Here is a 60,182-nt window from a genome sequence, read left to right as displayed (position 1 = left end):
CGTCTTAGAAACAACATCGTAAATAACTCTTTTTGTAGTAGTGATAAGAACAAGATGTGATTGATCCAAAGTGCAAGCGATAATAACTTGTTTAGGGGTAGTCACGCTTTGCCAATGCAACAGGAAAGGTAGAAAAAAGCATGTTAGACAAACAAAAAAGGATTATAAAAGACAGAAATTATTAGATTAACCCAAACAAAAAAGGATTATAAAAGGCAGAAATCATCCATATAACATGAACTACTAATCTTCCATATAACATGCAATTAAATATTATTAATTATTTCTAATAAATTGAAAAAAAAAAATTGCATATTATGTAAGAATTGGTCATAATCATAGATATATGATAATTTAGGATCTTCTAATAATTTTTTTACGAAAAGATATATATTTATAATCTTTTACACATTGACTAATTTCAATTCATAAGAAAACTCTAATCTCATATGAGACTCTCTCTTATGAATTTAGAGTAACTTTGTGTCCTAAAAATATTACTTCTTGGTCAAATAAGGCCTAAATACTCTAGTATCATGCTCAAAGTATGATTTGGTAGCTAGATTGGAGATGGCTAAAGGAGAAAGGAATGACCGACCATTCATGGAGTCACCCATGATGGAGAAAACCATCTCTTGCAGCGAGTATTAATCTTTTACACCACAAAAACAAACGTAGATTATTTCTAGCGTGGGAAAGGCTCGTGGGTCTCTCAAACGAACGTGATGCATACATAGGATAGAAACTTTTATTGAGATATCACTGAAGCAGTGTGTGCCGACCACGAAGAATATTTGAGAATATGTTTCTTCTTATACTTGGACCTCATATTTGATGTACAATTATTTATAATCATTGAAGCCTTTTGGCCTTAAAAAAAATGCCTCAACCACAATTTTTCTCTTTTGCTTTCATGGTGGAAGTAAGTGGTGAGAGGAGAGCGCATGCGAGAGAGACGGGAAGGATTGGAGAGGGAAAAAATATTTCTTTTTATTTTTTATTTTAAATGATGTGCAAAATTTTAATTGGTTGTATTTAAATCAGATGTTATAGATTTGTGACTATCCCTACTATGCTCTCACACAAATCTCAAACTCAGAAAATTTAAATTTCTTTAATTTAAAATTTTTGTTTGGATTTTTTTTTAATGAAAAATTTAAATTTTTGAAATTTTAAAATAAAATTTTAAATAACTAAAAATGTGAAATTTTAATTTTCTTCTAAAATGTGAGAAATTGAAATTTTCTTCTTGACAAAAGAACTTCCCAAAACATTCTTGTATTTTCAACATTCATCCTCTCTTCCATCTAAAATTTTTCAAAATCTCATTCTCGAACTCGCGACTCATTTTCTTTCACCCTCGTAATTTTAATTTTTTTATTCAAACACAAAATCTTGAAAATAAAAGAATCTCAATTGAAGTATTTTTAAAATTTTAAATTTCTCAAAATTTTAAATTTTATCATTCAAACACATTCAAAAATAATTTGTATCCTATGCACCACATTTGTTTCCCATGTGGAAGACCCACAAGCCTTTCCCACACTAAAAGCAGTCACACACATAACACAACTTGAGTGGACATGGATAAACAGTTTTCAAATTGTTCTCTAAAGGTCTTCTCTAGCTTGAACAACACTTATGTTCCATTGGAACAGATTCTAAATAACTTATTTGAACTTATGCTCTAGTGTTTGGAAGAACTTATAAAATATCTTATGACTGGTCCATAAGATATTTTTAGCATATTTTCTTAAGTTCTCCAAGGACCAAACTAGTTAATAGTTATAAACTTTTGAAAAGGTCTATCTTCAAATTCTATCAAGGCCAAACATATAAAGATTGCATATTTTTTTATATTGTTTGCTTCTTTTCCCAAATTAAACATTTTTTTCGTTACTTCACACAAATTAATATAAATATTAACTTCTGCATAAAACAAATTATAATTATTCGTTGCTAGTAAATTTTTTATTTTATTTTTATATTTCCTTCTTTTTCCCTAAAAATAGTTTTGTAAACGTTAACTTGTAAATGCAAGATTATATATCACATGACATCTCAAGTTTATCTCATAATCAAACTTGGCAGATGCCAAATCACGTAACATCCTAGTTCACCAAGAGATTATATATGATATCATTGAGAATTAGGAACACCAGTATACTAGTATGTATATTCGAATTCATTTAATTTTTTCTTTCAAAATTCAACTTTTTAAGTTCATTGACCGAGAAGATATAATCAGGAGACTTCTTCGTTAAGTATTTTATAAATATTAAAATATTATTCTCTAAGTTAAAAAAATATTTTTACGATGAATATATAAAAAAATGATTAAAATAAATTAAAATAATATAATAGTACATTTGATGTAATTTTTTGAATGTTAAAATAATAGAATTCCTTCTCAAACAATTTTTAAACGTTAAAATAACCAGATACTAAAATATTACGTACACTGCTTGCTACTTTTTTAAAAGTTCCGATCGAACTCAATATCATATTTCGGTGAATCTGTGAATCACATGGTCGGTGAAATCTCTTTTGCTAACTCCACTGATTACTTGATAAGAGAAGATATATAAATTACTATATGTTCGTGTGTCTATGATTTTGATCAAATTTTATGTAATTGGGTAAATTAAAATATTAAACATGTCGTGTACGTGAAAATTGATGGAGACTATTGATATGTGATGGTTTGACCATGCAAATAAATTTCCCTAAGAACCTAAATCTCTTCATCGATCGGAAAGGTTACCAGTTAAGTATGAAGCTTGCAGACCCTACGTGACTTAGGTTAAGGGAGAATTTTGAAGTGGAATATTGCATGAGAACAACATTTTTGTCACAAGTTTGCATAGTCTACTTCCCCCGTTTAATGAGTGTTGTGACTTGTGAATCCTGCATATTGTAGGCACTACAAGACGAACTCAACTCAGCCAACCAAACTGAGAATCAGCCTCACAATCTCATTATCAACAGCATGAATATCCTTAAGGATAAATGTAAGGATGATTTCCAAAAATTAGAAAGGAAAAAAAAGAGAGAGAAAAGAAAACATATCTCTGCAATACAAAATTTTGCATTATTAAACATTTTTTTACAAAAAAACATATATTAATTGGACAAAAATTGAGGTGATTTTAATAAAACTTTTTAACTTAAACAGATGTTATTTTATGGTTAGATACAAAATATTTTTTTTTAACTTGTAAAAGTGTTTAGTGTGTGATAACATAAAAGCAATGTTGTAGCATGTTTTAGTGGTCCTTCCACCTATACTAACAAATTTATTATTATTAATTTATAGATTTTATTAGCAGGAAAGATTAAATCTGTGATTTTTTTTAATCATCCAACTAAGCTTATATCTTCGAATTTGTAATGTTAGGTGACTTTAAATATCTAAAAATCTTCTCTCCCGTTCGTCATGTAATTGGTAATTTATTACCATCAAGTATCCAACTTACAACATATAATCACTGTTCGAGAAACAAATAGCCACAAATAGTTAGCCCTCCTCTTCTTCATCAACAATCCTAGTGTTTAGGTACAAAATATTTTTGTAAAACTTGTAAAAGTGTTTAGTGTGTGATAACATAAAAGTATTTTTCTTAAAAAAATGATAAACGACAATAATACTTACCGGAGAACATGTTGAATTAAAAAGTATTTAATATGTTAAAATTTTAAAATATCAATTGATCATACAATAAACTTTAATTAGTCTTTTACATAAAGATCCATTGGAATATTAACACATTTCTAGATTTCTATCATTTATTATAATTCACTACTACAAAAAAGCACTACATCAAGGACGGTTCTAGAAAATCGTTATTTTCAAAAATGTGATAGTATTTTTTGTAAATAGTCACAATTTTTTAAAGATGGTTATTGCAAAATCATCTTTAAAATATTGTTTCAAATGCGGTTTTTGTTAAAATCGTATTTAAAATTAGATATTCAAAGTTGATTTTACATAGGAACTGTTGTGGGCCTTCTTTTTTCATTTACACTCGTGCCTGTTCCTCTTCACATACCTAGGTCACGCCCCTTTCTCTCCTCTCGTGCTCACATACCTAGGTCACGCCACTCAAACCCGAGGCTCACTGGAATCTCGCTAGAGAACTGGTTGTAGGAAAGGTTTATCAACTAAAGCTGAGAGAGGTTAGCAATGGTCCGCAACACGCTCTTCCTCATTCCCCTTCTTCGTCTAAAACTCTCACTTCTGCAATCTCTTTCCCTTCATTGTCCAGAACGCGAACCCAAGTGTGTCGTTTCGTGAACCACTCAAGCCTCTTTTCGACCACCTCGTGCCTTCGGAGAACCAAATTGTTTTAGCACCACGCGTTTTTCATGTTATAAATTTAAATTTTATCCCTTATATGTCTCTCTCTCTCTCTCTTTCTTAGTTATAAACTTTGTTGTACAAATATCGTTTTTCTATATACATTGGCATCAATAGCTTTATTGTAGCATGTTTCAGTGGTCCTTCCAGCTTATGCCAATTTCTAAAAGAAAATTTCAATCTTTTTCTATAAACTGACCTACATCAACAAATTCATTTTACCTATTTCTAAATTTGGTAATGTTAGGTGATCTTAAATATCTAAAAATCTTCTTCTCGTTGGTCATGTAATTGGTAATTTATTAAGTATCCAATTTACAACATATATATAATCACTGTTTGAGAAACAAATAGCCACAAATAGTTAGCCCTCCTCCGATCTTCATCAACAATCCAAGTTTACCTTGCAATACTTTTGCCAAAATGATCTTAATTACACAACTTGAAGGTGGATATAGATGTTTCATATTTTTCTTAAATTGTTATTAATAATTTTTTTTCCACAAATCTAAAAGTAGTTAATAATTATCCAATAACCTTACCTAGCTTGTTTACAATATTAAGCAATCTCCCTACTAAAAAAGATGTTATTTACGACGCACGTTCAATGGTGATTGTTCCAAAATTGTCATCGTTAAACGTGCGATGATATTTTTGTAAATATTAATAATATTTCAAAGACGGTTCGTCTTTGAATTTGAAATTTTTTTAAAATTAAATGCAGCAATTCCTCTCCTCTCGCGTGCTAGCGCTCTCTCCTATTCCCAATACACTGTTGTCTCCATTCCCCAATAAACCCCACTCACTCCATTCCCAATACCCTTGCATTAGCGTCGTTAACATTTCAATTTCCCAATACCCCACTCACTCCACTCTTTCAATTTCTCGAAGTCGAGCCTCTCGCTCGGTGACTTGTCTTCGCTGTCTCCATCTCCATGTGTGACTCTAACATTGCCTCCATTGAGAGCCCTTGTGACGCGCTGAGCGTGGATGCACCTGGAATGTTTCGCTTCGATGTGATCTACAACTGTGCCGTTTTGAGGGAGGGGGTGGAAGAGGTGAGGATGGCGTGGAACATGGTGTTGAGAGGGTGGAAAGGTTTGCGCCAGACGACGAGGGGTTTCTATTTTGATAATTCTACGAGGGTGTAGGGTTTATGAGTTTGTGTGGCTTCAACTCGCTCCCCACTCTTCCCACTTCTCACCATCGTCGATTCTATTCGTTGACTCGCCGTGAGTTTTCCCTTCATTCATTTTCTCTACTAATCCCTAATTAAATTATTATTATTTGTTACCATTCTTGTTGAGCAGTATAAATGCACCTGTCATGTCATGGTTAAGTTGAGGTAATAAAACCTTTTGTTTGTTGGGAGTATTTCATTGGCAACCTTATTATGCCACTTTCGAATTTTCCAAATATATGTTGGTATGGACATATGTTGTGGTCATAACCATGCAAATGTATGAATATGTTGCTCAATCCGTGGATAACAGATGGAATTCTGTCTTTTCATATATATAGATTCCTAAGGTGGGAAGATCTATTTACACGAGAGATATGTTCATCAATTTAAGATAAGATTGTCATCCTTATTGAGCTTAACTGATAAGTTATACAAATTGCTTCAGTTTATTTAGGATTTAAATAATCCCCGTTAGATGAGTATTGTATCTTGTGGATTTCAAATGTCTATTTGGTATTGTTTTGGGTTTTGATAGTTCATGGGTTCTTGTGGGTTGTCATTAAGTTACCTTATTGGAGCATTTTTGAATTGGTGGATTTTGGCTTTGATTGGTAATATTATTTTGTTTGTTGTTCTTTTCACAAAACAAACTTAAAAAGGGTTCCATGTAACTCACATCATTTTTTGTATTTGTCTCGGGAACTATCTCGTGTCTTTTTCAGTTTCTGACTCTCCCTTTTATCCCTGATTCTCCTAAGTGGATAGTGAGTAAGAGAGTTGTTCATAGCTTCTGGAACTTTGTTATTTGGGAACTATATACATGTTGGACACAGATCATACAAGCAATTGAATTTTTTCCTCACTTTGGTCAAATGATTAGAGTCAGGATATCTCATTAGATAAACCTATCACAAGTGATAAATGTAATCTTCTGCTGGCTAAGGTTGGTCGCTTGAAAGAGAGTGATTATGCTTTACTCTACCTTAGAGGAAAGCATGCTTATGTTTATCAAGAGGCCTCTGAAATCAAAGTATATAACAAAGTTTATGTTCATTAGAATGTTATACTTTGGTTATGAATCTTGTGATCCTACTAGGGCGCGAAAGAAGGGAAATAGAAAAAGGAAGAAACCCTTAATATCTATCATTTCTTACATTGTAACTTCATTTGTAGGATTATACAGAGGCCCTTCAGCACCAGACAAAAGCTAGCATTATTGGATTATTTCAATCACAGTATTTAAAAATACTTACTATGAGCATTCTAATTTCTAAATTAAACCCATTCATGCAACCTATCTTAACCTTTTGCAGGCTCTTATGGAAATTAGTTACTTGGTTAGGTTGGAGTAGGCTTGATGATACTGCAACAATTTGGAGCGGTTAGCGGCTTTCTTTTCTATACAAATTCCATATTTATCTCTGCAGGTATGTGAAGGTCCTTTTCTGAGCTTTTGTCGTATGATACATACATAACAAAAAAAAGGTGAGAATATTAGATTTGTGTTAGATTCATAAAAAAGCAAAAATTCTTCTCTATGACAAGGTTTTTGAATATTCTTGGAACAATAGCAATTGTTGTTGTTAAGGTTCTTAATTCTGTTTACACAATTTCATCATTTCTATTTGCTTAATTCTATATAAGATGGGTTTGGTGCCATTTTTTATGAGTGTACGTTGTACCTTTCAAGCCCGAGTCTTCTTTTCACACTCAGTCCCATTATATGTGTTTATAGATCCCATTGACAACCACTTTTACTGGTATAATGGTTGAAGTTCTTTTTTTAATTTTATTTTTTCCATGTACTTTTATTTGTGAATGGAAAATTTTGATTTTTTCCATGTACTTATAATAATGATGATCAACCTTATATTTGTCTTTAGACTGATTAATTAAGATGATTTTGTGACAGAGATGAAGAAACTTCATTTCTTTGAACAACAAGAGAAAATAAACCAAGTAAAGCACCTCAAAATATTTTATTTTATTTTATAAAAATAATACATTCTGAGATGATTTTTTGAAAAACAACTGTCTTAGAATGTAAATATTCTAAGATGGTTCTTTCAAAAAATTGTCTTAGAATCCTCAAATATATTTTAATTTTTTTTAAAAAAAATACATTCCTTAGAATGTAGACATTCTAAGACAATTTTCTCAAAACTGTCTTAGAATTCTCAAATATATTTTAATTTATTTTTTTAAAAAAATACATTCTTAGTCGATTATCTGGAAAACCATCTTAGAAAATTTATCTTTCTAAGACGGTTTTTAACTAAGAACCGTCTTAGAAAGATATCATTCTAAGACGGTTTTTAGTTAACAACCGTCTTAGAAAGATATCTTGTTCTAAGACAATTTTTTATGAAATCATCGTAGAAAGTGAAGACTTTTTACGACATTGCCTACGATGAAGGTTAATCACCGTTGTAAAAAGTGTGTTTTAACCAATTTAGAATAATCTTTTTCTAATAGTACTCTAACTATTCTTTAATTGATCAAAACCATTTTTTACTACTCAAATTCTTTTAAAAATTCAACACATGTATGTTTTCATTTATTTTTATCTCTTGCATATTCTTCACTTAGATGATCTCAAATTACTTTTGTTATTCTGAGTTATAATTTCCATGAAAATGGCTATTGAAATACCAACAAATAGACATGTTTTCACTTATGTTTTCCTTTTTTTTCTTGTGATTTTTTTTATTTAAACTATGGTATGATTATGATAGTAATGGAACTTTATAATCTTCTTCCTCAGTTATCAAATACCTAATGCCTTATAAGTAATTTTCCATTCTCAATTTTCAAAAGTCATAGTTTTCTCTTTGAAACTTGCAAAATATTTGTTTTTGATTCCATGTCATAGATCCTTCAACAATTAACAACTCTTGATGTCAATTGATGACTTTTTTAACAAACAATTAATTGAGAACACCAAGGCAAAAGGAGAGGGAAAAAATAGTTGAAGAATAACATTTCTCTTATTTTAATTAAAGTGAAGAAAGATGCAAAATGAAGCAATGGAATTCAATATTTATTTATGATTTTTTTGTGTAAATATTTATTCATTATTTAACCTTTACATTTATAATATTTGAAAAAACAAGTAGTTAGATAACATAATAGGAATCTTGATCTATCAACACAAACAAACTAATAAGCTCTTAAATTATAGGCTTAATTGCAAAAATAGTCACCCAATTTTCTCATCTTACTAAATCGGTCTCCTTATTTTTAATTCACTGTCACAGTCTTTCTTTTTTTTTTTTTTCAAATTAACTATCTGAATCCTAGCAAATATTGGACATTGACGGGTAGTCTAAAACATTAACTTGTCACATATCCGCTTGTAATTGGTCATTTAAGAGGTATATGCAATTTACCTTGATCATTAACTATCTAACTAAACAATTACTGATGAAAAATAATTAACCCAACCTAGACCCATAAACTTCATCATTGGACCCAAAATCGTAAACCTTTTCACTGACCTTCAATTCATCAACCTCCCCAAACGTGTCAGTGAAAATCTGGCTATCCCACCATTCCTATATCTCAACCCCAATTGGAGCCATAAAACACCATAAGAAAAAAGTTTATGTTTTCGGGTCCAAGGATGAAGTTATGGGTCTGGGTTGGGGTAATTGTTTAATTGTTAGTTAGATAATTACTTATGAGGGTAAATTGCATATATCTCTTAAATGATCAATTATATGCGGATATGTAATAGTTAATGTCTAGTTTTTGTTCTGGGAACTCGGATAATCAATTTGAAAAAAGAAACATAAAGGAAGACTCTGATAATAAATTAAAAAAAATAAAATTAATTTAATAAGATGAAAAAAATAAGAGAATTATTTTTGCAATTAAGTCTAAATTATAGTAGGAACAACTTATTGACTAAAATATTCATTCAACTAACTAAAACAATAAAGATAAACAGATCACATTCTGCTATTTTAAAGTACAAATTTAACACAAATCCTACAAAACAGTAACAATAAGCGCTATTTAGACCAACTACTATAAATATATTTTTTTCTTTTTCCTCATTACTTGCTCAAATATCTTTTCAGTTTCCTATCCATATTTATCCTAGAAGTGGTTTTTCCTCTTTTTTTGTCCAAGTAAGAGAATTAATGTTGTATGCAATTGGATTGGGTCAGTTGAGCTCGTCTTGTTGTTTGGGCCATTTTCCAGTCGGGCCCACAATCTCCAGAGTGACCCACACCACAATTAAACCTCGGAAATTGACATCTAACTTGTGACTAAAGTGTTATCCATTCTGATATCCAATACAAATAAGAGAAGGTGAATATAGACATCCCAATCATCAAAGGAAAAAGAAACTATTGTTATTGAAAAAAAAATTAAATATGTTTTATGTTTTTATAGTATACTGATTTTTGGTTTTGGTTCTTATAAAATTAATATATTTTTAAATAACTCTTTCAATTTTTTTTGTTTTAATCTTTATTATTCTATTTTAGTCTTTTTAATATGCAGATCATTTGCTTTTAATCCCTATCAAATTTTTTTTCAAAAGAATAATTTAAATTCAATAAAATATTATAGGAACCTAAAATAAAAAATATATTTTATAAGGACTAAAACAAATTAATAAGAATCAAAACTTTAAAAAATATATGAATCATTTTTAAAAGTAAAAATTTATAAAGACCAAAACTAAAAATATTATAAAAAATAATTTTTTTTAAGCCTTTAAAGAAAAGAGAAAAAAAAGTTACTATGGAGACAAAAAGAAATTACAGTGAGATCATAAATCAATAGCCGAACCTAGATACTTCAACCGCTGCTCAAGTATTCTCGATTCACCCCTTTCAGCCGAAAAACAAAAGCATTTGCTTCTTTGTTAAAGTGGCAAAAACCTAGTAAGCTGTTCTTTTATTCACCCATAGTCACTACTTTTGAGACTAGATAGAGAATTCTTTACTTTTAATTCTTGCATGAGGCTTACATATGCACGGTTAATTAAAAGTTTAAAATAGTATTACAATTTATAATACGGTCTTAATCATGTTTATTATTGTTATTATTATTACAATACTTTTTTTTTTTAATTTGTTGTGCCTTAGCATTATGCTATGTAAGGATTACACAAATTTATGCTATTAATGTAGAACTACGATACCTAGTCAAAATGTAATCTCTTTCTATATAAATTTTTTTCCCAATGTATATTCTTAATTGGAGTTTAATATATACACTGTACGTAAAGAGAGTTAATCAAAAGAATTGAAAAAGCAAAAGATGAAAAAAATAAAAAGACAAAACTAAAGTTTGCGTGATATTTCTCTTTGTTTACATGTTGAATAATCCTACAGTTTGCTTTCTCTTTTTTGAGAAAGAAAGGGACCCGAAATACCCGATTGTTTTCTTCAACATATAATTAATTGCAAATCATTCACTCGTTGAGCTAAAACGAGTAAGTTTAATTGTAAATCATTCATTCTGAATTCCTTAAATAAATCTTAATTAAGAAATTAATTCTTAACTTTGATTTAGAAATAACTTGATTAAAAAAAAGAGTTTTAAGTCGTTGCCCATTAAATAAAACTATGTTCATTTTCAACTAATTAACATACCATAACCATCTCAATAATGATGGCAGGGTGCCTTGCAGATATTTAACCATTTCTTGTAGGAAACTGCAAAGGTCATTTCAAGTTTTTGTCATCATTAGGTTAAGCTATTCACGCACCATAGATCTATGATATTCCTCTCCTCTCTAAAGCATGCACATGTAGGTGATAGAAAATTCAATTAAGAAATTAAAAAATCTAACTCGAACTGTTTATATATCTATTTATGCAGGATATTGGATAACTTAGTGAACTACTAAGTTCAATAATAAAGTTAGCTTCGTTCACCCAAATGATCACTCAAGTGTCCCACTCTATCGTTGTTCATTAGCTTCTAATTAAACTGTTTACTCAATCCATGGACTGTGGTGACATGAAATTCTCTTCAAATCCAAGTGAAAATAAAATGATAAGAAAGTAAAAGAGAGAGAGAGAGAGAGAAATGAAATATTTATAATTTGGAGGGTCTTTACTCTTTAGAATGATTCTCCTATGTTTGCTTCCCACTATTTTTTTTTCTCCTAACTAGCTAAATAAATTCATTTCTACTGAATTTTAACTTTTGATTCATGTGACTAAACTTCAATACTCAACAGCTTTTCCATATCTAGCATGTTTAATTTCTTGCCGGGCCGAAAGTGCAAATGTGTCACATTTCTCATAGCCAAATATTTAACGACCGCTAAAATATTTCCAAGTATATGTATGTTGGGTGTGTAAATTAAGTCAAGAGAAATGAGTACACCTTGAACTATTTTTTTTTTAATGGCTATATAAATTTCCCTTCTTTTGTTTTTCCTTGTTTCTGATTTTCAACTACCAACTACTATAAGGAGACATAATACAAGAATCAGTATGAAGAAATAGCGGTTAACTAAACTAAAAAAGAAAATAGAGTAGTATGTAGTAAAGTAAGAGATAGAAAGAGATGTCACGCCATCTATGTTGAAAATGGAGGCCAAACGTGACGTTCACACGAAGGTGAAAGGTTCATGCGATTGTTATTTGCTCAATGCTCCCCACATCGCAATATAATTGCTTTAATTTATACAATGCCAACACAATACGGTAAATCCAATAACCCATGAACTTTCGTTAAGGCCCTCACAAAATACTTTCAGCAACTTGGAAGCTACGTCTCTTAACTTGGTCCTTTTGCTTTGCTTGGTTGCATTGTTGTTAATATCTTAAAAGCACATTTGGAATCTTCTTTTCTCTCTCTTGGTCACACTCTCACTCCACTCACTTAATTACAGAAATAGGGTACAAGATACAACCAACCGAACCATAGTAGCAACAATAGTATGCATATAAACTTGTTCCATTTATTTCAGCAAGCGTACCAAACATTTTCCCGAGTACACCTACCTAACGTTCAACTCTTGCAAGTGAAGTGAGAAAATTGAATAATTGATTCGTTTAGGGATGGAGGGATTAGGAGGACTGGGCCACCTTTTTGTGACAATGTTTGTGTCGGGGTTTGGTGGTGTCATAGTTCTTCCGGCAATCACCGACGTTACCATGGCAGCACTTTGCCCTGGTCAAGATCAGTGTTCCCTTGCCATTTACCTCTCTGGCTTCCAACAAGCTGTGAGTATATATCATCATACCCATCTTTTTTTCTCTCTTTAATTATTTCATCCATTTCAATTTTCATTTTCTGGGCACTCAAACAAATTAAAACTGTCTAGTTCTAAATGGTATTTGATTTCATATATAATTTTATACCATAGGCCACGAAGATACTTTCACGTTGCTCATTCTAAATTTCTTTCAGTACTCTTTCGCATCATACATGCTTCCATGCATTAACAGTAACATAGGGGGGGAAATTAACTGAGACTCCAGGACAATTTCATGTGGAACTGGGAGATGAAATTGGGTTTCGAACTATATAGTATATATTTAGCGGTGGAATTCAGCTGGTGCTAACTTTCCGGAATCGCAACCATTGTTGTATGGTAGTATATTCTTGTTTCTTTTTAATTTCATGTTCACACTTCACATGCAATTATAACAGAAGACCATGGTCAAAGACATTTATAAAAAAAAAGTACCAATTGTTTTACTCCTGTCAAGATTCACTTCCTTCTTTTTTCAATCTCATTTTCTTTTTTTTTCTTTATCATATTATTTACTACCTCTCTTACTTTTTTTCTCTACTTTTTTTTATCTTCCTTTCTCTCTCCTCTTCATTTCATTTTGGGATGGATATTTATCAAGACTCCATTTAAACAATTCTGTGCAATATTTTAAAACTATTCATAATACTACAAAAATAAGATGCGAGATTTTATAAATAAAAACTAGTGTTGAGATAGAAAAAACAAGTTATATTATTTATATAACATTTTTGTAATACTACTTTTTCTATAATTTTGTTGTACAAAAATATATGTATTTATCCGCCTATAGGCAAGGCTTTCTTTTTGGGGGAGATTTTCTCAGTCGTATAGAGAAAATGTGTACATATAATATTCTTTTACAATAAAATATACGACAAAGAAAGAGAGAAAGAAGTGTATAATAAAACAGTTAATGCAATAAAAAGACAAAAAAAACATATTATACAAATAAAATGACTCAATTAAAACTGTAACTACCTATTCTTAGCATCTACCTAGATATAGACTTGGTTGTTAGACATAATATTTTGGGGTTGTGAAAATTTAAGAAGGAAGGGAGGTTACTCCATATTTTATATGACGTACTTCAAATTTCGGTAGGTAATCTATGAAATCCTACTAAGTCAACCCCAACATTAGTATAAGCAAATTGACGTGATATCTCGTTAAATTCAATTTTCTTTTGTCCATAAATCAGCAAGTTACAAGTTTTTAATTAGGTTGATCTTGAAAGTCACTTCATGCTATAAAAACCAAATTAAGTTATACAAGCCAAATTAATCTTTTTATACATAAACATACTTTGTACTTTCACTTTTTAGCTGTGCTGTGTGCATCACATCCATACTTCTTATTAAACTCTTGTTACTCAATTTATATAGTTCACATTTTGTTGCACAAGAAAACAAAATCGGTTCAACCACGTAGTACAACATTTTGTTGCCAAATAATTTTATTAGATAAATGCTAAAGATATTAGTTAAGGAACTAAAAAATAATAATTTTATTAAAATACATAAAATTATTTTGTTTATGATTTTTTTTGCGTTTTCTTCTAATTTTGTCAATAAATATTTTATTTTTTATTTTTTAATCAATCTTTCAAAAATATTAGTTAATGAGACTCTTTTAATTAAACCAATAACACACACTTTTATTGGGACCCTCTTGGAAACCAATATTCTTTACCTTTGTCTTTCTCTTCAACTTCACTCATCCCAAGCCAAGCCTAGTTTCTGCTTTACTTTTACAGTTTGGATCAAATTTTAGGTTACATTACATTTGCAACAGAGCATGCACTATTCCACTTTAGTGGTGGAAGCCCAAGTCAAAAAGGTTATTGTGACCCATGAAATTAATAAAACGAAAAAAGAATCAACATGAAACGGATCGTCAAAATGAGCACTAACTGGCCGTAATTGATGTTGCAGATGGCTGGAGTGGGGTCAGTGGTGATGACACCATTAATAGGAAACTTGTCCGACCGATATGGCAGAAAAGCGTTGCTCACACTTCCTCTCACTGTGTCTGTCATTCCTCAAGGTCTGTTTCTATTATTCTATCCACTATTTCATATTTTGTTTTTTCAAATTCTCTTTAAGAAAATTTTAATTATAGTAGTCTCTTAACAATCTTTAAAAGGCTTACTATTAGTATTCTTGTTGGACTTAACTAAAAGAGTAGAGCACAATTCAAAAGATTAGTGGAAAAATGTTAAGATTACCGCATCAAGTAATTTATTTTATTAAATGTGAGACTTTTAATATTATTATTTGCTTTACTTTATCAACACTGGTTCGGTAGTAGTCCTTTTTTTTTGGATGGTTTCACTAAAGGTATAAACAGGTCAATTTGGGTTGGATTTGATCAAACCTTGACTCAATTTAATCAAATTTAAACAAATTCATTTGAGTTAATTCTTTAAGAAAAAAATAAAACTTAACTCAAATCAACTCGTTTATAAATTATTTGGATTGGATCAATGGATCAAAACGTTCAATTTTTTACTTTTTTTCAAAACGTAATATTTTTTATAAGATAAATTTTTTATTAAAGAAATCAGACACAACTATTTCTTGTTAAACTTTTTATTTAAAAAAATTGTGATGCCGTCACATCCCACTCCACTCCAATGACTTCTACCTATCTATCTATCCATGAGAAATGGAAAATTAAACATACCATATTCAAGACAAAAAGTTTTAGTAAGCATAGTAAGGATGAGTTTCACACACTTTTTTCTATTAAAATCAATGAAACATTACAAAGCTTACTCTTTGTAAATAGATTCGAAATATTTTTAGAAGTCCATTTGAAGTGACTTCAATCAATAAAATCTTTGTCGCTTTGATCCTCAAGGTTAAGGATGTATTGATACTTACTCAATTCAAGTCGATAAATCTATATAATCAATAGTCATATTTGATTTTTTAAAATATATATTATATATTACATATTATTATTAACAATAATTTAATATTAATTAACATGTCAACGGATTTAGTTATTCAAACCCATGACCCAATCTAAAACTCAACAGGTTTGATTAGTTCAATTTGAATCGGATCTGATTCAAATATAAAAATTATCCAATTCAAACTATTTGAATTAGTTTAAGTTAATTTGAATTTGGAGCCGACCCGCACCCACTTACACCCCTAAATTCCATTGAGTATTTTGGTTTGCACCTTGATTCAGTCTATAGGTAGTCTTTTCCATGATCTGACTTTTAATAAAAATACTAAGACTTAAATATAAGAGGAAAGTCCAAAAGACTAATCTATTATGTGAAAGAATTTTAAGGCTTAATTAGTAATTTATTTTACTCAACTCGAGACTCCAAACATATTCTTATTTTTTTTACGGTTTTTTTCCAAAAGAAAAATTCGTAGAAATGCATTATCGATGAATTATTGGGCGTGCTCCCTTCGTGGGAAGCCAAATCATTTACATTACTATACCCAGTATTGCGGACCAATAAAACGAAAAAGTCCTTATCCCATTTCCGATACAAAAGCAATGCCAACCTTTCATTCCATTTCATTTGTTTGTAACACTGAATAAATATCCATATACTCTTTTCTTCCTTTTTAACTAATTCATATTCATTAAAGTTAGTTAATTTAATTAGTAATATTAAATTCATTAATAATTTATATTATTTTCTTAAAATTACTTTTAAAATTATTAAGACTCACATTTCACTTTTTCACTTAATTACTTTCTATCTAATTAATTAGTGTGTGATAGTTATCTCTACTCCTCATAAGAGAAAATGAACTGATTTTATTAATTTATAGTATTTATTATTTATTGACTAGGTATTAAAATTATAAATTAAGGATATTTTGGTTAAAAAAACGTAATTAAACTCATTTTTATTTTTCACTTTTAAACATTACATTTTAAACTGGGTTTGACTTTAAAGCATGCTACTGAATAAAAATCATTACCTATCCTTAAAAAAAGTTACACTTTAAAGCAAAAACATGATAACTACCGAGTTTGAATCCAAGCTGCTCGAGCAAACTGTTTCGTGTAATAGATATATGTGATTTAAAAAAAAAAAAAAAAGCAAAAGCATACTATGTGGTGATAGGCTAAATAATATTTTTATGAAGGTTGATAGGCTAAATATTAATTTTATGAATTAATGTGAAATATTTGCAGTGATATTGGCCTATAGCAGGGATACCCAATTCTTCTACGCGTACTATGTGGTGAAAACTCTGGCTGCCATGGCAGGCGAAGGGTCCTTCCACTGCCTGGCTCTTGCATACGTGGTAATTCTCATTACCAAGTGAATTCAATAATCATAATTAAGATATAATACTAGCCATATATGGCATGCAAATTACTGTAACATATTATGATGTTTTGATTAGGCAGACAAGGTTCCAGATGGGAAACGAACATCAGCATTTGGAATACTTGCTGGTGTTGGATCAGCATCATTCGTTGGTGGAACATTAGCTGCTCGTTTCCTATCCACGGCTTTAACATTTCAGGTTCCATTCTCCTCTCTATTATATTATGGTTCCTAGTTACCTCCATCATTGTAACTACCTATAAAAACTTGTTTGTTCTTACAATTTGGTTTAATTGTTCAGGTTGCTTCAGTCTTGTCAATGGTTGCATTGGTGTACATGAGAATTTTCCTTAAGGATAGTGTGCCTGGTGGTGCCTTGAGACAGCCATTATTGAAAGAGGTCGAGGAACCTTGTGATGAGGATGATTCATCACCAAGGGCAACAGGAACATTTAAGAAACTTCCATCGCTGGGGGATTTGATTTGTTTGCTCAGGTGTAGGTACGTATGGCATTGCATTAATTGGTATTATTATATAGATTGGACTGGGTGCGTGAATTATTGTAAACTTCCTAACACTGTCTTCAATTTCCACAAATCAAAAAAATCTCCGAGGCCACCTTCCTAGTACCAACGTATTTGAAATTTGATAGAGGTGTTGATCTTACTTACAATTTTGCAGTCCCACATTCTCCCAAGCAGCCATGGTTTCGTTCTTCAATAGTCTTGCAGATGGTGGCTTGATGGCTGTATTGCTGGTAAAGTACTGCTTTCTGTATACTCTCTTTTTTCTTAACAGATACTGCTTCATAGTCAAATCGTGAGACATTGTGATTTTACTTGAGCTTATGGATAGAACCAAACTTAAATGTGGTTCTTTTAAGTAATTTTAGTATTGTTCTACAGTCAGAATTAAAGTCTTACTTCAATAATTTGGGTAAGGTTTGCTTTAAAGGTCTCGAAGTGAAACTTCAATTTTGATTAAAGAACATTAAAACACCCAAGTTTTATTGCATAATGAAGGATCTAACTATTGCACAAAGTAATTAATTACATTTCGTACTACATGCAGTATTATTTGAAGGCACGTTTTCAATTCAACAAGAACCAGTTTGCTGATTTGTTGATGATTACTGGGATTGGAGCCACTCTTGCACAAGTAAGCCTTGAGTCCTAGCATAGCTAACTGTCTGTTATTTTACAATAATTTGTTCTTTAATCAATTGAATATTCGGTTTCCCAAAATTCCATTGGAAAAGCTACTTGTTCTAATTGCCATGTGATTGGTTTTGTGTTCTTGTAGCTATTTTTCATGCCCATTTTAGTGCCTGTGATAGGAGAGGAGAAGCTGCTCTCCACAGGGCTCTTAATTAGCTGCATAAATGTAAATTCAAGTCTCTCTTCCCAAGATTTCTATAATAATATTTATCCCTAACAGTGTATTACAAATGAGCACTGAAACTAATAATGAGGCTTCACAATATGATGCTATGCAGGTCTTTGTCTACAGCATAGCATGGACAGCATGGGTAATTTTCTTCTAACACTCTATTTTTCTTATCACTTTTAGAAATTAACAAGCCTCTAAAAATTTTGAAAACTATGCAGGTTCCTTATGCTCTAGCAGGTTGCTCTGTGTTTGCAGTTTTTGTGCGCCCAAGTGTAAGTTTCTTACTTGTATCTGTTACACCCTCTACCGAATTATTTTTGTTTTATTACTTTGAAATACTACTCTGATATCTCACAACGTGGCTGGCACAGTTATGCAGCATTGCATCAAAACAAGTTGGACCTACTGAACAGGTATCCCTAATGAAAAAAGGCCTTGCATTTCCTACATTTAACACATTTGCTTAAGCGTGTTCTCAGAGAATTCATTGAAAACTCAACAATAATTCTGTTGTTGAAAGTACATTGGTAGTCTTGAGTGACAACTTCGTTAAACTTCAAACTTATATATGTAAAAAATTGATCTCTTCCTTGTGCTTTTAGACTAACTGGTCAGTCTTTGATTTTAGGGAATGGTTCAAGGATGTCTTTCAGCAATTAGTTCCTTCGCCAACATCATTGCTCCATTAATTTTCAGTCCACTGACAGGTATAACTATTAATTAAGAGCAAAATCTAACGGAATATATAGTACTCACTACTGAATTAGGGGGGGGGGGGGGAAAGAAACTAACAAGCTTCTACATCCATCGAATGCAGCCTTGTTCCTGTCAGAAGAAGCACCGTTTTATTTTCCTGGCTTCAGTCTAATGTGCCTTGGGCTAGCACTGGTAAGATTATCTTTCCACCTCAACATTCATCATTTAATGTTGGTGCGGACAGCAACAATAGCATTAACTTACATGCATTAACAAGATATGGGTTTATAACCATTGATGTAATTTCTCTTGGCTGACGGAATATTTCATCATTTGTTAACTGGTTGTCATTCACTTAACACATCACATGTTGTATTTCAGATGGTAGCATTTTTTCAGAGTCTAATAATTCGTGCTGTTCCTCCTATTGCGGGTGGCAAAATTAGCAGTAACCGCTGCACGGATACCTTGGTCTGAGGAGACTAGAGTGTTCCAGGCAATAGACATAATCTCTTTAAGTTTCATTTTGCCTTGGCGAAATTGTGGTTCATTGCATATCAGACAATAAATTAAAAAGATAGCAAAAGGAATCGCACTGTAAGTGTAGATTCTAGGGTCGACATATATGCTTTGGCACTTGGAGATATAGAGCACCAAATAGCAAAACACAGAAAATAGAACGTGAAGTTGGTTCTGAAAAATAATAATCAGGTGAACCAACTGCAGAAGCACAGATTTCTTTGCAATTATGAATTGGAAATGTGGCATATGTTTATGAATCATTGGGTCTCACCTGTTACATATTAGCCATTCAAACATTGCAACATTAACCAATGTATGTAAATACACCCATTGGGTAGCTATGCTGCTTACATTTCTAGCTAGTATATTTTTCCCAAGTTTCTTTGGGTAGTCATTGGTCAAGGACTTTGTGATTTTTATATTTTATGTAATGGATGGTTGAGTTTTGAAGTATATGAATTTGAACCCTGTAATGCAACAATGATTGATTTTACTATTTAAGTTTGCATGCATGCACCTAAAATGACTTCATAAAGCAAGGATATATGGCCCAAGCCACGGACATTTCTATCTCAATTTTCCTTACATTATCATGCAAAGAAAAGTCACGTTCACCATTGGCTGTGTCCATTTTCCATTGTATCACAGCATTCACCTATTTAAAAGGTCAGGGGCGCCTAAGGGGCTAAAAAGGATTAATACAAACTACCAAGCATCAACCTTTTAAGTAAAGCTTATTCCATCCTTAGACACCTTTCAAGAAAGTTTATTCTTATGCAAATTGCAAGCATAAGCTCAAGCAAGTGTGTGACAGCTATTTGAAGTGAAAAATAAAAAATCAACTAGCAAATTTTCCTGAAATGAGTTGGCATCCTTTCTTTTCCCTCCTCTCCTGCAGCTAAGCCTAAGATCACACTAGAGACCTAATTATGGTTAGGTACTAAGAAATCCTGTTGCACAGTCGCATTGTCACCACTACCATCAACAACTCTATGGAAAATCTCATAAAGGAAATAAAAAAAACTAGGGTGGAGAACAAATAATAATGGCTGAATTGTCAGACATGAGACATCATAGTGAGCAATGGCGGAAATTCAGAGGAAAAAAAAAAGCTAGCAATTTCACAGAATGTAGAGAAGCAAAGGAAATATTTGTGTAATGTCTTGTACATTATGAAATTCATGATCATAAAAATGAGTTCAAAGCTATATATAAACATGTTACTATACAAGTCTCTGACAAATTTCACTATAAAGCATGAAAACCTAAAGAATATACAAGACATCTAAACTGAACTTCCACATGATTAGGCAGAGAGTATATGCTCCATATGCAGGCAGTTCACTTATGCAATGGGGAATATGTCATCATCATCGTTATCATCCATATACCTGAACTTAAGATCATCCCATCCTTCTCCTTTATAATTAAAACTTGAATTCAAATAGCAATTTGTCTCCTGAAACAGGTTCAAGTGATCCACGAGCTTATGATATGCATTGCATCCACAGCACTGACAACAATGACAAAAAAAATTGTCAAGTCTAGTTTTAAAGTTGTACATTCATGTATATTACATAACTATGCAACAATGTTAAGAAAATATCATATACACATGTTAATTAAGCCAATAAAATTATGTATCAAAATATTAAATATATTTAAAGTTATAACATTACTCATTTTTTTAGTATTAAACAAATTAGTCTAACATAGAATAAATAAAAGGCAATCTTTCAAAAAACAGAGTGCACCAATTAGTCTGACAGGTTCAACCGTGAAAAAGACATTGCCCAGTTTGATCAAACCATTAATTTAAAACCGGCATTAGAACCATTGAACCACACAAACCAGTCCATTTGTCCATGAACCAGTTCAATGTATTAACACTGAAAAATTCTTGAAGCTGGCTGTGCAGGATAACTTGTCTTTTCGAGTTTTTGCGATATGTGGCAAGCCATCTACCACTAGTCTAGCAGCACACATGTTGTCAATACACACTTTATTTTTATATATAAGATAAAGTTTCATTTAATTTACACGCATACCAGTTTAACCACAGTTAATTCATTAAACCATGAATTGGTTTGGTTTTGCAGCGTACTACAAGTTTAGGATTGGTTTCCAAATTCAGCCCAAGAAAATTATTGAGACACGTGATATGGCGGAGGTTAAGATTAACAAAAAAAAAAAGTTACCTGCACAAAAACAGTGCCATCAGTGTAAGCATGGGGATTAATAGCCCTTGTAGTTCGCTGGCCACAGATGGTACAAGTAAAAGCCACCAGCATCCTTCTCCTAGGGGATTTTGTGAAGAGAGACCATGGGAAAGTGGAGATGTTCCCCGTCCCAGATTCGCTATCCCTACCAACTGCAGGAACAGAGGGGCCTTCCATCCCTGAACCCGTGGTCCATCCTCTGCCCGTTGCAGCACTCAGCACCAGCCCCATCGCAGCATCCTGACCCCACAAATTCTAATCAGAATTACTTAACTTTCATGACCCAAAAACAAAACTTTTTCCTCTATTCTGATGCAAGAAAATTGACACTTTTAGGTACCGATGCATTGAAGTTCAGATTTTGGGAAAGGAATAACGCAATTGAATATATTCATGATAACAATTGTTTTCAACCATTTAACGATAAGTAATTGACCCTTTGAAATTTCAGCTATGTTAGGGATGGAAATGCATCGAAGCATAAATTTGGAAAAGGAATAACACAATTGAATTATTATTTTTTCTTTTAGACCAAAAAAAAACTAGAAAACAAGAAAAAATTTATTGTGTCCATTACAAGGAATGCAAATGACCCTTTTGAATTTGGGATAAGTCAGTTGCAGAAATGAATTGAAGTTGAAATTTTGGGAAAGGAAAACGACGTACTTTGGAAAGAGGGGAAAGGGAGAGGCAGCGATCACTGAGAATAGGAAGATTGTTTTGGTTAGAGTCTGAATCGCGAGCATCATCACCTGAAAAAAGAAAATCACAAAATTGAAGAAAACTGATGCAGAAAAGAAAAGGGAAAGTGAAAAGAATACACACGCTTGGAGGAGGGTAAACGAAATTGGAGAGTCTTGGGAGGAGAAAGGGAAGTTCTTCTTGAAGGGAATATAGAAAAGGGAGAAGAAGAAGATGGAAGAGTTGCAGAAGAAGATGTGGCCAACGTTTCCATCATCAATCAAATTGTCTTCTCTTCTCATACCCAACCATCAATACCACAAAATATCGTAACAATAACACCGCAAAATATATAAAATAATAAATAAAATATCAGATGAGGCCAGAGGTGGAGTCACAATTCATTTTTAGTCAATTAGATTTTTTTTTTCTATACCACTCTTATTTTTTCATTAATAATATGAATTTAATTACAATGTACTTTTAATCACATATTGTCAAATTAATAAATTTGTAAATTTTTAGAATAATAAATTTTAAAACTGTATTTTAGCTTTTTATTAATTAATATTATAAAAGTATTTCATTAACAGTGTATAAAAACTAATGTTAAAAATATTTTAATAAAACACCTCCACATACTCGATGTAGATTTTTTTTAAGAAAATTGCACATTCATCAGCATTCATTAATTCTTATTGTGCATACATATATTAAAATATATAAAAGGTATGAGTACATGTTTTTAAAATTCTTTATATTATCAATTAATTATAAATTTATATTTTTAAAATCAATTATTATAAAATTTAAAAACTTATCATAAATGTTAATTATAATTGAATGACAATCTAAAAAATATTTCCATGATGAGTACATTTTACTTAATTTTTTTCAAAATTATTTTAAAATATTATTTTTATTGATGATGCAAATATAAATTTTAAAAATAATAATTTAAAAACGATAAAAAAAATAATTTAGGTAATGGAAATATTTAATTATTTTTTTGATAAATGGTTAATATTTAGTTATATTTTTAATTTTTTTAATAATTGCTAAATATTTATTTACTATATTAAATATTTTAATTAATAATTTTTAAATATTTAATTATATTATTTAATTGTTTTTAATAATTATATTCAATATTTAATTATGTCTTTAAATTTAGCTAATGGAAATATTTAATTCTATTATTTAATTTTCAATAATTAGTCAATATTTAATTATATTTAATATTAATTAAATTTTTGTAATGTAGTGGTTTTTGGTACAGTGAAATATAGTGGTTTAAGTCGTTAAGGAAATTGAAATGTTTTTTTAGATAATTAATTAAAAATAAAATATTAAAATAATTTAATTAAGAGTGTGTTTGGATGGAGGAATTTAAAATTTTGAGAAATTTTAAATTCTAAGAATTTCAAATACTTCAATTGAAATTATTTTATTTTCAAAATTTTGTGTTTGAATAAAAAAAAGTTAAAATTATGAGGGTGAAAAAAAATGAATGAAAAAAAGAAAATATATGATTGGTGTACTAGTTATACATGTTCCTTTACGAGGCCCTAACGATGTTCCATAATCTCATACGGTGTTTGTTTCTTGGAGAAGACAGTAAGAAGAGAAATTATTTGAGAAGGAAATTGAAATTCCAAATTTTTAGTTGTTTAAAATTCTGTTTTAAAATTCTAAAATTTTAAATTCTTCACAAAAAACATCCAAACAATGAATTGAATTCTAGATTACAGAAATTTAAATTATCTGATAAATTACTTTCCTGATTAAAATTCTCTATCCAAACATACTCTAAAGAATCTACAAAACAGGTATAAAATCGACAAAATGAAAAGAAAAACATAATTTAATTTTATATCTTATAAGTGGGAGGATTTTTATACCATTAACTATAAAAGTCAGCCATCTTACATAACAATCTATAATTTTTTTTTAATTTGGTGATTGAGTGATAATATGAAACATTTTTATATTGTTTATGCATTCTAATTAAATGAAAAATAATAATAAATGCAAACTTTATTTTCTTAGAACAAGAATTCAAATTTATAAATGGAAGTTGATAAATTATAAAATTTTAATTTATATTTCCAGTAACAACATAATTTAACTTTAGATGATAAAGTAAGTAATCTTAATCGATAATGAAGAAAATAAATAATCAATATGTACATATGCATTAAAAAATCATAAATTAATTGAATATTAAATACTAATTTATTTTTTTAAGGACTGATATTATTTATTTAACTCTTGAAAACTTTATCCACTTTAAATGGGTCAAACTCAAAAAGGTTATCAACAATCCCATACATACGAAAATTAGTGATTTTTTTTTTATAAATTTCAACTAATAACAAAAAAAAGATATTAGTAAGAGAATGTTTGATGTCTTACTTTTCATTTAACGTGTCTGATGTGATTAGGAGTAAAATAAGTCAAATTATTTTTTATAGGAACTTATTATCTAACCTATATTAGGTCTAGATTAGATCAGACTTTTTTAGAAAATAAATCAAACCAAAGCTTTAATTAAAGTCTTGTTAATAAAAAAAGATAAAACTTTAGGCCATTTAAAAGTCTTGTAGGCCTACCAGATCGACTTATTTAAAAATATTTAAATAATAATAATAATAATTATTATATTAAATTTTCTATAATGTATTAAATTTTATGTTTATTTATCTTTTTAAATGTTGACTTATATAAAGAATCAAACTTAAAATTATAAGTTTATTGAAACATCAATGTCTTATTACAAAATACGTTTAAGTTATCATAATGTGAGACTAAACCTTAAAAATATGTTTATATCATATAACTAAGTAAGATTTCACCAACAAAAAAATATAAACAAATAAGATTAAACTCTTATAAATCTTAAGAGAAAAAAAAAAGTTATACACTGACAATAAAAAAAAGATTTATACGCTCATCTAATCACAACTTATCATATATAATAAATTTGTTGATTCTTAAAATAATTATCTTAAAGTAATTCAAGCGATGATTTGTGATTAATGACAGTGTGCATAGGTATTAAACTCAAATCTTAATATCCATATTATTTATATTTTTTAATTTTGATGAAGCACTAAATATAAGTAAGATAACTAATTTAAGATAATAACAGTTAAAATAATTTATTATTTCAAAATTTAAAACATTAACGGAACACTAACATTTTAATGAAAAATGAAAGAAATGACCATAATGAAACTTTGAAAAACATAAAAAATTAAAATGAAACTTTCCAAAATCATAAAAGATCAAAATAAAATTTTAAAACTTAATGTATCAAAATGAAAAATAAAGTATAATGACAAATTATCAAAGTAGGCCCTTAAACAGGTTTATAAGTCATGTCAGACCTTTAAAAAGACTTTTGACAAATAATCAGGCCAGGATCATGCCATTTATTTTTAATTCAGGTCAAGCTTAGGCCTAGCAAAATTTATTTTCACTCCTAGACGTGATGATAGACACTTACTAGGTTCATGTTTTTTTTTTACAGAACTAGGTTCAGTTATGTAATTAAGAACCAAGTATTGTATGCATAGTATGATGGTGAACAATTATATGTAAAGTTCATGCAACAAAATACCCTCTAGGAAGCAGTAAAAAGTGGCCAGAGGTGTGTATTGGCAATTCTTTAGACAGTTATTCTCTCTGTAGAAGTTGTTACATCTCTGAAACAACTTCTATTGTATTTTTCTAATGCAACTAGTGTGCCTAAGTTTCAAATTCCAGTGTTCTATCATTTTAGTCCAACCTGTCGGATCCAAAGGAAGGGAAACAGCTTGAGACCGGCTGGAGAATTCTACAATGGCAAAAACGTCTGATCTTGTGGATACATTGGAACAAAAAGTAGATGAAATTAGAACCATAGTAGAAAATTTGCGGAAAAGAATGGCTAGATTGGAGGAAGTTCTCGAGTTTTTTTTTTTTTCTTTGTGGAAATGAGGAAATGATTTAATACTAAAATAAATATTAAAAAATCAAAATATCACATACTACACAATAATCGAGAAAGAAAATGCCATTTATCCCTTTGGAAAACATGTGTACAGAGGTGCACACCTAGAAATGTCAATATATCTGAATGTTAAACATGCAACAAATTTTGCGGAAAAGTACAATTTTCTCATAAATCTAATTCAAATTAAGATAAATAACTTTCAAATACCTAATATTAACTTAAACGTCTCAACTCAAGAGGTAAAATGCTTAGTGCTGTAACTCATTATTCCCATTATCTACGGATAACTCAGTACAAAAAATAAACACACGTCACACATTAAAAAATAACTAAAAACCTGTGAGCAGAATAAGCAGAAACTCAAAAAAAATGACAAGAAATAAATTTTAGCACAATTGTATGTAGAATATTGTTTAGACATACTATGCAATATTCCAGCCAACAGTAATTGTTAATCCTATATTATTTACAATTGCTAACATTTTTCTTAGAAGGGCCAAGTTTTGACCAAGGTGTAACTCTCAACTAACTGAACAAGTCGTCTTGGCTGGTTGTATCACCATCGTCATCATCTTCGTTAGAACTGTCACTATTGGCATTGAATGTCAATATCAACTGTAGAAGGTCTCGATCTGTGGATGAGTTTTCTCCATTGCTTTCTGTCCTGACCCTTCGTCTTGGAAGTGAAATCAGTTGCATCAGGTCTTCAGGATAAGCTATCCGGTACATCCAGCCCTTAGCCTTCGGTTTCTGTCGGACACAAAATTTTCATCAATTTGCATCATTACAACCACCACCAAAATTATCATCCTTGCCATTTGATTATTATTATGATCATCAACACCATAGTTCTCATCAACATCATCACAATCTTAATCATTGATATAACCGCTATAATTGTCATCATTGTCATCATCGTCATCATCATCCTCCTCCTCCTCATCATCATCATTGTCAGACATATCAACTTCATAGTCATCATCAAACATAATATTGTCATCATCATCGTCATCATAGCCACCACCAATTGTAAACCAATGAATATGATCAAACACATGAACCCTCTTCAAAGAAGTACCAGCAGAGAAATTAGTTCCTCTGCTGCTTAAGCAGATCATGTAACAAAAATTTCAATCTTTCTCTGATTTATCATTTAACAATAACAGACCAGTATCAGACTTAAAATCATGTACTCCTATGACTTTCCTAGACCAGCATATGAAAATTTTTCTTTTAGTAGAAGTTTTTTAAATCAGAGTAAATATCTTAGGTAGATAAATGTTTAAAAATGTATACCATGCTCTTTCATAAAATCGTTTGTGACAAATCATTTATCATGCTTTGCATTCACAATAATGCACCCAATTGAGGATCCAGCCAGCTCCCCTCAGGCAGCATTTTCAAGCCTCTGACTGGTACCAGTTTTACTCATTTTCCAGACAAGACAAATCACACAGCCTTATAATGATGTGGCAGCATACAAGCTTGCCAATTTGCCATACTATCCAAATGTGAAATGTTCCAACCAAGTCAGTACTGGTTCAGAAGTTTCCTGCAGTACTGCTCACAATGGTTCTCAATAAAAACAATTATTAATTCTGATAGAATAGTTATGTGTGGCGGTCAGTAACTCTTGGACAATCATATGATATGCTGTAAGGCAGTTATGTGTATTTCTTAAATAGGATATTTGACAGATTTCTGATTCATGGTGCGTTAACTTAGGAGGAATGACAGAATTAGTTCCCAGTTATCATGGTCAAAACTCCAAAAGGTCCAGTTCAGTCTACTATTTCAAACACTTCTCCACCAAGAATCCCCAAATGAACTTCCCTGACCAGAGATCTCAGAAAAACAGTTTTTTTTTTTCCTTTATGGAGATTATTTCATGAGCTCCAACCACAAAACTAATTTGGGAAAAAAAATTATTCACAGAAGAGATATTCTAACAGCCATCATATTTTAATAGTTCCTACCTAGGATTTCATATCATGCCCAGCACATTGACATAAAATATAAATATTTGGCCCTTAACACCATAATCTTTAATAAATCGCTCTTCATATATCCCTTTGCTAGCACATATTCCTCCTCTCAGCCAAAATTATTGAATATTGCCTTGGCCCTTAGCAATAACTGAACTAGATAGTAAGCATTGAAAAGTACAACTTTGACCTCAATGACATAAAACTTGGATAGCTAGTAGAAGGGTTAGTCAGTTAGGGGGGATTTGAGAGGAAAATAAATAGGAGGAGGATGTAAGGGAAGAGGCATTCTATCTTGCATCATTTGAGAACTGAGTTTTGCTCTCTGTGAAGGGGAAACCCTTGGAGGGGAGGGTTATCTCTTCTATTTTCAGTTCTTTTGCAATCAAGAAATGCCATCTTTCTTTTCTTTCTATTTTCTAATATGGGTTCCTAACAAGGTTGCACACAATCTAACTTAAGATTAGGCATAATCCACTTGGTTCAGAGCACAGCAACATGCAATTTTTCTGTGATTCAAGCAATTAACCCAGGATAGGATTCAGTGTGATCCAGGACCAAAAACAATTCAGCATGCAATCTACATGGCTGCATTTCTGAATCACATCGAACGTAAGAATCGAATCGCGATTCACACAATTCTGATTACATGATCAAAACAATAAAGTCTGATAAATCGATAATTCACAGAGGATCCATCATTAAATAGTAATGGGTGGATAAGGGTCCAGAATTTGCAAAGAATTGAATTTATGCTTTAGATGACAATATAACATCAGACTTTTGGCTTTCGACTGATTGAGATTGAGGGACAGCTAGGGGCAGATGGAGGAATCAGGGCCAGAAAAAGCTTTGGATGATATCTTCGCAATATGTATTTGGGTTCTTATGATAATATATTATAGTATGCTATAATATATTTTATATATATGAAGTTTTTATAGAAACTCCCAGTAAGATTTAAACACATAACTAGCTTCTACACATAAAAGGCATCGTCCACATGTAATAATATCATTCTGTGCTTTTAAGTTCTGACTCGCAATAATTAAGTCAAGAGACTGAATTCATACCTGCTCAATATTTTTGGGCAAAGTAGCTTTCTCGAGGGCCTTTGGAGTCCATATCTTGATGTCATGCTCAATACCACTGCTGGCAAGAACCATTGTATGAGGATGAGACTCAATGCAGTTCACAACATACTTATCTGCTTCCATGACACGAATAAGCTGACCACTTTTCTTTTTCCATATGAAAATCCGACCACAATCTGACCCACTCACCACATACTCACATTTAGGTCCAAAAAAGTTAACACCCTTCACCGTCTCACAATTCCTGTGTCCCTTAAAAACTTGCGGGGTGACTTTCTCATCAGCATCCATCTTGGATTGAGATGACACAGATCCATGACTAAATCCAATTTCACTTGCATCACTGTTCATAGATTTAGGAGACACAGGATCAGGGGGGTTTGGTCCCAAACCCATATCTTGGGTAAAAAGATAAATAAGCTCATCATTGTATGACACAAGCAGCTCTCTTAGTTCAGAAAAGGCCAAGCCTGTTATTCCAACTTGCTGATCGCCAATCAAGTGTGGAGGGCAAAAGAAGTTGGTTGGTTGACCAAAATCAGTTGATCCGTCCCATTTATACTTGCGAATATCATAAAGTCGAGCATACTCATCAGAGCCAGCAACCGCAAAGAGATTAGGGTTCCTTGGATCAATTGCAATTGCATTAAGATGGATGACTGGCATGTAACTCCACCTATCCTTGATTGGCTGGCATGTAAAAAGTTCTGTTGCAGCCCCAGTTCTCAGATCAAACTGTCAAAAGAAAACACTTAGTGAGAGGATAAACAATAAATAAAATAACAAAAAAAGTAGGAAAGAAATGAATGACTCACACGCTGCACTAATCCATCTTCACCACAGGTATAAAAAATATGAGGGCTACCAGGCTCAATAGCCAACTTATGAGCCCTTCCTTGATGCTTGGCCAGACACTTAGTTTCGACTCGTCCATTTTCAAGAAGTTGAGCATGTCTCACCTATAATATAGAATTGACACAATTACGAAAAAACAATAATCTAAGAATGATTAATAAAACTAGACCTGTCCATCGGCAGCACAGGTGACAATGGTTCGATCATCAGAGTGAGGCATGATCTTGGCCTGGAAAACATTGTTAGAATGACCAGAATGGAAGGAGAGTCTAATGCGGCCAGTTTCCCAGTCCCAGAGAATAATCCCACAATCATCGGAACCAGAGACCAGAATGTCACCATCTGCATTGAAGCTCACAGCGTTGACACAACCTCGGTGCTTTTGCAGATTCCTCAGTAATTGAAGTCGAAGGACAAGATCCTAAAATTGATGAGATGGCGAAAACAAAAATGAAATAATAGCCTTGACGAGAAGGAAAAAGAAAGAGAGTTAGGACAAGTGTGGGGACCTCGGAAGAGCCAAGACGGAGAGCGAAATTTCTGGGGGATAGGTGGCCGACTTCTCGATTGCAAAGATCTGGAAGCGCCTTCCTCTTGTTCATCCTCACCAAAGGAGACACAACACAGCTTGTGTCAGAAATACAGAGAGTGGAATCCTCGCGTAAATGTAAATTGCTGTTAACGTCACACGCCACTGTCTAGTAAATTTGTTAGTAGTAATTGTGATTCTTTGAAATAGTATCTCTCCTGTTTAGTAGGGACTTGCCTCCATATGTAATTTATTTCTCAAAAAAATAATAGTAACAATCACTCACTATTTCAGAAGAAAAAAAATTAAAATAAGAGAGAAATAATTTAATCATAGTCCATATTCATTTCATGGAAACAAATTTGATAAATTTAACATATAAATCTAAAGGAGTTCCCATAATGGAACAAGAGAGGTTCTTGCAGGTCATAGTTTTAAATTCATCAATCGAAAAAAAAAAATACTTATAATAAAAGACCAATGTTAATAATTGCTTTAAGCACACTAGTTTATCAAAAAATAGAATTAAAAAAAAAACTAAATAAATAGTTTTTTATTAGCATTCATAAAAATGTACTATTCATGCTTGTTTTTGTTCTTCTATGATTTTACATCAATTTTTTTCTTTTAATTTCTTAATCAATGTCTTCAGTACACTTATTAGCAAGACCCATGATAAAGTATTTTCTTTTTTTATTCTACACAAAATCTCCTAACTAAAAAATTTTATATTTTTGAATTTAGAGTTATTAAAGTGAGGAAATATTTCGGGTTTTCATAAAATAAAATAAAAACGGCATATCAACGCCATGACAATGGGAGTGCCAGACTTGTCTAATGAAATGTAGGCCTTAACCCAAATTAAATGCAAATTTTTTAATATGACCCAGTCATGATGAATTGTGATTGTGGACTAAGCTCATAAAAACTGGTTAAAAGCTCACAAAAATAGGCTATTACATTGCCTTGACCACATGGGTACATGTGTATTTGCTTTATAAATTATAATAACATAATTGAAAAATGTCTTAGTGTGCAATCCATGAAATGAAAAGATTTGGAGACAAAGAAGTTATTTATTTTCAGGATAAATGAGTTGAAAGAATAGTCAGTTATAGTGCGAGTGCGGCGGGGAAGAGGATGATGAGAGTGTGGTTGGGGAATGGGCAGCAGCAGTGTCCTCACGAAACACTGTCCTTGTCATGGAAATTGAAACAACCTCGTCCCCAATTGCAAGCGCGTTGCACGCTAACCAAACAAGGCCAACGATTCCTTACAAAGCTAACCACCTCCTCCGCCACCGCCGACAACCTCATTCGTAGGTTCCTACTAGCTTCTCCCAAATCCGTCGTTCTCAGCACTCTCTCCCACCTCCTCTCCCCTTCCACCTCCTACCCCCACCTCTCTTCCCTCGCCTCGCAGCTTTACACGGGAATCAGCCAAGCCCCATGGTTCTCCTGGAACCCCACCACCGTCGCCGAACTCGCCGCCCTCCTCCACAGTCTCGGCCACCACGCCCAATCCGAATCCCTCATTTCCGACGCCAGTTCCAGGTTACAATCACGCCAACGCGACCTCGTTCTTTTCTACGGCAAACTCATCGATTCACACTCCAAGCGAAACTCCCACACCGCCTTCGACGCCGCTTTTGGTTACCTCCATAACCTTGTCCGCACTTCCTCCTCCCTTCACGTGAAACGCAGGGCCTACCAGTACATGGTGAGCGGCTTATGTTTAATGGATAGACCCCGTGAGGCCGAGGATTTGGTTCTTGGGCTTCAACCTTCGGGCTTCGAGTACAAGTCCATTGTGTATGGATACGGAAGGTTGGGTTTGTTTAATGATATGAATAGAGTGGTGGATGAAATGGAGAGGAATGGCTTTGCTGTTGACACCGTTTGTTACAACATGGTTCTTTCGACTTACGGCATTCACGGGGAGCACGTGGAGATGGTGAGGTGGCTTCGGAGGATGAGCAATTCGGGTGTTCCGTTTTCTGTCAGGACTTACAATTCCGTCTCTAATAGTTGCCCTAGTATTACCAGAATGACGAGGGACTTGAGCAAATTGGCGTTGTTGTCGATTTCAGAATTGAAGGAGGGTTTGGAAGGAGGGGAGGGGATGGTGGTGAGGGAGTTGTTGTTGTTGGGGTCTTGTGGGATATTGGAGGAGGTCATGGTGTGGGATTCTTCGGAGGTCAAGTTGGACTTGCATGGATTTCACTTGGCTTCGGCGTATTTGATCGTGTTGCTTTGGTTGGAGGAGATGGGAAGAAGGTTGAATGATTCCAATTATGGAGTTCCTGCGGAATTTACGGTGGTTTGTGGGTTGGGAAAGCATAGCAGTGTCAGAGGAGAGTCGCCGGTGAGAGTGTTGGTTCAGAAGATGATGGTCAAAATGGGGAGTCCGTTGAAGGTTGATAGGAAGAACAATGGCTGCTTCATTGCCAAAGGTAAAGCTGTCAAAAACTGGTTAAGTCAATTCAACAACAACAAGTCATCCTTCACTCAACACTAAGTTTTGCTGCACAAGGCTCAACTTATTGTCACTGTCACCAAGATAGCTTCAGGGGTCATTTTTATTTTTTTTGATAAATTTGATCATGTATCATTTGAATTTTGTAACAATTCTGTGTTAATTGATTCGCAAGCTTGTAGAAGTGATTGTGAATAGTGTTTATTGATTTTTATGGGTTTGCTTTTTTGTTTATTTGTTTGTTTGTTATAACTTGTATTAGCTAGCCTAAAATTGCTCAACCAGACGAATGTATGAGGTGCTTAAATTAAGGTTAACAATTGCAAATGTTGTGACACACAATTCCTGTTGGGCAAAGTGTCAAGATTACACCAAAATGGCTGGCTCGTTCTGATGTAATTGTAAAGCATATAAGAGCATGCTATGGGTTAGTTATATAACCAATGAAGTAAAATAGCAAACACGTAGAAGTTGGAAGTTTGGTCAAAGAATATAACAATCCGGCAATTATTCTATGCAATTGAATATACAAACAAGTAAGACAAGAGTTATACTTTCAACTCTATGTCATGCATGCTTGATGCTTCTATTTTATCAAAGGGATGGATGGATCTCTGTTATGGTGCAGCATAAAGAATATGGAGCCAAACTTGTTAACCACTAAAAGAAAAGTTGAATGCCAAACCTATATGAATGTGGAATCTGCTGCACTTTTCTTGTGAGACTTGTCTATTCCACTCGGATATTGGATGGAAGTTTCACGGAATGTGTAATTTTGTCCTCGCTCAGAAATATACCTCATATCCGGTGATGCCTAAGCCACAATCGTGTTCTATACTGTAGCTTCCATCGCAGAATGTGCAAGAACAAATATTCTAGCATTCATAATATGACTCAACACAAATTAGTAGCATCAATTAAATTTAATACTTTGAACAAACAAACGTAAAGTATTAAAAAAAAAAAAGCAGCAGCGTGAGTGCATTAGTAACCATAGCAGAAATGAAATAAGCATGAGTACGTAATAGTAGGATAAATGATATAGTTCCATTTTCTGTATTGGCCTCTTTTGGCAGACTCTACCTCCACCTTTTGATCGTAAAAAAAAAGAAAAAGAAGAAAGAGAGATGAATAAGTTCATATTACATATGCTTCAAAAAATTATTGTATTATCTGCTGTTGCTTGCAGAAATAAGATATGTGCTAACAATTGCCAATGGTATATGTGTTTCATCAGTTAAAGAAAAATAAAATGAACACCAACAGTCACTAACTATTCAACGCAGTAGAGAGTAACTAACTATTTCCTCTGTCATGTTCTATTTATACATGTGCACTGACATTCTTCATTGATTGTAGTTTGTGTGCCTCTAAAATCAATTTTAGTTTTATGTAAAACTAGTAAATAATTTTATGAAAATTATTATTTGCTAAATAATTATATATTAGAAGTTAAATATTTAAATAGTTTCAAAGTAAGAAAACAAATTGACCTCCCTTTAATAGATTTGGACTCCGTGTTTGATCAAGACTTGTGCATCACTTAAGTATACAATAAAATACTCTTTATATACCACGAAACCTGGACTTTATATACCCGCTCAATTACTTATACAACCAAAATATTCAAGTAGTTTAATAACAAGTAAATAGTAGTTCATATGTTGTACAAGAAATATCCTTCAAAAAATTTTGTAGAAGAAATTAATAGAGAATATTAAACCAACTTTATACTTTGCCCTCATGTTACTTTTGCTCAAGTCACGTGGCCCAACTCCCAACTTGGAGCGGGCAGGCCAGACAGAATGCAGACACAGCCCAACCCAACAAGCCCGGAATCTGTTCCATATCACCCTAATGCCCCCACTCGGGAATAAGCTGGCGTAACCCAAATCAGCATGATGTGGTCTCGTCTCAAGGTTGATAAAGACTTCTCTGTTCTATATTCTAGCCTATGTGGGACTTATAAATGTGAAAACACACTGCATTAGCATGCTAAGATTTGATTCGTTTTCACCTGCTTCTACAAGGAATAGTGAATATCACGAGGATCAGATTGAAAATCCTTCCTATGCACATAGCCTCATACACTGATTATGTTTGGCAGATCCTGCTTAGGATTTTTTTTTTTTTTTTTGTAGCTTGGGATATATGTAATGTATATACATATAAGACGTGGACACATTCCAAGATGAGATGAAATCAGGGTATTTATGATACAGGTTACCCATTAATCCGAATTGACCTAAATTGATTCAAATAATTTGAGTTGTTTCAATGTATTTTGGTTAAAATCGAATCAAATTAATCCAAACCGTTCATGTACAGGTTGGTTTAGCGTTAAATAATACTAGTGTTAAGACTCCAGACTTTTAATCTAATACTGAACCTTTTCATATTATTACTCTGAGGTACATTGTTATTTGTTTCACTTTTTTTTATATTCATTTTTGCTATCATGTTTGTAATATTAATACATCATATTTTGTTTATTTATTTAAGTAAATTTGGTTCTAACAAAAAACATAATGGATAAGAAATAATTGTGATTCAAATTATTATATTAAAGCTCGTTGAAGAATATTTTATTTTAATTTATATTAGTTTATTTTAAAATATTATATTAATGATATTAAATGAATCAATTATACTACTTTAAGACATTTGATAATATTGTGTTAATTATATTATATATTTAGATGAATTAAAATATAAAATAATAGTTCTAAAAAAAATATCAAATTTAAATAAGTAAGCCATTGATCTCAACCGAACCAAATTATTCATAAATAATTTAAGTTGGATTGAGTTAAAAAAAATGTAAAACTCAAATCAAATCAACCAAATTTAATCGGATTGACCAAAATGGCCAAGGAACACCTAATGACAGTAACTATGCTCGGATTCGGAGGATTGAACATTCTCTTACGTATGGTCTTACATCATCAAATTGAAATATGACACCCTTATGATAGTGCCCATCTATATAAATATTTGCAAAGGGTTCCCTTTACACACACATCAAGGTCGGGCCCTGGAGATCCTATAGTAACAGTAATAATGGAAACAAAAGAAGTGGTTGAAGATATTGTGATTGTGGGAGCTGGAATTGCTGGCCTTTCAACATCCTTAGGACTTCACAGGTACCTTAACCTTAATTTAATAATGGAAACTATCCATGTGATTATTAATTAAGCTAGTATTTGATATTTGATGCTGGCAGGTTGGGTATCCGAAGTTTGGTGTTAGAATCTTCAGATAGTTTGAGGATCACTGGGTTTGCTTTGTCGATATGGGAAAATGCTTGGAAGGCATTGGATGCTGTTGGTGTTGGAGACTTCCTCCGACAGCAACATCCCCAGCTCAATAGGTACATACCCACGCGTTTTTAACTTCAATATTATTTTTTTCTTTTGGATAAAATGCATTTTAGATTTTCCAATATTTGATGAAAAATTGTTTTAATTCCTGTGTTTTGAAAATAATGATTTTGGTCTTCCTACTATTAGAATGGGGTGGTTTTTGTCCTTGACCCTTTACTTCATTTTAACTTAATCAGGAACGATGTCACAATTTAGAAATACAAACACCAAAAATCTAAGGACTAAAATTATGAGAAACTTGAAACTCATTTTACCCTTTTCTTTTTCTATTATTCGGTGAAATTTTATACTAGTCTTGTAAATAAAAGAAGACAATTCAAATTATTTAGGATGTTTTTGGCTAACCAACTTAATTATCAATGAAACTAAACTACTGGAATTGGAGTGCAGGGTTGTGACTACTTCATTGGTTACAGGGCAACAAACATCAGTTATGTCTTTCACAGAAACAGGAAATCAGCAGTAAGTGCACTCTATGAATAAAATTCACCCCAATCATGCAAGAATTGAATAAGTGTGTTTACATGTTTCAATTTGAGTTTAAAACTAACTTGTCAGATTATATTCTTGCTATGTTGGGGGTGTTTTTTGTGTGATGCAGAAGAGACCGTGAAATTCGTTGTGTTAAAAGAAAGTTACTGTTGGAAGCTCTTGCCAATGAGCTTCCAAGTGGCACCATCAGATACTTGTCAAAGGTTGTTGCTCTTGAGGAATCTGGATTCTATAAGATACTCCATCTTGCTGATGGGACAACCATCAAAACCAAGGTAAGCAATATGTCTGACATGACATATATCATTGGCATTAAAAAATAAGCTAAGATCTTTCGTATTTAAGAAGCCAACAACTTCAATTATGAGTCCAAGTTAGTAAACTTTTATTGATACATGGATGTTTGCAATTGAAAAAGGTATTGATTGGGTGTGATGGAGTGAACTCCGTAGTGGCAAAGTGGCTAGGCTTCAAGAATGCCTCTTTTACAGGGAGATATTCAATCAGGGGCTGTGCAGAAGTTCAGAGCAATCACGGGTTAGAACCCAGGACCATGCAGTTCTTTGGCAAAGGTTTTAGAGCTGGTGTCATTCCTTGTGATGAGAAGGCTGTTTACTGGTTTTTCACTTGGACACCTAAAAGCCACGGTGAATTTTCATAAATAAACAGTTCTTGATTGGGGAAACTTTAATTGCAAAAAATAGCATTCATTCATTATGCCTATTATCTTATAACATTTAACTGTAGATGCTTACCTTTGTCACATTTACTTGTCCACTCTTCTTGGCTTGCAGACAAAGAGCTAGATGATAACCCTGCCAAACTGAAAGAATATGTGTTAAATAAGCTTGAGAAGATGCCAAGTGATATTAGATACTACATAGAAAAAACCGAGCTAGATGTCATCCTATTAGTTCCATTGAGATATAGACACCCCTGGGAGCTCATGTTTGGGAATATTAGTAAAGGCAATGTTTGTGTTGGTGGAGATGCTTTACACCCCATGACTCCTGACCTTGGCCAGGGAGGGTGTTGTGCCTTAGAGGATGGAGTTGTTTTAGCCAGGTTCCTAGGTGAGGCCTTCTCCAAACATATCAAAGAGAAGGATGAAGAAGATGACCAATTCAAAAGGATTGAGGAAAGCTTGAAGAAATATGCAAAGGAGAGAAGATGGAGAAGCATTGATGTCATTGCTACAGCTTATATGGTGGGCTCTATTCAGCAGGCTGAGTCCAAATTGGTTACCTTTTTGAGGGACAACATTTTGGCTGCATTCTTAGCTAGTCAATATTTGAAGAAGTCAGGTTATGATTGTGGAAAACTAAATAGCTCTTAGTGAGACAATAAAGTAATTTTATATGTATTGCTCAAACTTTGGTTGCTACTTACTGTCATAGGTGGCTAAAAAAAGTATGGTAAGTCTTATGATTGAGATCTTACCATATTGTTTTGCTTGTCTTTACATCTTAAGGTTCACTGTGAAATTGATTTGAATGGCTGTGGGTAGGGTGCGAGTAAAATAGAAGGATGGGTGATCAGTAAGGCAAACAAAAAGCAAAAGAAGCTTTTCGAAATCCCATTATTCTGTTTCATTTTCATACTTTCAAAGCTGATAGTCATATGTCATTATTTATTCAATTTTGATCGAGTATTTGTGTATGGGAGATGTGTTTAGGAATGAGGATGCATTCCAATATATATTTTCACGATTTAGACCCTATTTATTTCACGATTCAAAGTTTTCCAAAACACGTTTTTGCAGACAATTTTTTCGCAGTCAAAATTTTCCACATTCTCGAATCCAATTATTTATGTACATTCTTTTGAAGCTGAGTCATATGTCGTCATCGTATCCTCCTCCTCCTAATAATAATATTATTATTTTTATTTGTTGTTCCTTCAACTTCCAAAGTAGGAAGTTCTACTTTGCAGTTTTGTTTTAGTTTTACTCAGCTTGAGCTTGAATAAGGCAAGTCAAATATAAGAAAAAGAAAGAGGTGATGCTGAAACTTTGTCAACTTTGAGATTAACAAATGTAACTTTTGTTTTATTATGTATGAGGATTGTTTTATTTTGGGACCTTAAATTTTAAAAGTTTTATTTTAATTTTTTTTTAAAATGTGTTATTTTGATTTTTTTTTAATTTTTGTTTGAAACAATGGTATTATGTTAATATTTAAATTTTAAAATAATTAATATATAACAATAAACAAAAGAGATACAACTTTTGATAACTATTTTCTTATCTCCATTTCTGGGCATCATTTTATCATTTAAAATTTATTAACTTCATATAATCTCACCATTCAAAAATAAATTTACACGTTTGCACCATGTAGAATTTAAACAGATTATGTATATTGGAATGATTTTTCTTCCTTTTTCTCTCCATATGTTTCTATTCTCACTCCTCACACGTTAAAGTTTTTTTCTTGACGATACACACTTTGAAGTTAGTAAACTTTTTTCTGTACTTTACATTTTTATTGCATGTTTGTTTGAGATTTGATTTGAAATTAAAAAGTAATGTTGAATAAACTGCTCATACTCATCATTATGTTCTCGATCATTGATGGTTCAGAACTTACTTATGTTGCGTATAAAAATTGTTTAATATGGAATTTTTAAAACATAATATTCACTTTTAAAATAAATCTGTTTTAAAATTAAAGAAGCCATTTAAAAAAAATGTTTAATTTTTATTTTGCTTTTACATTTTTTTAATTTCTTTTAATTGATTTTTTAAAAAACAACATTGTCGGTCTTAATTTAATTTAATTTAAAAAATTGTTAAAATGTGACATTGTTATAATGCTGCGTGAGTGCTTCCTATCTTTTCTTTTTTGGGAGAACAAAAGGTGTCAACTTCTTGACTATTATAATGCTGAGACACCACAAGCTTTGGGAGAAAAGGAACCATTTTCTTGACAATTCTTTAATCTCAACACCAAAAACAGCTTCTGCAAACTCCCTCACTAAGACTGGGCGGCTGGCAAGTCTCTCGGAGAGATAATCATACAGTTCATTACAAATATGAACATCTTTTGAAAGAATTAATTCAAGACCTCCTTTAAGAATGGAAATAGCAAGATTTTTTCATGACCCTGGATGCATTTATTCTCAGAGTCATATGTGTGGCTATCAAGTTGGTCAACCAACGGTATAAGAGAACTTAAGAACACTTTGCTATCTATATTGACAGCGACCATTATTTCTGCTGTACATTCCATTAAAGTCTCCAATATATGTGGACCACCCGATACTGTCATGGCATGTTTAATTGTATCCCGGAATTTTTGTTCCTTGCTTTTGTCAGCATCTCCATAAAAAATTGAACTCAAAATATGGTCGTCCACAAAGAATCTAATCTGCAAAATGCTTCCCTCAATTCCTATCTCCTGCTAGTAAGAAGAAACCCCACACATTTTATCCACTCAAACCTTGTTTTGAGCAGAATATCAGAGGCTCCATGTGCAAGGATCCGATGAATAACTCTCACAGGAAATTTGGACATCTTCTGATGACTCATCAAATATAGAAGTTCAAAAAATAAAGATTGCAGTTGAATGAAAGTACATTCCAAACTAAAATCTGCATTTGCTTCATGCATAACAGATCAATAAATGATTGGAATTTGCTGCTCATCGAGATTGCAAATAAAATTGCTATTGCATTTTGAACAGCAGAAACTTTGCAATAAACAATCTACTGTCCAACATGTTCTTCCATTTTTCACATTTACAAATAATTTGCATTCATTTATATGTGAATCAGATACAGATCTTCTAAATCCATAAAGACATGACAATAGACCAAGAGATATGGGAAGAAATTTCTTAACCTTCTCATTATCTTTCTTTAAGTACCTGCATGTTTGATAGGGAAAAGCAAAAAAACAGATTACCAGAGGATTCGTTTCTCCATCATTTTATTCAAGAGATACAACTTTCAATGATGCACTTCCATGTAATAGTAGATGTGGGATCTCAACGAAAAACAAAACATACAATATTGAAGAGGTGAAATATAGAAGGGACAACTCACTAGAAGGAAAGCAATCTTACCATTTGAACATGAATGGATCATAAATCTAACCCTAGTGGACTAATGATTGAAAAGCAAGTTACGAGTGTGGGCAAATTGCCATAAAGGGGGCACTTTTACAAACTTATTTTCCAAATAGGGCTGTTTTCAAACTAATTCAACAATGGTGCTATTTTCTACGTAAAGTGCATGCAAAAACCATGCAAACCGTCAGTCCCATTGGCGCGTTTGTTGTGGCTGTGACACATGGCAAAGACGCCACTGCCACTGACAGGTTCCTTGGTATCGCCAGCCCCATTGGCGATTTCGCCATGCAAGGGAGAGTAGCCAGTCAAACTGGCGAGTTACAGGCTAGGGCGATGGCTTCTCAGCCTTTTCAGGCTCTTCAGTTGGCAAGGGCAAGGGTACATGCTAAAGGGAAGTGGCCACTGGCATTGGCGAGTTAGCCTAAATGGGAGTAGCCAGTGGTTTTGGCAATTTAGGCTAAATGGAAGTAGCCATTGGCTTTGGCGATTTAGGATCTTTAAATAGGTCCAACGCGTCTTCAAAATTGCTTCAATGTTTTGAAAACTTGCTGAAACTTGTTTTTCAGTGTTTTGAAAACTTGCTGAAACCCTCAAAATTTTCCTTCTTGAAGTTTAAATTTGTTAGCCTTCAAGGTTCGAAATTCCCAATCAAACAATTTTGTGGCATCAAATTTTTTTTTTAAAGTAATTTTTTTAGGCCGAAATAAAGTTTGAATGTGAAGTTTTTATTATTTTTTTAATTAAATTAGCTTTATATTCGATATGCTTGTTCATTTGTGTTAAAAATTTGTGACGGTTGAAGTAAAAGTGTCATAGAAGTAAGTATGGTACTTGATAGAACATTATGGCGGAAGTTGATCCATGTAGCCAACCCTACCTAGTGGGATAAGGCGTTGTTGTTGTTGTTGTTGAAGTAAAAGTGTGTCTAAAATAATAAAAAAATTGTGCCATCATGTTTATTTGAAGAAAATATTTTGAGTCCGGAAAAAATATTTTGAATATAAAGTTTTTAGTATTTTTTTTAATTAGATTAGGTTGGTCTTGATGCTTTGTTAGTGTGTTAAAAATTGATGAACCTTGTACTTTCAACTGTGTTTAAAATTAAAAAATTTTGTAGCACCATATTTATTTGAAGTAAGTATTTTGAGTGTGGAATTTTTTTTAATATGAAGTTGTAGTATTTTTTTAATTAGATTAGGTTGATGTTCATGGTTTGTTAGTGTGTGTTAAAAATTTATGAGCATTCAACTTGAACGGTGTTTAAAATAAAATTTTTTTGACATTTATATTTATTTGAAATAAGTATGTTGAGTGCGGAAAAAAATTTCAATATGAAGTGTGTAGTATTTTTTTAATTAGATTAGGTTGGTGTTGATGTTGTGTGCCTTTATAATAATAACTTTGTTGATGCTTTGTAATGTAATTAAAATGTCTACTTTGAAAGTGTTTTTTGATGCTTTGATCTGCCTTTTTAAATTTATAATTTTAAGTTTCTGGCATCATATTTATTTTAATGTATTTGTAGTAATTTTTTAATTATCTTTTTTTTTTTTATTTTGAAGTTATTATTGTTAAGATTAATTATTTATAATACTAACTTCGTTCATGGTTTATTTTGCCTTTAAAATTACTACCTTGAAATCGTTCATGTTTTTTAAGTGTCTACCATCATATTTATTTGAAGTTAATAATTGTTTTTAGAATAAAGTTTTAATGTCAAGTTCCAGTAAAGAGACTTTTTGTGATTAGATTTTATTATTTTGAATTTATTATGATTAATTATTTAAAATATTGTTTTTGTAGGTACACCATGAATTCGGTTATAACATTATTGTATTTCAATAGAAGGGTATATGAAGAGAATGATAGTGTAATATTTGAAGACAGTAAACAAGCAATTCAGATTAAACGTAGAATTAGTTTCAATACTTTGAAGAAAAAAATTGGAGATAAGGTAAAGTTAGAAAATAATGAAATTATTTATGCTATCAGTTGTAGATTTGTAGTGTCTGGAAAATATGTTGCATTACAAATTTGTGATAACGAAGATGGTGAAACCATGCTCGAAAGTTTTCAAATTCTCTTACATCATGTGAAAATAATTTATCTAATAATGAGGCACAACCGCTAAGAAATGTGAGCAATTTACATGGTGATGAAGATGATGATGATAATTATCTTGTGTCTAACTCATACATTGAAGAGTCTTTAGACGAAGATGATAGTATTGACGGTATATCTGATACAAACGATGAAGTCACCGACATGATTCAATCAGTAAGAATTGTTCACCCAGCAAAATGTATAATTTCCTCTATAAAAAAATAGGTGAATACATTTATCATTTGATGACAATTGTATTTAATGCTAAATAAGTATGATTTGAATTTATTTTTGAACTATTAGGTGTACAAGGAATTCAAAATCCATTTTGGAATGATGCTTTGCATTATAACAATATCAACTAGAGTCATCCTGATGAGGAGGACATTTGTGGTTTGGAGATGCCATCGAGTTTTAATGTTGGCCAAGAATAATATGTTGGCATGGATTTTGATAGTAAAGATGCGGTCAAAAATGCAGTCAAACAATATGTTATGAAGGTGCATCAAAGTTTCAAAGTTGTTGAAAGCAAATCGAACAATTATGTCGTTTGTTGCTTGAATAAAAGTGCAGAGTGTCCTTGCCCTTTCTATATGAGGGAAATTTTATCTAAAAAAATGATTCATGAGAAGTCACGCAATGGGGTGGACTACACACATGTCTCAATATGACCATGACACAAGATCACGAGAAGCTTGATTCAGATTTAATTATCACTTGTGTAGTAGGTACGTATTTTATGTTCATATTATGCTACTTTTACGTTAATTGTCATTTAAATTTTGTTATTTTGTTGTCTGAAAAGGAATACTATTAGATCCTCTTGAACCATTTACTGCCTCAAATTTATCAAATTCCAGAATGGGAAGGGAATCAATGAAAAGCTTCCCAGTTTACTAAGCTGCTCTAAGGAAATTAAGTATCAATATTAACCTTAACTTGCTGGCTTTTGGTTCTCCGCATCGATTAAAGGAATACACTGACTAAATCAGCAGCTGTTAATTTGACAATATCTTCTGGGCAGCTAGAGTAAAGTGTATTCAGGAAAATACCCAACGATGAATCATAAGCCATGTTTCTGCAGGTGAGTCATCCTAATGTTTGTTAATATACAATCTTAAATACTTAAATAAGTTTTACAAAAGGTCGTCTAAATTTAAATATAATGCATCAAAATGTGAGAATCTACTGGAATTTGGAAACAGATTTAAACAAGAATAGCCATAGTTTACTATTAAAGCCCAATTATATGAATAATTTATTTTCAGAAAAAAGCAAACATAATCAAACCTGAAAACAGGAAGCCCCCCTTGTCCAAATTCAAGATAGTAGCTAATGGCATCATAGTTTGTGACCATCCCAATGATATGTACAAAGTCAAAGCACGCCTTCCATAAAGATACAAATAATCAGACAATAATTAAAGTAAAATGAAGCAAAAAAACTCAATTCCAAATTTCACGAACCAATACACACACCATATGCAGGTCAGCATTCCCATAGCATAAAAGAGAACACGCAGCAGAAATAAAGGACGCACGGATCAATCCCTCAACATAGAGTGTTCCTTCAGTTAGACTTTTACAGACAAGCTTCAAAATCCAAGTTGCAAAGGGTTGCCATCTGGTTGGGGCGGTGAGGTCAATCAATAAACCACGTCCATCGACGGGCCTGTTGGTGGATGGAAGGTCTTCAACTCCAGAGAAGGAATCGGAAAAACACTTGAGCGTCACCCTGGACCTGGAGGATCCATTAACACTGAGTGAAGACACGTATAGAATATCTGCGAATGTGAAAACAAACAAATCAACATCAATCCGTCTATCATAGAGAGGAAAATAGAAATAACTAGGTTTGAAGTATTGGAACAAAGACATCGAGTGCATAATTGTAATTTGTCGGTACCTTGAATGAGCGACATGGAATCGACGAAAAACTGGCGGTAAGCATCTCGTGCTCCGGAGTGGAGCAAGGAGAGAAGAGAACCGAGAGCTTCGAAGAAGACACCGTGGCGAGATCTGAAATTAGGGAAAAGAATGAGAAGAGAATAGAGAATGAAAAGAGAAAAAGGAAAAGTGAAGTGGTTAGAAGAAGAGAGACCGAAAGAGAGGTTCGGCAAAGAAGGGAAGAATTGGCGGGGCGATTGGTAGAATAGCGGAGGCCTTGCCATGGCAAAAGACTCCGGCGAAGTTTCCGGCGGTGTGAGAGATAAGTTTCGTCGTGGATTCCGTGCTTCATATCTGTTTGACCAGCATAATATTTCATTTATTTATACAAGGATAGAATTATTTGCGATAAAATTGAATCACTAAATTATACTGTATTGATATTTTTTACAGCAGATACCATGGCAAACATAAGAAGCGATTTAAATTCAAAAATCATAAGAAGCGATTAGAAATTAATTAGCTCCCTTATGTTAGGACAAAAGGTAGAAATATAGAAACTTTAGACTGAATATGGTATATAGTATAAACGAGGTAGCGATTAATACTAATCATTTGAACAAAACTACTACATAAGAAACCAAGGTATGGCATCATAGCTACCACAAACTAACCTCGGTACGTATGAAACTAATCTAAAAACAAAAGATCCTCTCTTTACAATATGCTATCCTGCTAAAATATAGCACTTCCTAGCAGTTAATGCCGAATTTCCTTCTACTCAACTTGGAGTTGGAACTGATGCCCAACTAGGTGGAAGACGATCAGAGGTGGTAGGAGTCGCTCTCACGTTGATGTCCAGGGGCAATAGACGGTAATTAATGTCAAGCTCCCTAAAAATCTTGATCATCTCTTCAAGCAAAAGGGATCTCCTCACAAACCTTTCTCCCATGTCTTGGAAGTTCATTCTATGAGTTGGCCAGATAGCCATTCTCACCATGTTTAATTGGTCATAATCCCTGTATACGATTAAAGGTGAAGGATACCAGTGCTCCTTCTTGTTATCAATGTAACTGCATTGAGGTCATGTCATTATTAGTATCAGTCAATCAGAGAGATATAGAACAAAAAATTACAACACGGCAATTGGGACAGACACTACTCAGCACATACCTTTGTATTCTGTGTTTAATGAGTGAAATCTTTTCAACTGGGGTAGATATATGTAAACAGAATTCGATAGCATCTCCCATGTCAGGACTCCGGTAATAGTTATATATGGCCTTGGTAGCAAGGACATTGTTAGGGATGATGACCTTTTGATTATCATATCTCAGAAATATGGTTGTCAATATGTTCATTTCTTCTACCACCATCTGAAATTGGTTAGCAAACGGGGTGGAGGGGGGAATTAGGCCATGTCTACATGAAAACAGAATCTGCTTAAAACTCGTCGATGGATGAACATTACCTGAACCCCATCAATTTCACATCTATCTCCCACATCAAATGGGTGCATGACAAACAAGAAAATAATTGCTTCAAATATGGTCTTGCAGGTGTTTCCAAATACAAATGCAACCACGACAACCTGTGAGCTCACAAAGAGAAGAAATTTGGTGGTGGCAAGTTCCAATATCAAGAGCCAAATAACCAGTATAACAATTGCAACTATAAAATTGAGCATTCGATGAAGTTTGTTCACTGCCGTTTTGGTGTCATTCAATGTCAAAGCAAGTGCTCTCCTTTCCCTGAAGGCATTGACCTGGGAAGTTAAATGCAAGATACTGCTGTAAATACTACATAAGCAAACATAAACAGTTGCATGTAAAGATCAATTAAAACCGGTCTGTACATGCTATAAAAGCAAGCAAAAAGATTTGCATGTAAACATCAATTGAAACCAGTCAAGGATAAAAATATTGACTCTGACCTCTATGCAAAATGTATATTAATAACAAAAAGATCTTTCAAAGCATGTGAGTACATGCATGCATTAAAAATTAAAAATGAGCAGGATTAGTAGAAAAATGACAATGGCATGTTAAATTATATGCAATCAATCTTGTGTGCATTACTGTACCATCTGCACAACTGACATAGACAGGTTCTAAGAACTGAATTGGCTTCTACAACCCCTTCCAGCTGAGCTTTGTTAAATACACTATTATAGGTCAAGGTTTGTCAAAAGTAAATAATGTCATAGAACCATATTGAAAATGAAACAAAAACATCAAGTAAATAAATAAATCAGACAATGAATAGAAAAAGGACACATTTCAGACACTACAGTAAATATATCTTTCCAGTTCTTCAAATTAAGCTCCATATGTTATGTTAGTTAATTCTCACCACCCAGTTCTTCAAGGCCGATTTGCTGATTCTCTCAGCTTCAGACGCTCCTTCAAAGAGATTCATGGTTTTTGCAGCTTCATCTTCTCGCATAAAGCGCATCAAGTCATCCGGGTATATATACCTGCAAAACAGAAAGCAATAAGATAACAGAGAAAAAGGAAATAAGCTGTTATCCTCAATTATCAAAATTTGTATGAAACAGCAGATCAAGGGATAACCTGCACCCGCGTCTAGCAACATTTTGAAATATTTTCTTAGCTGCAGCCTTCGCCTCGTTTTCACTTCTAATTTGCGTGGCATTCTCGTCATCCATCGAGTTATCAAGAATCTGTTCATCCAGGGTAGAAAGAGCCCCATTCCGGACCATGTTCATCAACCTTTTCATATTCCAGGCAGAGATGTTATTGGGATTCAGCTTATGCAGGTTATCCATAGTGATCATATTCGGCTCATCAGACTTCTTGGAAAGAGGCCGAGAAAACTTGTCACTCTTAAATCTGGGGCTTTTCGGAAGCATTCCACTCCTCAACCTCCCACTCTTAATATTAGAAAAGGCAGATGCCCTAAGATCAGGGGGTATGGTAACCCCAGCATTCTGAAGCTTCTGAACCTCATCGGCAAGCCTCTCCTCCTCCTCCTCAGCCTTCCGAATCTCCACCAAAGGCGGCCCCGAAAGCGTCTCAATCACAAACTGGTTAAACAGCGATTCCTGAATCCTGTCAAAGTAGGTACTCACATGAAAAGAGGAAGCCAACACCTTAACCATAAGGGTCTTCAACAACCACACCAAAGTCCCCACAAGGAAACACACCAACACCTTAGTCACATACTCGAGGAAATTGCTGCGGGTCTCCCTCTGCACCCTCTTGTCAAACAACAAATGCCAAGCAATCAACACAAGCCCCAACCAAACACAATTCTGAACAGCCTTCTTCACACCATATACAAAATACAAGACCCTCTTCCTCAAAAGGAAGTTCCTCTCAATGCAGAACACAGCAATCCTAATAACCCAATCAGACACCAGCCTGCCACAGATCAAAACCAAAACCATAACCTCCCATTTCCACAACCTAAGCTGCCACAGATCCTTGTTCCTAAGAAAGGGAACACAAAGGGTGGTTATCAACAACCCAATGATCAAAATCAAACTCAACCACTCGAGAAGAATCCACAAGCTGAAATGAGTCTCCTTAAACTCATCAGGAAGATCCTCTTCCAAAAAAGGATCCTCATCCTCTTCATCATTCTTCTTCCCTAGAAACCCGGATAGGAGCTGACTCGATTTGAGAACCCGACTCGATTTTCTGTCGGGCTCTTCGGGCGGGTCCATTAACCTAGACCTCGTCTTGGCCTTCAACAAGGCCGATTTTCTCTGCATGGAAAGGCTTCTCTCGAAGGAAGCGTTCGAGGTGCACCGAACAACCTCCTCGTCGCCGGCTGGCGACGGCGAGGGAGACCGGCGACAGTCGTGTTGGGGCGGTTGCGGAGGGCGTTGGAACTCCGCGATCGACGGCGAGTCCTTGCTGTGCCTTCTTCTGACGGCGTCGTTTTGCGCTTCCAGGAAATTCACATTGCAGGTAGGTTCCTCGAAGGAAACCTTGAGCTCTCTCGAGACGCGGTGAGTCACCGGAGATTCATCCACCGGCGTTAACTTTCCGTCGTCGCCTTCGCGCTGCAGCTCCTCCATCTCCAAATCCATGTCGAGCTGCATCTCGCCGGAGGCTCGCTGCTTGTGAAGGAAGTGCCCGATCAGCTGCGACGGCGGGTCCTCCGACTGGCGGAAATCGAAGCTCTGGTCGCTTCCGCCGGCGGTGGTGGTGGCGCCATCGTTGTTCCAGAATTCGTAGCTGGACTCGCGCCAAATCCTGTTGCCCTGGGGGGCCTCGCTTCCGTCCTCGTTGATTTTGACGACGTAGTCGCCGGCGGGCATGGCAGGGTGGCAGTGGGTTTCTTGGTCGTGAAGAATGGGGAGCTGCTGCTCGTGATCAGAATCAGAGTTTCCGGCGCCGGAAAACCGAGAATGTTTGTTGTAAGAACCATAAGATTTGAAGGACTTCCTGATAGATTGCATCAAGGTCAAGTAGAGAGAAATAAATGCTGGCCTGGATTATCAATTTTAAAATTAAAAAATTACAAGAAACGAAGAAAGTGGAAGTGAGAAAGAGAAAGAAAGTGAGAGTTTGGTGACCAAGAAAAATTTAAGAAAAGAAAATAAAAAAACGGGAATGCTTTTTGGACTTTGAGAATAGAGAATTAGAGATTGAAGATTGAAAGGGTATTTGTTGGACGATGTGCTGCCGCGTGTAGTGCGGATCGACGCGGCAGATGCAGATGCGAGTGTCTCGCGAAGACGATGATGAAAAGAATAATGCTAATAATGTTTGTTTTTAGATTGATTGCTGAGAGAAAGAGTTTAGGTTTAGATTAGTGTTTGTGTTGTTGCTAATGGGACGCTGTTATTGAGATGCGGTGGTCCTTCTCCAACAGCCGCGTATCTCTTAACGTTAACGCCCATGCCTAGTGCAATGGCAAGGTTATTAAGGTTTTCTTGCTTCTAAATAAATCATATGACAAGTTATTTGTTATTGCATTCTTGTTTCAATTTCAAAACAATATAACGTACGTACCTTTCATCTACAAGTTCAGGGTTCTTTGTTTGCCATTTATCAAAGAAAAAAAAAAAAAACTGTTTGTCTGTCTTAACTTTTACCTTTGTTAGCCACCAAATGCGCAAATTTTGACACTTTTCTAGCCCCGGTTTGAAGTTAACAAGGAGCCATTTAAGTTTTATGTGATAGTTTTAAATTGGTTGGAGTCGAACTTAACTCCCACTCTCTTTTTTAAGAAATTAATTAACTAATTTATAATAATTAAGAAAAATATTTTATTTATTTAGTATGACTAAGTTTGTCATAAATTTATGTTTTGTTTTTTCTAAAATTATCCTTAACATTATGAAACACACTTTTATTATTTTTCCCCAATATTTTTTATTAACTTTTATTCTTTTAATTAAGTTTATTTTCTACGTGAAATAAATATGTTAGATAATCAAACTTTTCAATTGAATTAAGCTTTCTAGCTTAACAAAATTGTTGGTGAGCTTGAATCATAAGTCAAACCATGAGCTAAATAAATTCTTATTAAGTCAAGTTGGTTCAATTCAACTCAACTTATTTTCAAACTTAGTTATGTTGGTTTAGAGTGTGTTTTGTGAATTCTACACATAATCAGTCACAAATTTTAAAAATAAATTCACAAATAGCATCAAAGTTTAGGTCAACACGATATCGAGAAACTAATGCATAGTAGATGCCATGTGTGATTCTGCATCAGCTTTCGCGATTTAACGACTACTTATTACTTATGCTAAATCGTAAATTTTTTGTAGTGATACTCTCAATTGGAGAATATTCTTCGTATAATTATTATTATTATGGGTAAGAATCAAATTATGTCGACATAAATCAACAAGTTTATACAAAATGTGGATTCGATTGATTTAACCATTATATTGTAGCGTTGATTACCTTTATTATCTGTGTCAAATTTTATTAAATTTGAATAACTATAAAAAAAAGTAATTATATTATTCACGTTTTTTTAGTATTTCCAAAAATATTTTTTATTTATTATATTTCTTTTTTACCCATCGCTTTGAAATAAAAATATTTCTATTTATCTGAAATTTTAAAATTTCAAAATAGCACTAATGAATATTTTCTTAATTAATTATAATCTTGTAAAAAACAAAAACAATAGTAAATAAAATGTAAAGTAATAAACGAGAAGATTAACTACCTTTTTTAATTTTTGAAACCGCAGACAAAACAATTAAGGGAATATGTAATTTATGATAGATGATTGAATTATAGTATAAAATGGTTTTTTTATTAGTGCATTATTATTAAACTCTTATCTAATTAAGTATGGTTACTGAATATATAAATCAATTATGATTCTTGAATAAGTAAATAAATTATTGAAAAATTATACAAGTATGATTAAAGAATAAAATAAATTTTATATTTATTGAATCAATCAATTATTTTAAGTTTTAATTATCTTACGTAAAATCCAATAATATCTAATAAAATTCTTAAGAATTACAATTTCTGCTTCAACTAACTAAATAATAATTATTCATAAAAAATGAAAAGAAAAAAAATGATACACATTGTTTTTTAAAATATCTAGTTATGCATAATAATTCGAAATCTGACGTAAATAATATAGAATCTTTATTATTTGATTTGTCAGAACTAAACATATTCAATAAATAAATAACAATTTAATTTATTTATAAAAGTAAATATCAATCAATTATAAGTATTGAGTGTATTTTATGCATCAATCAAGTAATATTGACAGCCATTTAGATTAGAAAATTCTCATTTACCATAATATGTTAGAATATCTGTATTTAAACATCACATACGATGTAACAAATTCCAATGTCTCTTGCTGTCCAATTCATCATTTTTTTTATTTGAAATTTCAAACCATGCAATTTAAAAAAAAAAGAAAAGAAAAAACTAACAAAGTTCGGCTTGAAGAATTAAAAAATGTTAGCATTACCAATACCAAGTACAGCTAGCATCTAATCATGAAGCTTAAATAGCTAACTTGGACAACTTGTATTGTGGTTTAGAGAAAATCAAAGGAGAAAATGAAAACAAAACGGATAAGCTAAGGATGAAAAAGGTGAAAATAAAGACAAGTGAAAGCGAGAAAAATAGCTATCAACGTATGTTCATGATTACCGGAAATGGAGTGTATTATAATAATATGATATTGACGGTGTGGACACGCAACGCAAGTTTTGTTTTGAGTCTAAAGTCTTGGGATATTTCTGCCAACACCATTCATGCATATGGATGTCTTGTGTGCCTCCCACTATCGCCAATAATCTTCCATTTTCTTTATTTTCCTTTTCCACAGTTTTCAAAATCAATTAAAATATTGCTTAAATTAGGCTCTAGCTTCCCATATCTTTATAAATTTTTTAATTAGGTCTCTATTTTTTATTTTTTAATTGAGTGTTTATATTAATTTGTCATATATACACACATAGTCAGACGTCAAAGTATGAATTTGACTTCTCTCATGTTGTTTAAAATTATATAATTTTCATGATTTTTAAAATTAAATATTATTATTAAATATTAATATAATTGTTATACATTATTATTTTAATGAAACAACATAAAAAAGAACAATAGAAAAAATAGGTCGGTAAAAGTTTTATTTTACATTACCCAAAAAATTGCACGGTATAATTTATCAGGTAAAGATAATCATTGTTTTTATTCGGTCAACATATAATTATTGTACTATTTGAAATGTAATGGGGCGCGGGAAGTAATAATTCGAGGTGCAAACAGTTTTGGACAATGATAACCGTTGCCTTTTAAAAGATAAAGCTATTAAATTCTTGAGCAAATAATTCATTTTAATTTCATCAGATTAACTCCATTTTATGATCACAAAATATTTCTCTGTTTTCCTTTTCCACCATTATCTTTTGTAAATTTTTCAACAATATTTTCATTTCATAATTTTTCACTTTCCTATTAAAAAAAAACATTCATTATCTCCCAACTGAATTAGTCAATCTTCCTTTTTCAATCGAAGAGTTAAGACCAAAAAAAACTATTGATGCTTTTTATTTACCTATATAAAATTAAGCTTTCTTTTGTACATTTTTTTTATGTAAATTAATTAATATACAAATTATATACTATATATAAAATAAAACTCGTGGAATTTTATTTTTTTTTGCAAAATAATGTAATAAATTTGCACTTTACTAACGGAAATGAATAGTTTATTCGAAACCATATAAACATATTGAATATTAGATTGAAAGTAACTTTCTTTAATTTGTTATTATGGTAATTTGGTATAAATTTATTTTCTTCCTGCCTATTATCATCTATCATTTTGGGTTAACTAATTTATTGAATTTTTATATTATCTAATATAGAAACTGTGTAAAACTGATGTCTAAGTCTAATGTGTAGATAAAATATTATTCATTTTTTATTTACTAACGTTTCCCTTACGTAAATTTTTGAAGAATTTTTTACCATTTTAAATTTAATAAGAAAAATGAATAAAAACATAGACTTAATGCATGATTTATTCTAATTATAAATTTGGGCCCGAAGATTTTTCATTAAGTATTTTAGTTGTTTTCGCATTTAAAGAAACATGTTTTTTACAATTCATATTATTTTATTCACTTAAATACAATTTTGGTACACCTATTTTACTTAATTTTGCTTTGTTTTATTTTTTTATTTTAGTTCAATACCTAACATATTCATTTAAATTACCACCAATAAATTATTTAATTAATTAAAATGTAAGAAATTAATATAGAAAAAATTGAGGATTATATCAAAATTGTGAATTTTCTAAAATAAAAAAATTAAAAGTCTCTATTTTAAAATAAGATAACCAAAATTGTGGTTTGAAAAAAATAGAGTGACCGAAATTATATTTAAGCCTAATTTTTTAAATTTATTTTTCTAAAATTAGTTTTTTTGATAAATTTTAACTATTTAATCTCTCAAAAAAATCATAACAACACTTATAATCACTTTCTATATTTTCCCAACAAAAATATGCAAATGTGTATCGTGCAACGTGTATCACCCTAATTCTGAATTTATATATAGTCAATATTTAAACTTATTTTAATTTGATAAACGTATGACTTTCATTTAATTGCTCAAATATTGTAAATTAATAAAACGTAATATAAGTTGAAATTTTACAGAATTATTAAAACTTTATTAATTTCGAAAGTTGGTACCACATGGCAAATAAAACTTATCATTTAAATTTTTGAGAAAAAAGTCGTAAGGTTATCTCATTTACAATCAAACATTTAAAAGTGACATATATTTCCATATATAGAGAAGCAATCTCAAAACTTAAAATTTTTTAAAAACAGAACAGAAAACATGTTTAAATTGAAAATAGTAAATGATTTTAAAAACACAAGTTTTACACAGAATCAAAGTTCATCAACTCTGTTTTCTAAATCAATATCCCAATTGTCTAGCAAAAATCTACGAAAATTCCTAAAATTTTTAGGAGAAAGTAAGACAGACTTGATTCCAGAATTACACTAGTTCAACGATTTGTAATTTTCTAAATCTTCCCAAAACTAAATTGAGTTTTACTTTTTCCAGATTGAATATAACAAAATTATATTTTCATCAAGGTGAAGTTTGCACCCAAACTATTTTCCTACAATTCCCAACAAAATTTTCTTTAAAGTCATTTTTCAGACTTGAAACAGTTTTTTCAACACCTAAACTCTGTTTTGCAATTACATTTTGAATTAGAAGGCAAAGGTTGTAATTAACCTAATATACATGGTTAAAATCTTATTTTTTTTCCAGTTCAAGTATTGATAACTACGTTTTCAAGAAGTTCAACACCCAGTTACATAATTTAGAAAAAATCGAGCACTGCCAATTTCAAAATCAAAAACAAATAGGTCAACTTGCATGCTATGGATGAGCTCCATTTTGAGCTTATCTTATCAGGACCTCAAAAGCAAAGTTATAGAATTTTATGTCTAGTTTAATTTAAAGCAAATTTTACAAAAATCCAACGGTTAGAGTTTCTTAAACTCTCAAGACAGTATCACCTGTTCAAACCAAAACATGAAAACAGCCACTGCCTCATATATTTTAACTTGGAATTTGAAGAGGAAGCTTGGTTTAAAATTTTGATAAAATTAGGCAGAATCTCCTTTGTATTTAGAGGCTCCTCAAAGAATTGAAGAGTCAAATAGATGAATAAAAAGACAATGCACTCACAACACCGTCCAAAATATCAAAACAGAATTTTACCACAAGGGTTTTCACTCATCCAATTCAACATGCAAATTGAAAATTATGGCCAATGGGGGCAAGCATGTAATACTATGGCTGAATCCTCTCAAATACAACCATGAGTTTGAGTTCACATGAAAGAATATTCCTTACCTTATTCCAAAGCCCAAAAGGAGCAAGCAAGGAGATGAAAATGAGAAAGGGTAACTTGAATTGGTGTAGTGAACACTCCAAGTTTGCATGCAAGGGAAGAATCCTCCTTCTTCTCCTTCCTGTGGTCTTGGCCAGCAGCTCCAAAATGGAAGAGAATTGTTCCAAAATTCTTCTAAGTGTCTTTTGCATGTGAGAGATAATGAGAGATTAGTGAAATGTGTGAGGGTTATGGGGGATCCTTCATCCGTGGGTTTGGGTGAGTGAGTAGAGGCTAGGTGTCAAACATTTGGCATGCAATAAGCTTGGGTGGTGTGGTTAATTAAGAGTTTAATTTTAGTACACTGAGTTAAGTTTATATAATGTAATTTTAAATTATGTAATTATTAGGAGAAGAGAAATACTCCATATTTCTCTATACATTTTAAGTAAAATAAAATAAAGAAAAAAGGTTTAAAAGTTTTTAAAAAAATAAGAAAAGGAAATAATTACCTAAAAAGTAGTGGGACAGTTGTTAAAAAAATAATAAAATGATAATTCTCATTATTAATAATTATAGATAACATGATATAATTAAGATTTTATAATAAATTTATAGTACTTGATAAATTAAAATTTCATTTATAAAAAATTATTTATAGGTAAAATTTTACAAAGATTAAATTATTAGACAAATTTTAGAATTTAAATAAATTAAACCAACATGCAAATAATTTAATTAATTAAATATTGTAGTAATGATTTAAATAAAATGAAACAGACAATTCAATCACACATAAATTAATTAAAAAGGAATTTAATTGTAGAGAAATAATTATAAAGAATAAATATTAAATTGTAAAATTCAAAATGTTGGGGTGAAGACACTGGCATGATATATGTAGGAGAGGACCGCTGAGGCACTATGATAGGTCCAGCGTCCACGCACACTGTAACTCTATCCTTTACGTTTACGACTCAACCTCTAATCCTCATGCGCAATATCCCTATAACCTGTCCTTTTCTCCAATGTGCTCGCCTTAGCAGTAATTAGGATCATAAAAAATATTTGTATCAATAAATATCTGTGGATCAAATTCATAATAAATTATACTAACCATTCCTGAATTGCATAAAAAAATATTCCTAAAATTTTCTAAGATTACATAAATACTTTTTATTTTTAAATATTTATTATTTCTACCCTATAGAGAAGTTCGAGATAATATTTTTTTTAAATAATTGAATTAAATATAATTTCGATTTCCCTATTTTGTTTATTCCACAACTTTAGTCATTTTATTTTAAAATTGAAACATTTTATCATTCAATTTTAAAAAATTTCCGATTTTATTCATCTCATATCAAAATAGAAATATTTAGTCCTTCTATTTTAAAAAGTTCTCAATTTTTACTTCTTCTATTATAGAAAATTCACAATTTTGATCAAATTTTCAATTTTTTCTACATTTTATTTCTTTTATTTTGGAACCTAAATCTAATATATTCATTTAAGGTACCATCAAAAAATGATTTAATTAATTACAAAATAAGAAATAAAAGAAATAAAACATAGACAAAATTAAGTATTAAACTAAAATTATAGATTTTCTAAAATATGAGGATTAAATGTTTATATTTTTAAATAGGAGGACCAAAATTATGAATTTTTTAAAATAAGATGACCAAATGTCTTAATTTCAAAATAGAGTGATAAAAATTATGGATTAAGTAAAATAAAGAGACCAAAATTACATTTACGCCAAAATAATTAAAGGAGGTTAATATAGTATAAAAAATTATCAGAATATATTTTTTGAAAATTAAGAAAAATTAGTGTAAGAGTAGAAAATAAAATAAAAAATAGGCTTAATTATATTTTTTTTATCTTCATCTTTTTAATTTTTAACACAATTTGCCCTCAACAAATTAATTTATTATATTTTATCTACAACTTTTAAGAAACTTACTAATTTAATCTTATGTTGTTTATTCTTTAATAAGTACAAAAATTGGAAGAAACATTTGCCAAAGAAAATTAAAATTGGAGGTAAAAATTACAATTATGCAAATTTCTTAAAAGTTAGAAGGAAAATACATCAAATTAATTTATTGAGGGTAAAATTCGTCAAAAAGTTAAAAAAAAGCACAAGCCTAAAAAATATTTATGTAATTTCACAAAATCTCAATTTAATGTAGTTTCTGAATTTTACCTAATTTTCTTCCTTCTAATTAATAATGATTTGATAGTGAAAAAACATAGTGTTTAATTATGAGTATAACAAAAGCGGAAATTCAAGGGTCATTCTTATATATATATATATATATATATATATATATATATATATATATATATATATATATTAAAATTAAATTACTCATTTGATTCCTATAGTTTCACGATTTGTACTTTTTAGTTTCTATAGTTTTAAAGTAATCTTTTTATTCTTTATATTTTATATTTTAATTATTTTTTAGTCCTTATTAAAAAATATATAAAAATAATTAGTTATAAATTAGTTATAAATTATCAATTATTTTTTATTACAAATTATTTTGCCATAAATTAGTTACGAATTACATGTTAATATTTTTGTAATTAATTGTAATTGATAATATTACTGATATTTTGATGGAAAGGACTAAAAGGAAATTAAAATATAAAGTATATGAACTAAAAAGATCACTTTCAAACTATAGGGACTAAAAAAAAATTAAAATATGAATTATAAAAACTAAAAAAATCACTTTCAGATACTATAAGAGGATTGAAATATAAACTATAAGATTAAAAAAATCACTTTAAAACGGTAGGAACTAAAAGATAAAAATAAAATTATAGGAACCAAATCAGTAATTAAACCTTATTTTAATTATAAAAATGTCAAATTTTCAATATTGTTTTTATTTTAAAAAAAAAAATTCTATAAATTAATAAAAATATGCTTATTATGTTTTTTCATTATTTTCTATACATTTTGAAATAAATAAATAAAGTGAAAATAAGATAATATTTATTTTAATTAAAGTGAAAATAAAACAACTTTTCTATAAAAAAAAAACTATTGCTCAGGAATAACAGTAAATTAAATAATTAAAGTTATCTTATTTAATTAAATAGTGGTGATTAATTAAGGAGATCGAGTCCATCTGATTAAACAATATAAGGAGTTATTGTAAACTCTGTAATATTTATTTTTTACTCTAATGGTGGTTATTAGAGTATAAAATGAGACTTTCTTAAATAATCACTGTATTTTAAGTAAAGAAAGAAAAATGGCTGTTAAGGATGAGAAGAAAGAAGAAAATACTAACAAGGTGGTAAAGAAAAATAGCGCAAGGATCGATTCATTCGAGATATTGAAATGATTGAAGATGATAAATCGAACGACTTAAATTTTAATGCGGGTTTCAAAATCAAAAACGGAACTGTTTGAATTCTCATAAAATGATTATGATATATGAAGACATAAATTTAATGACCGAAGAAATCCATATCACAACAAGATTCTCTTTTTATTTTTCCCATTTAATTAATTTGTATTAATGGATTAATAATTTGAAAATTTCGAAACCAAGTTTATAGTAACAAGTCCGAATATTTGTGTATTTAGTTAGCAACACCAAATATATATATATATATATATATATATGTGTGTGTGTGTGTCTATCAAGATAATGTAACACTAGTGCATATACAGAAGTTGGCGTGGGAGTGGGACAATGACATAACATAGGGGAACTTCATCATGCATGCACCAAGGGATAGTGGAGTGTGGAGGTGACACACCCAAATGCTGATAAGGATTCGAACCTTAGTTTCAAACTCAGCTCGAGAGAGGATAATGTGTCGTGGCCATAACATGATCTAGCTCAAGACCAAAACTAGCTACGACACGTCTTCATGTGCGTTGCTACTGTGATATTATTTTACTTAAGCATAAAAAAATATATCAATGCAGGTACCTGGTAGGCAACTCACAAATGAGTTATAAAATTGATTTCACGACTAGAGGGAGAAGAGAAGTTATGGATTTAAATTTTTTTCACTAACAAACGTTGACCAATCTAAAAAAACAAATGAGAAATAAGTACGTAACACAATAAAAAGTCAATCGAGCATGTAACACATCAACTTTTTTGTGGCCAACAGGGCATTAAAAAAGTTGTTGATTTTTTTCCAACTTAGTGTTTATGCTGAAATTCGGTAAACAACCGCTAGTCTAAGTTAATTGCTTGCGAGACCAACTAGTGAATCTCAGGAGCATGCCATTTGTGTGTATTTGCATAAAATGTCAAGTTTTTTTATGTTCATCGTTGCAACGAACACTTGATGGTTTTGAGGTTTGCAGAAAGTAAAATTTCTTTGAAAGAATCGAAAT

The 60,182-nt window shown here is 31.8% G+C and overlaps 6 protein-coding genes and 2 long non-coding RNA genes across 11 annotated transcripts; 4 read left to right on the top strand and 4 right to left on the bottom strand.

Annotated features, from left to right (window-relative positions):
- The first annotated feature begins 4,028 nt into the window (after window positions 1–4,028).
- On the top strand, window positions 4,029–7,410 carry LOC102660464 (uncharacterized). The gene is made up of 2 exons (XR_001386774.3): window positions 4,029–5,589; window positions 6,854–7,410. It is a non-coding gene; the product is annotated as an uncharacterized lncRNA (long non-coding RNA).
- Window positions 7,411–12,243: 4,833 nt separating this feature from the next.
- On the top strand, window positions 12,244–20,187 carry LOC100805770 (hippocampus abundant transcript-like protein 1). The gene is made up of 14 exons (XM_003555158.5): window positions 12,244–12,739; window positions 14,706–14,817; window positions 16,945–17,057; window positions 17,160–17,282; window positions 17,385–17,584; window positions 17,766–17,841; window positions 18,156–18,242; window positions 18,387–18,467; window positions 18,580–18,612; window positions 18,692–18,745; window positions 18,845–18,886; window positions 19,102–19,180; window positions 19,291–19,361; window positions 19,551–20,187. Exons 1-14 carry the CDS (start codon window positions 12,575–12,577, stop codon window positions 19,644–19,646), a joined length of 1,332 nt encoding a protein of 443 aa, XP_003555206.1. The 5' UTR covers window positions 12,244–12,574; the 3' UTR covers window positions 19,647–20,187.
- A 643-nt stretch (window positions 20,188–20,830) lies between these two features.
- On the bottom strand, window positions 20,831–22,923 carry LOC100527113 (uncharacterized). 2 transcript variants are annotated; one of them, NM_001248165.1, is made up of 4 exons: window positions 22,736–22,873; window positions 22,577–22,662; window positions 21,890–22,150; window positions 20,831–21,204 (listed from the first exon to the last, which is right to left on the bottom strand). In NM_001248165.1, exons 1-4 carry the CDS (start codon window positions 22,866–22,868, stop codon window positions 21,037–21,039), a joined length of 648 nt encoding a protein of 215 aa, NP_001235094.1. In that variant the 5' UTR covers window positions 22,869–22,873; the 3' UTR covers window positions 20,831–21,036. The 2 variants fall into 2 exon arrangements, with proteins under 2 accessions (NP_001235094.1, XP_006605315.1); XM_006605252.4 differs by having other exon boundaries at window positions 20,842–21,204; window positions 21,890–22,165; window positions 22,736–22,923.
- A 4,035-nt stretch (window positions 22,924–26,958) lies between these two features.
- On the bottom strand, window positions 26,959–31,244 carry LOC100791300 (DDB1- and CUL4-associated factor 8). The gene is made up of 5 exons (XM_003555805.5): window positions 31,032–31,244; window positions 30,692–30,943; window positions 30,483–30,626; window positions 29,647–30,402; window positions 26,959–27,338 (listed from the first exon to the last, which is right to left on the bottom strand). The coding sequence occupies exons 1-5, from the start codon at window positions 31,122–31,124 to the stop codon at window positions 27,114–27,116; spliced, it is 1,470 nt and encodes a 489-aa protein (XP_003555853.1). The 5' UTR covers window positions 31,125–31,244; the 3' UTR covers window positions 26,959–27,113.
- An 837-nt stretch (window positions 31,245–32,081) lies between these two features.
- On the top strand, window positions 32,082–33,710 carry LOC100805233 (pentatricopeptide repeat-containing protein At2g17033). The gene has a single exon (XM_003555157.4). It carries the CDS (start codon window positions 32,192–32,194, stop codon window positions 33,566–33,568), a length of 1,377 nt encoding a protein of 458 aa, XP_003555205.2. The 5' UTR covers window positions 32,082–32,191; the 3' UTR covers window positions 33,569–33,710.
- A 2,800-nt stretch (window positions 33,711–36,510) lies between these two features.
- Window positions 36,511–38,863, top strand: LOC100790765 (monooxygenase 2). The gene is made up of 6 exons (XM_003555804.4): window positions 36,511–36,669; window positions 36,750–36,896; window positions 37,300–37,371; window positions 37,511–37,676; window positions 37,820–38,048; window positions 38,196–38,863. Exons 1-6 carry the CDS (start codon window positions 36,587–36,589, stop codon window positions 38,735–38,737), a joined length of 1,239 nt encoding a protein of 412 aa, XP_003555852.1. The 5' UTR covers window positions 36,511–36,586; the 3' UTR covers window positions 38,738–38,863.
- Window positions 38,864–44,392: 5,529 nt separating this feature from the next.
- Window positions 44,393–45,196, bottom strand: LOC121174280 (uncharacterized). Its single transcript, XR_005890260.1, has 2 exons — window positions 44,865–45,196; window positions 44,393–44,652 (listed from the first exon to the last, which is right to left on the bottom strand). It is a non-coding gene; the product is annotated as an uncharacterized lncRNA (long non-coding RNA).
- A 479-nt stretch (window positions 45,197–45,675) lies between these two features.
- Window positions 45,676–56,153, bottom strand: LOC100789882 (mechanosensitive ion channel protein 6). Of its 3 annotated transcripts, XR_005890259.1 has the most exons (7): window positions 55,825–56,118; window positions 48,034–49,920; window positions 47,813–47,936; window positions 46,932–47,225; window positions 46,634–46,836; window positions 46,135–46,533; window positions 45,676–45,814 (listed from the first exon to the last, which is right to left on the bottom strand). XR_005890259.1 is itself a non-coding variant. In XM_006605791.4 (6 exons), exons 1-6 carry the CDS (start codon window positions 55,911–55,913, stop codon window positions 46,242–46,244), a joined length of 2,844 nt encoding a protein of 947 aa, XP_006605854.1. In that variant the 5' UTR covers window positions 55,914–56,153; the 3' UTR covers window positions 46,040–46,241. The 3 variants fall into 3 exon arrangements, 2 of the variants coding, with proteins under 2 accessions (XP_006605854.1, XP_014628157.2); XM_006605791.4 differs by lacking the exon at window positions 45,676–45,814 and having other exon boundaries at window positions 46,040–46,533; window positions 48,034–49,875; window positions 55,825–56,153; XM_014772671.3 differs by lacking the exon at window positions 45,676–45,814 and having other exon boundaries at window positions 46,040–46,533.
- Between the last annotated feature and the right edge of the window lie 4,029 nt (window positions 56,154–60,182).

Source organism: Glycine max, chromosome 20 (assembly GCF_000004515.6).
Source record: "Glycine max cultivar Williams 82 chromosome 20, Glycine_max_v4.0, whole genome shotgun sequence".
Lineage (NCBI taxonomy): Eukaryota > Viridiplantae > Streptophyta > Magnoliopsida > Fabales > Fabaceae > Glycine > Glycine max.
This window is presented reverse-complemented; position numbering and strand designations above follow the sequence as displayed.

Coding starts and splice junctions, on each gene's coding strand:
- LOC100527113 (XM_006605252.4), bottom strand. CDS start 22,868: ATGATGGAAACGTTGGCCACATCTTCTTCTGCAACTCTTCCATCTTCT. Junction 22,663..22,735: donor TCGTTTACCCTCCTCCAAGC/GTGTGTATTCTT, acceptor TTCTTTTTTCAG/GTGATGATGCTCGCGATTCA. Junction 22,166..22,576: donor CCCTTTCCCCTCTTTCCAAA/GTACGTCGTTTT, acceptor AATTCTGATTAG/AATTTGTGGGGTCAGGATGC.
- LOC100805770 (XM_003555158.5), top strand. CDS start 12,575: ATGGAGGGATTAGGAGGACTGGGCCACCTTTTTGTGACAATGTTTGTG. Junction 18,613..18,691: donor GCATAGCATGGACAGCATGG/GTAATTTTCTTC, acceptor AAAACTATGCAG/GTTCCTTATGCTCTAGCAGG. Junction 19,362..19,550: donor TGTGCCTTGGGCTAGCACTG/GTAAGATTATCT, acceptor GTTGTATTTCAG/ATGGTAGCATTTTTTCAGAG.
- LOC100791300 (XM_003555805.5), bottom strand. CDS start 31,124: ATGAACAAGAGGAAGGCGCTTCCAGATCTTTGCAATCGAGAAGTCGGC. Junction 30,944..31,031: donor TCCGTCTTGGCTCTTCCGAG/GTCCCCACACTT, acceptor CATCAATTTTAG/GATCTTGTCCTTCGACTTCA. Junction 30,403..30,482: donor AAGATGGATTAGTGCAGCGT/GTGAGTCATTCA, acceptor TTCTTTTGACAG/TTTGATCTGAGAACTGGGGC.
- LOC100805233 (XM_003555157.4), top strand. CDS start 32,192: ATGATGAGAGTGTGGTTGGGGAATGGGCAGCAGCAGTGTCCTCACGAA.
- LOC100790765 (XM_003555804.4), top strand. CDS start 36,587: ATGGAAACAAAAGAAGTGGTTGAAGATATTGTGATTGTGGGAGCTGGA. Junction 36,897..37,299: donor CAACATCCCCAGCTCAATAG/GTACATACCCAC, acceptor ATTGGAGTGCAG/GGTTGTGACTACTTCATTGG. Junction 38,049..38,195: donor TTGGACACCTAAAAGCCACG/GTGAATTTTCAT, acceptor CTTGGCTTGCAG/ACAAAGAGCTAGATGATAAC.
- LOC100789882 (XM_014772671.3), bottom strand. CDS start 55,913: ATGCAAACTTGGAGTGTTCACTACACCAATTCAAGTTACCCTTTCTCA. Junction 47,226..47,812: donor CGGCCTTGAAGAACTGGGTG/GTGAGAATTAAC, acceptor TTAACTTCCCAG/GTCAATGCCTTCAGGGAAAG. Junction 46,534..46,633: donor ATTAAACACAGAATACAAAG/GTATGTGCTGAG, acceptor ACCTCAATGCAG/TTACATTGATAACAAGAAGG.